This window comes from Bidens hawaiensis, unplaced genomic scaffold, assembly GCF_021521415.1.
Source record: "Bidens hawaiensis isolate Kalapana, Puna unplaced genomic scaffold, B.hawaiensis_p1.1 tig00031215_1, whole genome shotgun sequence".
NCBI classification, from domain to species: Eukaryota; Viridiplantae; Streptophyta; class Magnoliopsida; order Asterales; family Asteraceae; genus Bidens; species Bidens hawaiensis.
This window is the reverse complement of record NW_027495264.1, coordinates 1,004-73,092: the sequence shown is the minus strand read 5'-3', so window position 1 is coordinate 73,092 and position 72,089 is coordinate 1,004. Positions and strand designations below refer to the sequence as shown.

The window sequence follows — 72,089 nt, the reverse complement described above, 5'->3', positions numbered from 1 at the left end:
GAGGTGGAGGTGGTGCTTGGATTGCTTGGATGGGTTGGATGAGTGGTGCATTGAGTTGGGGAATTTGGGGTTGATAGGTTTAGACTTGGTAAGCTTGGGTTTGGTAGTAAGGTACGGTCATGGTTTGGTTAGCAAAGGTGAGGCGAGGGAAATTGTTGCGGAAATGGTTTGGATCTCCACAATTGTAACAAGCTCGGGGTGGTTGGGGTTGGTTTGGTGGGTAGGGTGCATATCGGTTTTGGGAATTTTGGGGAAAAGTTCTTGGTTGGTTTGGTTGGTTAGGTTGGTTGGGTTGGGTTCGTTGGGCGGATCGGCAAGTGGTGTTGAGATGGCCAAGTCGGTTACAAATGGTACATTGGCGACAAGGCGAGTTTGTTGGGTGGTGAAGTTGGCAAGTGTTGCATAGCCGGGAGTTCCCAACATAAGGTTTTCGGTTTTAAGGGAGGGTTTGGGTTTGTTGTTGTGGTTGAGGTTGGGTGACGGCATAATTTCGGTAGTTGGTTTTGGGTTTCTTTTTGTTGTGGTTGTTGTTGTGTCGGGAAGAGTTTGAGTAGTTAATGGCTTGTGGTGCTGGTTCAACCTTGGCTTGCGGTGCGGGCTCGGGCTTGTCTTTTCACTTGCTTTCTTGAGGGTTAGGGTACCCGCCTTCACGTGATTTTCCGATAGCCAACCGGCTAACGTGATGGCTTCCTCAAGGTTCGCGGGTTTGCTACTCATGACCGAAACCCGGATTTTCATCGGTAAACCCCCAATATATTTGTCAATTTCACGTTCGGGTGGGGTAACCAAGTGAGGTACAAGAACGCTTAGCTCGTGGAAACGGAGCGAGTAAGCGGCGTTATCACCACTTTCTTGTTTTAGGTTCCAAAATTCTTCCTCAAGCTTTTGGAGCTCGTGTTTGGGACAGAATTTCTTCTTCATAAGTGCCTTGAGCTCGGCCCATGGAAGAGCCATGGCCACATTCGTACCTTGGAGGTGCATAACACTACCCCACCATGTTAGAGCGGTTCCCCTAAACATGCTTGCAGCGAAGTTTGTCTTTTTCGCTTCGGGGCATTCGCTGTTTAAAAACACATTCTCCACATATTCGAACCATTGCAACAAGGTAGTCGCACAGTTGGTTCCAAAGAATTCGGATGGGTTGGCACTGGTAAATTGTTTAAGCAGGTAGGATGCGGGTTTGGGTTCAATAGGTGCAACAACGGGTGCGGGTTGGTTTGCTTGTATTTGGGTCATAAGTTTGGGAATCACAACGGCCATTTGCTTGGCAACAAGAGCAACCATACGTCGGGTGGAGTCCCATCGCGGTTGGCGTCTTAGCGGAGGCATGCTAAAATTTATAAAGAAAATGGGATAAGTTTTGGGTAAAGTAAATGAATACCAAGGTGTATAAAATAAAATAAGATTTCGATTTTTTTGATTTTTGTGAATCCTAGAGTTAGTATGGAGAAGATGTTAGCGTTAGATAAAATATAAAACTTTGTTTATAAATAACAAAACCATAAACAAAACGTAAATGATTTTGAGATAGTTAAAGCTTGAAAATTTGAGATTTTTGAGATTTTATAGAGTCAGAAAAATCGCGCGTGAAATCACTACGACTTGATATTCCAACACTAAGTAAAAGGTTTTATAAAACACCACGTTGGAGTCTAAACATGTGCACGAGATCACCGTGACTTTTTCATGTTTTAGACTCAAATAACAATGATAACACAATAAATCGAGATACAACGTCATGTCAAAACACTAGCACGCGAACCACCGTAGTACTATTGTTTTAACACCGAAAATTAGGATGGCGACCGGAACGCTCGCATTCGACTACTTAAAGAATTGACATTTATAACACGGTTTATGGCCTAGAAAACGAGCATTATAACTCAACCATCCCAGGTAAGTAAATCACCTTCGATCCTTGGAATCTTTTTGTCAAATGGTCATTTTATAATGTCTCGTTTTCTATGATGGCTACAAACCCGATATAAGCACAACCTTTAAGGGATTTGAAACAACGGGATCCAAGTTAATCTTGTAATCCATAAAACACAATGAAAATCTACTTTTTGCGTTGTAAGGTAAGGATACCTTGGAAATACTATGAAAGTGTGTGTATGTGAACATTTAGGATATTGGTGAATTTTAAACAAGTTTATAAATAAACATGCGATATGAACAATTAAATAGAGTAAACACGTATGAACACACGTATAGGACCCTAAGCATAACAATTCTAGGTCGTTACGTCTAACCACCTATCTTAATTGTCATGGCTCTGATACCAATCTGTCACACCCCGACCAAAGGCGGCGGAACATGTCGGGGTGCAACGATTGCTCATAAGCGCATGACACTATTTAAAGCGACAATATTTAACAAACTCATTTCATTTCACAACATCAAAAATGTCACATAACCAAATATTCATAAGTCAAATACAACAAAATATAGCAAATCAAATATTGTTCATTTTTGCTAATATCCTAACGGTATTTGTGACGTTTTCTTCACCGAACTCCAAAATCAACCTAGATGCAAACCTATAACATTTCATAAAATAAAGTTTATCAACACAAAGGTTGGTGAGCAATTCATAAGTTTGAACAATAGATGTATAGTATGAAAAGCCACAAAACTAGTATACAAAACCATAAATAATAGCTATAAACTTGGATAAATAGTTATCGCTAACAAGTTAGCGACACCCAACTATAAGGGGTTGCCAAATAGTTTAGGATTTTTTTAGTTATCGTTAATTGCATTACGTTAACGACACCTTTCCATGAGGAGTTGCCAAATGGTCTAGGATTTATAGTTACACCATCCAAAAGCGATAAACACATAGGCAAATAAGCATAGAACACCAAATCGAGCAATTATTCAAGTAAAGTATACAACAACGTTTGTGGTTTAAGACCCAAGTATAAAACATTTAGTTTAGATAACATGAAATGTCACCCCCAAAATAAAAGATAGAAAACGGGGTATAAAGTTACTCACATTCAAGTATAAAACTTGATCGGTAAAAGATGAATAACCAGATGGATGAAGTTTAACGAGTAAGGCCTAAATGACAATAAAATCTTGGATTTAGAATGGTTGTCTTGAAGATCTTTAAATAAATAATTGTTGCAAAAAGTAATCAATTAAAGTTGAAGGTTTAAAATGTAACTATTTAAGAATTTATAATAACAATCCTTTAAAAATGTAAGTTTGCTCGAAACCGGGTTAAAGTATCTAACCTTAATATTTATTAACCAATGTTAAGTAATAAGGTGGGAAAAATGCTAAAATGCAAGTTCCTTTGGGACAAAGATACTAAAACGGGTTTTTAACGAGTGTTCGGGTTGTCGATTCGGGTCTTGACAAATGGTCAAACCCAAAGTCAACTTTCCAACATATTAATTGTTATGAGATAACTCATTAAAATATACTAACACTTAACCAAGTATGTAGATCTATTGTTTAGAACTAACAACGCACGTTAAGCGAGTGTTCGGTTTTGTCGGTCCAAACTATGTGATAAGATCAAGTTGGATCCAACAATTCCAAGTACTTAAGAAAATAATTAAAATCAGTTTGTAAATTATTTTTAAAGAAATATACAAGTCTTGATAGCTAAAAACACACTTGTGTATCTTAAGCGAGTAAAAGTCGGTATAGTTCGGTTTGGTTCGGTCTCCATCTCACAAATAGTTCATAGATGGTTTCTACGTGCCCAAATATCATAGAACTTGTATATTGGTTTATAAATGAATAAAACTTAAATTTTACAACTAAAAAGTTAACTACAAGTCTTTTAAGCAAAAGTTTCGGTTTAGTTCGGTTTCCATCTCCCAATGAGTTCATAGATGGATTCCATATGCTTAATATCAAAGAACTTGTAAAAATGATTTTTAAAACTCAAATCTAGCAATAAACATGTTTAAACAACTATTTTAACAAAACTAGTAAACAAAAGTTCGGTTTCCGGTTTGGACTAGTTTCGGTTAAACCGAGGTTAGTCTTATACAAACCCACACCATGGAACTTGTAAATAAGATGAACAAACTAAAAGGGTTAGAAGTTAGTCATAAGTGATATGTATAATAAGTTATGTGTGTGTATATATATATCAAGAACACGAAGTCCTCCATGAAGCCTTGCCTTATGACATTCGAAACTTAACCAACCAGAGTCGATGAAGTAACAAATAAAGGAAACAAGGGGTGTGTATTATATATATGTTGTACCAACATATTCAAGTGTTAGTAATATTATATGAACAAGTTAAAATGAAAGACTATAGTTAGTTGACCTTAAGAAATCAAAATAACAAAATGTTGAAGATGAATACTTGGATTTGAGAGAGATTTTGGAGAAGATGAACAACCAAAATGGTGTATGGAGCCTTGCTTTTATAATGGTAAGAGTATGGTTCATACAAATAGGGTAAAGATGCATGTGATGGTTGAAATGGTCAAACAAGTTTTTGGTAAATGGCAATAATAGTCCCCAAAGTTTGGTTTAAGTCATTTTAAGGAGTTTTAAGGACCAAAAAGAATGTTTTCAAGACCCAACAAGTGTAAAACAATATTGTAACATAAAATCCATCATTTTGATTATATCATAAGCTTTGGTTTATAAAATGGGTCGGTTTACATGATAAACGAATACAAACGAGACCCGAAATTGACGAATGTCACAATATACCTAAACACAAAGCATCAATCTTATTATGTTATTTAAGTACAAATTTCCCGTAAAAGGAAACTTTACTCATCGAGAACCAAATGCGTTGGAAAACACTTAGAATTAACTAATAAACAATACCAATAGTGAATTTTATATTGTTCTTCGTTAACTTATTGTTGATTAATATATACTAGGCGTACTTGGTGATTCTAGCATAGTGCAAGCTCATTGATTATCTTTCATATACATAATACATACAGACTGAGGTGAGTTTCGTGCTGCCCTTTTTACTTAAACTTTTTGGGCTGGATACATGCCGGTTTTACTTATGGTGTGATATTTATCAAGAGGTGTTTTACTGCTAAATTTTGTCCCAACTTTTACACAATCATTAGCCCGAGGGAATGGGCCGGAGGCTTGTATGGGTAGTACTATTTGGGAGACCCCCACGCACAGTGACCCTATGTTGGGTAAACCACACTGAGATCTGCGGATCGTTGCGGCATATAACCTACGTGTTTGACTATTGCTTTTAGCATGGTGATAGTCCGGGATGGTTTAACTTATAGTATGAGTTGGGGATGCTTATGCTAGTTGCAGGTTTGATTGTGGACTTGATTGATGTGCACCATGCTTTATACTTACATACACGCAAAGTTGCGCGCTTTTTGAACTATTTTATGTGTATGTGAGCTAAACTCACGAACTCACCAACTTTTTAGTTGACACTTTTTAGCATGTATTCAGGTACTTTGGAGATTAGCAATTTGGATTAGCTTTGTAATGAGAATGCTTAAGGATAAAGGCGTATGCCGAACATGAATTATGAAGATTAGATGCCAAGAAGATTAGTGGAACCAACCTCGGGATTGTAGCAGTGTCAGAGAAAAGATAGTTGTGTAGTTACACCTTGTCATAAATACTTAGTGCAAACGTTGTAACTTATTTTTATCAATAATATTCCACTGCTTACACTTGGTACCAATTTGTCCTTGAACCTCCCAGGCCCCCTATTGGTAGGGTGTGACATGTAACGTCATTTACAATGTATAATTAAAATACAACTATCGTATTTCACGTGAACATGACTATTGCTTAAATTTTCATCACTCATTTGATTATGCAAATCAGAGTGTGAAATGGGATCGTAATTCGCTAGATTCCAAAAATAAACGCATTTTAGATCTTTCAGGTACTATGTACCATATAATGTGGTTTAATGTAATAAAATTAATAGAAACTAGGATTAGGATCTTGCGTTTCGCGGCGGGGACCGTTAAATTGACCAAAAAAACATAACTTAAAATGTTAAACCATAAATTCGTTGCAAGTCGATGCGAAGTCAATCTGTATCAAGTTACGACATCGAAACTAAACAAAAGAAATAAACCTGCCTATGCCAAAATACAATAAATTATCATATGTAGAACCAAAAAAACCGGCACGTTACAGCTGCGAACCAACACAAATTTGGTTAGTATTAGCGGTGCCAACACAAATTCGTAAACATGAATTAGTAAGCCAAAAAAAATCTATTAAAGGTGAGTTATTAAACGTTGAAACACGGATATAAAACCATGCGACGATGGACTATTTATGGAAAATTTTATGGGTCCATCACTAGAATCAAATAAATTAATTGAAATCGTATAAAATTTATGGAAATTAACTTGCATATAGCAACTGTCCCTAATGATATTTAGCATAGAAATTAATTTATATATATACATTTACAACTAAAGTTGTGCATAAGCACTTGTAACTTAAGCTTCAAAGATGTCTTTTGCATTGTTGGGTTTGTACCAGCCGTAAATATGTATGTACCTCTGCAAATTGTGTTTGGCAGCTTGGTATGATGCCACGTTTACTTTCCACCACATGGTACTCATACAAAACTGTAGCACCATAATTTAATTCACACACATCTAGAAGAGACAGAGGAGTCCTTGACGTTCAGAGACGGCTTCGATGGTGGTCATTGTGGTGCTAGAGAGAGAAGAGAAAGACCGTCGTGGTGGTGGAATAGGGCCTCTAGAGAGTACGTCGTGGTGGATAACGGTCACCTATTCTTCAATATGTTCCGTCTTCTTCGATTACTGTTGATTTTGGCGAATAGCTTACATTCTTTTCGTTTTGCTTTGATTGGTGTCTGAAACCTAAATGAATGTTTGATTCTTTGTTCTTTTATGTTACAGAGACAATCCGGTGATTGGGAGTTTCAGGCGCGCATTCTTTCGTGTTCCTATCTTCAATTTTTCATGTACTTCAGGTGTAGTTAACTTTAACTTTTTTATCTGTAGTTAGGATTTAGTTTTCTATTGCTTTGTAATTGATGTTGTCATTCAGTTTAGCTTTTGACAGCTATGGTTGAAGTTTATTGGGTTTTCTTTTCTATTGATATGTTAACATTGTTGTGAATAAGGGTTAATTTTGTGTAGTTTATTTGGGGTTATAAAAACTCTTCAGGGTAATAGGATTTTACTATTAATTCCTATTTGTAGTTTTTAATTAGCCTTGATTGGAAGCTTATGTTAGTTTGAATTTTGATTAGCCTTGATTGGAAGTTTATGTTAGTTTGAATATGTTGTACATATGAATTGAAAATAGCCTTTACTTTTGGATGCAGGTTGTTACTTTATGTTTCTGTTATTATGTGTGGTGATCTTAGATGCTGTCTCTTGCTTTTAAGAGATAAGTTGACACATCCAACAGGTTTGTAAGGCAAAAGAGTTCTACAAGTGTGACGATTATGACATCGTAACCATCACGATAGTAAGGTAAATTTTCATTTTTAATCTTGCATCAAGGCTATAACATTTAGGCTTGGTAAACCGTTCCTAGGATGATATTCATATCTAAAATGACTTCAGTGGTGAAATTATGCAAAATTGAAGTGTTGTGTGTTTGTATTACCATTGACCTTAGTGATGATGCAAGTTATTATTACTATTTTGCATTAACATTTGAGACATTTAGGCCTAGAAAATGAGTTCTAACATGACATCTATTTACATAACGACTTCAGTCAGTTAGCTTTTTGTTAAAACAATATGCTTAATGATGATGTTATTATTATCATTATTAATTAATAACTAAATTTTCCGTGATCTTCATACTTAAGCCCAATAAATAATCTGTAGAACGACATCGGTTTTTAAAACAAGTGAAATGGCTACAACAGTTTATATACAGTTAACATGTTCGGACGGTGTGACTGTAGGTTGATCTTAGTTCATCTCTTAGGTTGTAATCTTATTCGTTTTTGAATCATTTGAATCATGTATTCGCAGAAACAAAAGCACCATCACAGAATTATGTTTTATGTATAACATTAACAAAAATCCACGATTACAACAATAACAAATATGACATGTCTTTGTATACATACAGGTACCACGTGTTAGCAACGATGGAAGACATCACTATCACGAAAACTACAAATTTTTTCGTTGAGAACAATGCCTGTATTAGTGGGCGAAAGTTGCGAGGACCTCATCAAGAGGCATGGCTATCCGAACACACCGTCTTCACTCGCAAATCAGACGCCTCGCTCGGCATCGAACTAATGACAAAATAGCTGCCACCAACAACACTGACAAAGGATTCCAAGGAAAAAAGCCCCCCCTTACACGGCAGGTAAACGTACTTACGTACTTACGATACTCAAATTTATTGAAAATAAACTGCCGTAGACAACAATGGCAATTTGCAGAAGATGAATGCTTTTCTTAATGATTCACGTAAGTTACCGGCCATGAGAGAGGGTATGGTGCCCAAAGGCGGTGGTGGTAACTTCATCTTTTTGAGTGAAGTGAAGATGTAAATAAACAGTTTTACACCCCACCCCCGCAACGCGGGGGGGGGGGGGGGGTAAATACTAGTTTGCATATAAGAAGAAGAAACCTATGCATGGCCCAACTTCAAATTAATAGCCCACATAGTTCTTTTTATTTTCCGCTTGGACCTTTTCCCATGAAGTTATTTAATTCATTAGGTCAAGGTTTAATACAAAGCTCATTGAATAAAGTGCTTTGCATACATAATTGCGTATAGGCATTTAACTATCTTTGCATGCGCCATTCCTATTTTGATGTAGTGATTAGGAATTTTACCTTAATTTTCTTAAGAGTTTCTTTTGTTTGACGTCGCGAGTTCAAATCCCACTTATGTGTTATATTCTTGGATTTAAGCCTAGTTGAAACACCATTGGGTGGACTAGGTTTGGCGACATCTACACCCCCCCCTCGAGATCGAGCAATTATTCTAAGGGTGTTTTACCCGTGATAATCGTTTAAAAGAAAAAAAATCACAAGAACTATCTGATCAAAATATGTGATTCGTATGAATAATTTTTTTACATAGATTTCATGTAAGCTAAATGATAATATCTTATGGAACATAAATTTGGTTAAATTATTTTATTGGCTCATGAAGCATTAATTAATTTCGTATTATTTCACATGCAAAGCTCATATCCCATTAAATTTTTCGTATAAATGTTCGAAGATTGTGGTTTAAACTTTCGAATAACCTAGGGTAGCCAAAGCTTTCATATGGCTCAACTTTCAATTGGCCAAACTTCTGTACGTATATCCAAACTTACAAATAGCAAAGCTTTTTTATAGTTTGGCTTATGTATGCCATAACTTTCGTATGCCTCAACTTCTGTATAAACTTGTGTGTATGCCCTCTAACTTTCATATCAGTTTGTGTATACCAAAACTTTTGTATGGCCTAACTTGCGAATTTAGGTCATTACGCCATTACGTGTATCCCTAACATATGCATGGCCAAACTTTCATATGGTCTCACTTTTGCAAAATTATACAGTAACTTTCACATAACGGTCTACACATATAGACCATCCGTGTAAATATTTTAAAAGAAAACTAGAAAGACTGGTTTGATCGAAGAAAAAAATGATAATTGATTGATTGAATAACAAAAAAATAAAAAGTTTAAATTACAAAAAGATAAAGAAATGACACAAAAAACAGATATTTGGATACATAATTTCCAAATCACCCACATTGATAATTATATTTTTCACTATATATGTCACAACAGTATATGATCAAGTTCAAGCCAATCTAAAAAAATTAACAAAGGTACATCCTATATGTAGATAAGTAGAACCTAAACATAACTAACATAACAAACTAATTGAAATAGCTAACAACATTATGATTGAAAGAAACAACTGTAACTAACTATATGTTATAAACATGGTTGTAAAAGTCCCAGTCAGACGTCGATTAATCCCAATTAATTGCCAATTAATCTCAGTTAATCCCGATCAAGAAAAGCCTTTGTGGTTATGCACCCCATCATGGGTTGTTATCACATAGCTTGAGTCTGTCATGTCTCTTTCTTTTCTTGACATTACATCCAACGGTTGAACATTTGAAGTAATTCCTGTTAACCATATCCCAACGGTCAAATTAATTTTTAACCTAGCTAGTATACTAAATAACTTTGTACAAAACAAATGAAAAGTATTATATAACACCAAGGCCAGAATAAATAAGCTAAGAAACCTTAGTTTACTACTTTACTTCAAGTGCTGCATGTTTTTAATTTGTAATAACTTGTAGAAATTAAATCATGTTTTCTTGAAAACTATACCTTGGATATAGACTGCTTTTAACCTTCTTCTTCCCATATTTTATCCATTTATATCCGTCATCAATGACCTCAAGCGTCGTTTTCATACGAAGCGCAAACTTTTGTTTCGCATGCACCCTTTCTCGCATGCCCTCATCTCTGCATTTAGCAAGTTAATTAGCAAAAAATATATAGTTGAAATTATATGTTTTTATATTCATTTCATTTACGTCAGTTTCCCTAGCTAATGAACAACTTAAAAATAAAACACTTGCATGTGAAAATTGTTGTGTGGACTTTTCGAACTAGAACCAGTTGTGATCGGTTCTTGAATGACTGTATATTGGTCATGTGTTGTGGTCATTTCTTGCAAAACCTGCAGATTTTGTTCGTTAGACCATCTCCAATGCTCGTATTTTGAGCTCTCGTGGAGTAGAGAGGGAGGAGATGACGGCCAATATTGATCGATCAAAAGATGATGATCATCTTCAAAGTCAAGTTCACATGTATGGCCATCATTAATGGAAGCAAGAGGATAGTCATGAGGAGAATAATAAGGGTTTCCATGTTGAGAAAGATGAAAACTTTTTGGTGCAAAAGAGGAAAACATTGTGGGGGAGTATTAATTAAGCGATGTTGGTCCTTTTATAATGTTTTAAAGTTACATGGATTCTTCAATATTTAAAACATAATGCTGTACTATAGATTTTATTTTATAAATTTATTAAGTATCGAGCATGGGGTAGCACCTTCGTTTTATGTTCATGAAGATCCCATGTTTATTCAAAGTGTGACTTTACCTAATTGGCTAATTCTGTCATCGAATCACATTATATATATAGATTTTGTATTGATGCAAAGCCGACTTTTGTGTTCCCGAGTTAACTAAACGAAAAAAAATCCAAAGGAAAGACTTTTATTTCCTTTTCTTTCTCTTCTCTTCTCTTCTCTTCTCTTCTTTCCCTTCTAATTCCTTCCAAAAACAATCCCTTACGATTTACTTTTCATTTGTTTCCCATCTTTCTCTCCACTTCCTTTCATTTCTTTCCTTAAATTTTCCTTAAATGAAACTCGCTAATGTGCACTTTACTCTGTATTTGTTTCAACTACCATCCTATAACTCTCTCTATTCCACATTAGTTATTTTTACATCCCATCCTAGTATGATATTATCTCACCCATTTCAAAACCATGGAGACGTATTCGCTATTTATTCCATGCATCCCAAAACCGATTTTCAATTATTTAATGCAAATAAATAAAAATTAATAATAATGAAGTATAATATTAATAATAATACAAATAAAAAATGTAATGCTAATGATAAAATATAATAATAATGGTATCGTAATAATCTTATCTTAAAGTTTAAAGATATATAAACGAAATCTCTATACATTCTCTCAAGCTACCATATTAATTTATTTGTAAATGTAGACTTCTTATGCATTTGATCCGAATTCACGTGTATGGGTCTCACCAAACCCATATAGCCCTTAAACAGGTTATGACATCTTATTAAATTAAAAATTAATCACACCAAATATTTAATATGAAAATCCTATAAATAAGGATATACTAAAAATTAGTATCCGATTTTTAAAATATATATATATATATATATTACTTATAATTAAAAAACAATTCTATCGTAAAAAAATAAGCGGGTCATGGATCTCACCAAACCTAAATACTTAGATTTTAAACCATGTTATAACATCTCATTTATTTGTGAAACCCTTTCATCATCAATTTCTAAGTATATTATTAACTTCCATAAAATAAATAAAATTAAAATCCAAAAAATATATATGAATATTAGAAACGAACAATGTAAAACAACTCCGTAATACAGGGGATAAAAACTAGTATATACATATAATAAAAATATAGTAATAACTTTATGGGCTAACCCAGTTGGTTATTGCAATAAAGATAAAAACTAGGTTTTGTTCGGGAGGTCAATAGTTTGAATCCGAACCAAAACGGAGGTTTTATCATGTCTGTGTTACGTCAGAGGTTTTCGACTCTTGTGACGGCACAACCGTTGTCAAGTGGTATTAAAGGAGAAGGTTTCTCCGAGTACGCGGGGAGAACTCGGGAACCAGTGATTATGCACATCGGGGGGGGGGGATTCTTTGTGACGGAAACCGGGGTCGGCTGCAAACCGAACTACGACCACCGGTAAGGAAGATCGTCGCGATTCTAAAAAAATAATAATATAGTAATACAGTAAACAACAAAGTATACAATAAAAAACCTTACCCAAAAAATGTGTATGGAGAAAAAAATAAAGGCGCGTACAACTAAAGGTAAATGCAGAATGAACTGTAAAGTTTCCTGAACGCGTAAATACTTATTATTTGTCATATGCGTACAATTAACAATTTGAATAAAAACTAGAAATTAAAAATCCATTAAAAAGGTTATAGAAATGGTATCATCATTGTGTCTCATTTGTTCCAAGTTTTTGGCACCTTTCTTTTGTCAAGGTCTTTGCCAGTTCTTTCACGACAAAGTTGTTATAAAGCAAATTAAAAGAGTTGCGGCTAACTTGTTTATGAATATAATGGCAATTGATTGCTACATTGTAATCCAACACTTGTGTTCTAGTGTTTTTAAGTGGAAACCTAAGTTCGATATCAACTTGTGTTACTTTAGATGGATTATGGCAATGAAGGATTTGAGCTAAGTCTTGTAGGGTTGTCAATTCGAATCACGAGTCCATCCGGGTTTTCGTCCCACCGTGTGTTACGTTTGAGAGTTCTGCTCTTGTGGCGGCACAACGACTGTCCAGTGACAGCCAACGGTATGATTACCCGAGGGGGAACGCTCAAGCCAAACTTTGAAGCCAGCGTGGGCCCAATTAAGACTAGGGCGACGAGGCTCTCCAATTTGGGAAGTGCGGTGACCTAAACACACAATAAATAAATAAATAAATAAATATATAAAAGTCGTTCTAAAAAAATGTTTGTGTTGTAAAACTCGTATTTATAGATTTAAAATTGCTACGTCTTCAAATATATATTCATCAATGCATATAAATACTAACCCTAAGATCTAAAAAACTTGATATGATTTGTTACGGTTACAACACTAAATTCAAAAAATAAATTAGTAAACGCTCTTAATAGTATTGACAATCGTATAACTTATGACAGAAAAAACATATTTAAAACGAAGTGTATTCGGTTGGTAAAACCCGCTGGTTGTGGCTGCGAGTCGGCGAAAATTCGATCGGCATCAGTTATGTTCGTGAATTCGATCGGTATCGGTTAGTTTCAAAACAACACTAGAATTAAACCCGAAAAGTAAATACGTCAAAATCCAAATATCAAAAACTAACATATTTAAAAAAAGTTAAAAAAAATAACCATAATATCTTGATGGCTTGGCATTGGTAAAATTCTCTCGTTGCGACTGCGAGGTTATAAGAATTCGATCAATATCAATCAGGTGTATGATTGTCTAAATAATGATAGATCGAATTAAAATTTTAAAAAATATAAGAAGCAAATAAAAAATCAAATAATGGCTTCCTGGTCTAAGCATCTAAAAAATACGAATAAAATATCTAAGTTAATTATATTTTTTTGTAATTTAAATCTGACTATTCAGTAGCACGTCATAAGTCGTAACATCATATCCATGACGCCATCAACATTACGTAGCCGGTCAATCATCATCGTATCCCATGAACAAATCAAACAAAACATGTGTTACGGTTTATTCGAGACAACCGTCAATATCCTAAGAAAACAAGAGAAGAAGAGAAGATAAACTCAAATACTAATTCTTTCTTATTATTTTTCTTAAACAATATTACAATATATAGAAAAACAAAGACATAAAAATAGAAAAAGATAAATAATAAGAAATCATAATTTGACTCTAATAAGGAAACTAAATAATTCATAAACTAAAATAATAATAATAATAATATTTTTATTATAGGATCGTATCAATTCCCGACCCCTTGAAAACGTCCTTGTCCTCAAGGACGGAATGTCGTTGCCAAGGCGGTCGCCACTCGAGTCGTAAGACAGCAAGTGGGGCAGTCTCAACGTAATACCACGGTGGCCGCCATTCGAGTCTTCCAGTGTTATTCGGGCCAATGTCAACGGACCACCACAAGGGGCGCAACACGGGTCGCCTTATTGCACCTTTTAACGGTGTTGGCGCCAACAAGCTAATTGTATTGTTGTAAATTTCATTGGCATCTTTATTAGCCATCAAATTACAACTTTGTTGCTTGTATTTACCAGTTGCATGCCCCCACCTAAGGTCACATCCCCCAATCCTTGAGTAACTTCCTTATTAATAATGGTTTCATGATCAGATTTGACAATTGTATTGACAAAACTAATGTGGAATTGAGTAAGCATTACTGTAGTGAAATCATCCCAGGTGAGGAAGTCTGAACTCCGAAGCCAACCATTAAACCACCAGAATGGTTCATCATCGAAGGATTCAATGACATAGGGAAACCGCTCGTCGCCATAGATCACGTAAAAGAGAAAATACCGTTCAGCTTGAGAGATCCATAGAGCGGGATTAGATCCAGTGAAACGAGGTAATAGTGGATGCTCCCACAAGAGTTCTTCCAAAGCCATATAGGCTAAGGCTCAATGAAAGCACCAATTGTTACGGTTTATTCGAGACAACCGTCAATCTCCCAAAAACACAAGAGAATAAGAGAAAATAACCCAAAATAATAATTCTTTCTTCTTCTTTTTCTTAAACAAGATAATAATATATAGAAAAACAAAGACATAAAAATAGTAAAAGATAAACAATAAGGAAACATAATTTGACTATAATAAGAAAACTATATAATTCATAAACTTAAATAATAATAATAATACTTTTATTATTGGATCGTATCAACATGAATTTATAAACTGAACCAATTTCTATTGCCATAATAAATCCGTAATTAATAAATTTCGCATCAATTATGATCTTTTAAGAAAAGAATCCGGTTTCAAAAACAATAAAGGAACCCATTTATTTATCTAATTGTTTTTAAAGTAACAGGAAGAATCGGATCGTGCCTCTTTCTTCATTTTCGTCCTCTCCGCTGCATGAATTAAGACCTATATGTATATGTGCATGTATGTGTATAATGATCGGTCCATTATGTTCATTTTGTGTTTGTTTAAGCTCTGAAATGTCCCTTTAGGTTTCAAATTAACGAACACAAACATGCATGTCTTTTAATGAATAAACATGAACACAAAAATTTGATTGATTATATGTTCGTGTTCATGTTCGGTTAAAGATGAACGAATATGATCATGACCTCGTTTGTGTTACTTTACAGGTCTAGTTGTCGACGATAGAAATTAGTCGATAGCCATCGTAAAACAACCCCACAAAGAACTCCTTCAATTGTGGTTGCCACCATTTTGTGAAGAATTCCTCTAAGGCTAAGGAGTATACATCACTTCCTAATTCGCACGTTTACGTCACGTCAACTTTTGCCCCATTGTTTAACATCACTTTTCAATCAAGGGTATACACCATCTCCATCAATCTTTGTTTTCTTTTTTTTTTCTATATAATACATCTTTTACATTTAAAATATATCTTAAAAACTATAATATTTATAAAATAAATTAAAATTCATAATTTAAAAAAGTGGAAACGGTACATTAGTTAAAAAAAATACAAATCATAAAAAAACCAAAAAAGCTAGAAAATTATGTCATATTTTTGACCAATCTTTTGTTTCAATGCCAACATCAAGTCAAGCTCTTCTCTATGAAGAATGAATATGGCTAAGATCTCGCGTTATAAGATTGAAATATTTCCGCTGAGTCTCCATTAAACGATTTTTTTTCCTGTTTGATCTCGACCGCCTTATTGCTTATTTTTTGTCTCATTTTCATCTTCTAAATTTGCAACTCTTTAAAACTTGCAAACTCATCATTTATAAAAACCAATTCCGAGTCGTCAGTTGAAGATGTTCCCGCTCCCTTTGTCTTTGCCTTGTCCCTCCCAATCAGATGTTCTGGTTCAACCAGATCGTCATCGCTAAACTCCATTTTAAGATCTTGGTTACAACGGGCATCAGAACCACCTATGTTTTTGTAGAAGAGAAGAAAGTGTTTGTAGAAGAGAGGGTTGTATAGAAATTATTTATATATATTAATTTAATCAATTTTTTTTTCTAAAAAAATGTAGTTGTTAAAAGGTCGTCCCCACCATCATTGGGTGAATGAGTCGTTTGACCATGCTCATTCACCCCAGGTCACATGTGACCAGAATTAAGAAGGGGGGCGTGATGATGTGGAAACCATGTAGGGCCAATGGGAGATCCCAACAAGTGCATGCCCATCGGGCAAAGAGAAAACTAACCAATAAGATAATATCAACTCAAAACAACCCAAAATCACTTCAAACTACTCAATTTAGGGAAAGATAGTTTACCCACTCAACATTTGTTTTTCTATTTTTATTAAACTATATAAATTAAAAAAGATAATTTCAATAAATAAATTAAAGAGTACAATGCTTTATAAAAACAATACAAAAATAAGAAAATAAAATAAAAAAGAATGTGAAAAAAATAAAATGGAAGTGACCATCCATATTTCAGTTGGCTTGGAAAAGGATGGCCGAGGAATGACTGGATCGAATGGGTTCGTGTTTGAATCAATCCACTCTTTGTCTATATTTCTTGATGAGCCTTCTGTTATTTTTAAAATTGAGTGTGTTTATAGAGTGTAAAAACATGTATTTCTTTGCCCCACCACTTGAAACTACCGAGTAAATGAACCCATCCACCTTTAGACCATGTTGTGAAGACGGTCCAAGGACCCACCTATGAACCGACTAAACGGATTAGTAGCATTTCCACCAAGACCCTCCGTAATTCTATATTGTATAGCATCTTTAAAATATGAATAAAATAAAAAAGGTAGCCTATTTCATATTACAAATTTGATTCTATTCATAAAGTCAAGATCTGCAAAACTTTAAATCAACAATAAGGATTCTATCCGATATCTTTGAGATTTTTCTTTAATTCTAATATTCTATACATTATTTTTTTGTAACATATTTAGGTAGTAACATAACTGAGAAGCCTCATCTTCATCATCTGATAGCAGTGATTTTCTTCCTAAGTTCAAACTGTGGGCAATACTTAAAACTATGGCTCCTAAAGTGGTCACAAATCACAATATGTGGGCAATCATAAAGATGATTTCGATTACGATATATATCTTAACTATTATAAAAAAAATTAACGTTTTGTTAACATTGTTGATTATTTATGCGATTATGTTAAAAGATGACAAGGGCATCGAATCTTCTTTCAAGGATTTATCAATAGCTCTTTTGTGTAGAGTTTACCATTGAGGAGGCTTTTCAGAGTTTTTTGATCGTGTTTATGAAAAGGATCTCATCGCTGAAACAAAAGGGGAATTGATTATTGCCGGCCTTATTAGAGAATCGGTGTCAATATTCGATTTTAAGGTTTCAACAAATGTAACATATTTTTGTATGTTTTCACATATAATGTTTTATTATAGTCTAGATATATTTTTGCAACGCTAAATCTATGTTCCGGTATAAAGTTTTCCATGTGGTTTACTTACAAAAGTCAATAACATGTTTGAAAACTTTCTATAGCCCAATAAGAAAAGAAATGAAATTACCAATCTCGCCCTTGAAGACAATTTCAACCAGATATGAACCAAAACCAGTATTACCATAACAAATTATCAGAAACAAAGATTCTTTCAAGCAAAAACCACAAAAATTACATCATAAACCATCCTTATGAAATGTGTGTGTAAGATTATGATGGTGGTGATGTAGCATAGACTTAAACAGAAACTATAAACTAACGTTGTTTGGTGAAGAAATCGCGGGTTCTCTTCCTTAAACGAGTGAAAACGATAACCACGCAAGCTAGGACCCACGGTGGGACATTAAAATTGACGCCAGTAAAGTTCAACTTCTTAGCCCATCCTGGTGTCTCCTTCATAACCAGTATTATCAGTGCGGTTATTACTGCAACACCAACTAGGATCCTTGTGATTGGCTTTATCAACGAGTCCTGATCAAACCCACAAAAAACATAAGAAAAAATTAATATAGAAAATGTTTGGTTAGCAAGAAGAAATGGGAGTAGGTTTAATGTGTATACAACCTTCTTAATCAATTTACTAAGCAGGTATTGATATTCCCTAGTTATTTATATAATTAATTATTATTTATAACCCGACTGGTCCATCTTTCACCTCTTGCATCACGGCATACAACAATGTCACAAGTCATCAATATTCTAGAGAAAATATGATTGTTGGATACGAGCCGAGTCCAAACCACCCACTTATTATATTTTTAAAATCATCTAATAAAGCCTATCCCTGAAGAAATTATTCTTAAACTAATTGTTAATTATAGATATTAATATTGCACTATCAGGGATTAGTTTTATATATTTCATAGCCCAAGATAAGCTTTTCTCTATTCCAGTTTTGATTCTTGATTTGGGATTATGTTCTAGATGACGTTCAAATTTGAGTCGATGTCATGTTTCCAGTTTACTACATGTCCAACATTAAAAGAAAAGAACCGTTCATATACTAAATATATATGTTTGTGAAAATGCATACAAGTTTAAAACCTAAATGTTAAAAGAAAAGAGCATTCATATGCTAAATATACAAAATAAGAACACGCTTAAGACCTTAAGCTAAAGTCTGCAGTTCTACCTAACTTCCTTGTATTAGTATAAACTATCTGAGAAGAGGAATTGTGATGTGGCCTTAGTCCATACTTCTTCCAACAGGCAAGTTTATTTTAATTTCTGATTTTATAGTCTCTACTTTCTAATAGCTAACTACCTGGTGCTCGGAATTATAGAAAAAACTGAACTACCCGTTAAGGTTCATGTTTTTCGAATTTATGAAGGTACATTCATTACTTAGTGATATGACCTATTTGAGACGGTCAAGTCTTCCAAGTACAAGGGGGAGAAGACAGACTAATTTGGGGTAAATTTTCTGGTTTTTTTTCCATACATTCAACAATTAGATAAGAATATGAAACCAATACTTCTCTCCAGCAGGCATATCCCTAGAAAGTAAATTGGGTGTACTCTAAACACACATTTTGAAGCTTTTGCAGGGTCGCAGTCGTCCAACAATGTTTGAAGAACAAAAGATAGATGTTGTCATGTTGATAACGAAGCTCTTGTGTTCGGCTCCAAATGAGTATATCATCACAAAACCGTTGTTCATGTCAGCTCGGAATGTCGATCGAGCATTTGTTAGACCAAACGACATAACTAGGAACTCATAATAACCATCCGCTGTTCTAAAGACATTTTCTGAACATATTTGATGATGATATCCGGCACGAAGGTCAGTGCAACTCATTTGATAAGTCATCGATTGTCGGTTTTCATGGTCGCCAAATAATCATGTCATAATCATATAATATAACTTAACATGATCCCCTAATTTCCACTACATCACACCTATATTAATAGCCTATGATGCTTTTTACATTAAGCTTATCAATTTATATATATATATATATATATATATATATATATAACAATAAATTTTGGGAAAAACGATAATAAATTACCTTAGGCTCTCCATCAATTAGAATTACGGATCCATCCTTATACGGCAGTATAGATCGGCCATTCTTAGGGTTAAACCTGATCGGAACACCTCTACCTGACTGAGTATTGAAAGCATACACCGATTTGAAACCATATTTCTCTAATATGTCACGAACTTCAAGCTGATCTTGATCCCAGCCTCCTAAGCTCGATTTGAAGGTATCGATCGGACCTTCGCCGGACCGGAAGAGGTGGACTTCTACCTCCGGGACCTTGGTTCGGACGGATTTAGTGCGGGGCTTTGACTCTGATTTGTCTAACAGTGGTTGTGATTCTTCGGTTGTTGTTGTGGTGGTGGTTCTCGGTGGTTCTTCGGTTTCTACGATTTCGACCATTGTGGGTGTGGTGTCGTTGATAAGCCGGCAGGTAAACGAACAAGTGGTAGGGGTTACTGGTTAGTGCGGTTGTGAATTGTGATGGATATTATTATATTTGATGTCAACTTGATGGTGTTAATGAATATTAATATTATTCGGTTCGACTTGGGTTACTTTGAATGGATATTGACAATAAAATATTTGTGCTTACAAGTTTGTCGGTTTAGATCTCGAGCTCATTTAAGTTTTTGTCCCGCTTTATGTTACGTTAGAGGGTTCTGCTCTTGTGGTGGCACAACGTCTGTCAAGTGGCAGTTGACGATATGGTTTCCTGGGAACGCCCAAGCCAGACTTTAAAGTTAGTATTAGCCCAGTTAAGACAAGATAGTCTAACCAGATGGACCAAACACAAATAAGAAAGTTGTCCTAAAAATAAAATTAATCCTTTTCATATTAGGGTGAACGGGGTGTTTGAGAGAATGGGATTGAGAATGTCTCGAATCATCGGGAGCATCATCTCGTGCCTTTCAAGATGAACAAAAGCAACCCGACTTGGGACCACCACAACAATTCGAGGAGGCAAAGAAGAATATGGTAGAAAGCAGAGCAAATTGGGGTTGTGAATGGCTTAGGGTGGGCGACACACCACCCCGCCTCCTTCGAGGCTGAAGCAAGATGATTGGGGTGGGATTAGCACTTCATTCCCCCTACATTTTTACTAATTCATAGTTTATTATATTGTCAAAATGGGTAACAGTTACACAATAATTAGATTTTTTTATGTATAATTCATTGTAATTACTTGTTAATAAAAGCAAACGCTTCTAATATGTTTTCTTGTATTAACTGGCTTCTATACTCAAGATTTAGTAGTCTAGGGGTATTATGTTTGCCCATTCAAAAGTGAGGTGGTATAATAAAACCAACCTGCAAAGTTAATGAGATTTTAAGTGAAAATGTTTTATCATTAAAAAAGAAAGTCTACCTTTATGTTAGAGGTTCATATTACAAAGTTTTTTTTCTCTTAAAGTATAATAATATTATCATAAAGTTACGTCGAATATAGTAGTGTATTGACGCTAACACAGAAAGTTAAAGGTTTGATGCCTATATGAGTAACTTCATTCATTATTTTGCTATAACTCATTAATGTTTATTTTTATGTGTTTTCTTCGTATTTAATTATAAGTTTTTAACTACATCTAATTGAAACTTAAATTCTAAATGCAAGAAAGAATCATGTATCAAGCATGTTCCTTACATTGCAAACTATCTAACACACATGGACCCCACTTTATCCTTCCCACCTTCTCCAACCATTTTTAATGAGTGAAAGAATACCTAGGTTGTCCTCACTAGAATCTTCTTAATTTAAACCTTTCATTATAAGGAGAGTTGTCCTTAGGATATGTGAGCCTATCGTGTGCACTATATAGTGTCTTTATAGAGATATTTTACAGCATGTCAGGTCATGTTATCATAGAATTTTTTTCTGATAAAAAGGAGTGTAATTGATTGAGCCCCTTTCGATTATTACTTCATTATTATTTTTATTTGTATAAAATGAAAGAAATAAAACCAACCCACCAATCAATGGCAATTTTCTTCCCCCGCCCGACGCTTTGTAGCAAACACTCCCCACCTTCAAAGAGCCCAAAGCGCCCTGAGGGATGTTTTCGGGCGTTTTGGATGGCCAAAGCGGCCCACTACAGGGAGTATTAGAGTCGTGTGTAAGTAAAAAAAATTGAAATCTAATTTAAACTTATATATAGTTAATGATAGAATGATAATTGTGATAACATTAAACAAAACAAACCGATAACATTACAACAAAATGAGTTGCGTAAACACTGATTTAGTACACAATGAATGGATGAACCTGATAAATGAAAAATTAAAATACTCAAAAGGACTGAAAAGTAAATAACGAGTGGGGAAGGGGCCATTTGACAAAACAACAAATGGTATACATTAATATCACATAAAATTAATAAACAATAAACGAACTAAGTCTAACACAAGTTCGAACTTAAAGAAGCAGTCACTAGCCGAGCTCGACAAAGGAAAACTCCTTACAAGTTAACTTCAAACGTTAAAAAACAAGCCTGAAAGGGTTGAAAAAATAAAAAGAACCGAAAGTGAATAAGAAGTTAGGAAGGGACCATTGGTTAAAAAATAAACACACAAGAAATAGAAATAAAAATAAAAAGCAATAGATTTAAAAAGAATGAATGCCGGCCAGATAGATAGATATATAAGCAGTGGGTGGTTCGTTGAGGGAAAGAAGTTTCTTTCTTTCTTTCTTTCTTTCATTTCAGATCAAAACAAGCAGTTCATTCATTATCTTCTTCAATGGAGGCTGCAATGGGATTAATGAGACGAATGCCTCCAAAACACACAGACACCGCTCTCTCCGCTCTTCTCAGCCTCCTCCCCGACCACTCCTCCGATCTACTCTCTCAAATCGATCAGCCTCTCCAGGTCCTTCAAACCCTAATTATTATTATTATTATTATTATTGTTATAATCTTCATACATACATACTTACTACTGTTTTACGATTTCTAATTCTAAATCGGACTTCCTAGGGTTTCTAATCGGACTGTTTTTAGTTTTAGATCTAGGAGTTAATTAATTAATTAGTCTGACGGATGATTATATTTTATCAGACGCAATTGGCGTTTTCTGTTGTTATTGAATTTAATGTGTTTGGTGAATACTGGTTTACTGCTCATTATTGCTTGCAACTGCATTTCTATTTATGTGATTATAGTAATTGTCCTTGAGGTATTATAGAATGCGCTTCATTTGTGAAGGAACATAGTGCAGGTGTTGTTGAATTAAATCGGTTCAGGAATTTAATATAAATATATACGTTTTTAATTATTTGTATATATTTTGAGAAAAAACATTAAGTGAGCCTAAGCTTAGCCCAAGCTCGTTTAGTACCTTAAACAATCCAAATCTCGGCTGTGCCGTGTTAAGTTAATAGATAGAAGTCCAGAAGAGGTAAAACATAAGATACACAACGCTCGAGCTTGGGCTCGGTAACTGAACGAGCTTTATTTAGGCATGGGCTCGGCTCGAGCTTTTTTATCGATCCGATGTCGAGTAGCTTACAAGCAGCACGGCTCGTTTGCACCCCTATCAAAGATGCTTTGTCAATGTTGATATTTTTTATAAATCCTGTTATCTTTTGTGTTGCATCTTAACTCAATGCATTTTACTCTGCAAAACAGGTCTTGTGTGATGTGGATAATGCAAAAGAATTCATCTTATGTGAGTACAATAGAGATGCTGATTCTTACAGGTAACCAACCATATTGATTCTGTTTATGTCAATTATACCACATCTAGTTATATAAATGTAAGGAAAAGGTTCACTTCAAAGATCCAATTATATAACCGTCAATGGCATCTAGAACATTATTTAACTTCTTGATGTTGTCATATTGTTTTCAGTCACTAATCTGCATATATTATTGCAGATCACCTTGGTCTAATAAATACCACCCGCCATTGGAAGAGGCGATTTATCCATCATGTGAGTTAAGAAAGCTAGAAGTTGAAGCAAATGAAATATTTACAGTATATCGTGACCAGTGAGGTCCTTTACTCACCTCGTCTTAATTTGTATTCAGTTTCTGACTCAATACTAACTAATTTTGTAAATGGCTTGTTGTCATTGTTGATTTAACTGTCTGTTAGGTATTATGAAGGTGGTATTTCATCAGTTTATTTGTGGGAAGAGGATGATAATGAAGGCTTTGCAGCCTGCTTCCTGATTAAAAAAGGTTTCATTAGTACTTGACTTAGTTTCTGCTTTAAGTTCGTTGTTCGTTAACTTTCTAAACGAACTTAAACGAACATAAATGAATACAAACGAACAGTTCACGAATACCTAAGGAACAAACTTTGATGTTTGTGTTCGCTCGTCAAGGAAATGATTTTTTTCGTCTTAGTTCATTACCTTTTCAAACAAAGACCAACGAACTTATAACTACTCGAACACAAAACGAATATATAAACAAATAAAAAGTCACAAACGAACATATATCAACTTACTTTACCAATAAAATTGAATAATTACAACAGGCTTAATCTCAAACATTAAATATAACCACCCAAAAGATAAATTAAAAATACTTAGGCATAATATTCATAGCCAACATTAGCTCTTTAAATTCATCAGAGAATGAGAGTAAATTAACAAAATTAAAAATATTAAAAGTTAAAATGTTTAGATAATAAACAAAAAATTATATATATACTTGAGACAATATTCAAAACCAACATTGGCTCTTTAAAGTCATCAGAGAATGAGAGTAAATTAACAAAAATAAAAAATATTAAAAGTTCAAATGTCTAGATAGTAAACAAAAAAATATAAAATATACTGTCTTTAATGAATGAACATTTACAAACATAGACAAACACATTACCGAGTCCGAACGTCCATGAACAGAAATGAACTAAAATATATTGAATATAATTAGTCTTTAATGAATGAACGTAAACGAACATGAACGAATGAACATTAACAAAAACATTACCGAATGTTCATGAACGTAAATGAATGAACGTAAGTATTTAACCTTTATTCATGTTCGATCATAAAATTAATCGAACATAATTCCTTGTTCATGTTCGTTTGTTTATAAACGGATGAACTTCCGGCTGAACGTTTGGTTGGTTTTTAGCCCTAATTGAATTCCTTAACTTTTCAAAATGTAACAATTGCACTTTATTTTTGAATGATTAACGTGAACTAATTTGCAACATTTTTGTTGATATTTAAAGATGGATCAAAATATGCACATGGTAAAAGAGGTTATCTCCATGAAGGTGGATGGGATGCTATACATGTTATTCAGGTATTATTATCTGCTTTATTTAATTATTTGTTTTGGAAAACAATTTTTTCCAACTATTTACCACATTGTAAGACAAGTTTTCAATTGTTGGCTTATTGTTCAGGTGGGGCCAGAAGCACAAGGAATGGCTCATTACTGTTTAACAAGTACTGTAATGTTGTCATTAACTACAAATGGTGACACATCTGGCACTTTTAATTTGTCAGGATCAATAAGGAGACAGGTAATTCATACTGTTATTAGAGAAAGCTGCAAAAATGGTCCCTGGTTTGTTCATATTATTATTAGACTAAGTCTGAGCATAAAATATTTGTGGCACGTTTAATTCCTACTGTTAATCCCAGTTAGTTTTAAACAAAAAAACATTGTTCTTGTTATTTTATTAGGGTTCTGAATTTGGAAAGACACAATTACCCTCAAATGTTAAACCCATAACTCTCTCTCTCTCTCTCTCTCTCTCTCTCTTTATCTCTCTTAGTCTCTCTCTCTCTATGGCATGTTTGGAGCGTTTCCAAGTTACGGTAGGGCCTAAACGTGCAACCCTCTCACAAATGTTTGGACTAAGATTGCGGTTTTAAAATATGTGGTTGAAACATGCAATAATTTAACAAAATACTTGTCTGTCAATTATCAGATGAAAGCAGACTTGTCTGTTGAAGATGGCCATCTATGCAACATGGGAAAGATGATAGAAGAATTGGAAGGAAAGCTGAGGAATCAACTTGATCAGGTATGGTTTGTTCATTACATGCTGAGGCGGCAATTAGTTTGTTTATTTATTTATACTGACGTGGCGATTTGTTCCAGGTATACTTTGGGAAAACGAAGGAGATGGTATGCACCTTGCGTCCCTCTTCCGAGTTGCTGCCCATGGCCCTGCCTGAGGCCAGAAAGTCGTAGTCAATTTGTCAAGAAGTTAAGTTCCTTTTTGTGTTGTGTTTGAATACATAAATTTGGATGCCGAATGAGAGTTTATGTTTACCATGGTTTTGATTGATTGTTGTGTCATACATATATTATGATACCATCTTCTGTTTTTGTAAGATATTCTTAAAAAGAGGGTTGATTTGAACAAATTAAACTGTATATAGGTCCCTTTGAGTCACCTCAAATTAGACAATGAGTCAATTCAAATCTATTCAACTTAAGACATTGGGTCAAATGTGCAACTATTTAATAAAACTTATTAACTTAAAAAGAGGTTCGAACAGGTTAGCTGATGGCTTTTGTTTTGTTTCTGGCATGTACCACCATTAGTCCCTATAAAAAGGCTATCGTAGATGAATTTTTTTTATACACTTCATTCAAAAAACTACGTTTAGCTTACCTTCATTTAGGCCAAGACCAATTTTAGATCCAGTCACATTTTGCTTAGAACCGGTATTAACTTTAACCCATTTCGAATTCTTCAGTTTTTCTGGCTTAATTAGTAAACAAGAAAAGGGTCAGCGTAAGGCTTTTGTAATCTGTTGTCAAATTTTAGGTTAAAAGTTGAATCAAAATGACATCAAAATCAGGTCAAGATGAAGGAATGAAAATCAGTTCACAATGATTGGCAATAACACCACAGTAAACCAAAACAAGTGAAATCCAAACACTTTCATGATATTTATAAACCCAAAACTAAACACAACCAGAACTAAATCATCATTTTCAACCAAATCTTATAGCTCAAGCTCCTGCCTCAACTTGGTTACCAACAGGTGGTGTGACTTCCTTTTTACCAATACTTTCCTCTTCTATCGTTTCTTCTTCCGTCTCACTGTCTTCATCACTCCCTGCAAATTCATAACCAATCCACTAATATTTAGTATCTAGTCAAAAGAGTAGTAGTTGGTAATCACAAATATTTATGAAACAAGAAATTTTTACCATCATCAAGGCCGTTTGCGTCAAAATCTCCACCGCCTCCTAGATTAAGTTTCTGCATCAAAAGCAAATTTATGTTAAATGCTTCATCAAAGTTGTAACAAGTCACTTGCAAAACCTTGCATGACATGTAAAAGCTGTACTTACAGAAAAGTCAACGTCACCAAAGTCCATATCAGCTCCAACTGCATACTCAAAAACCACATTATTGGCATATTAAAATGGACAAGAAATGCAAAGTTAGTTATCATCGAAACATGTACGAGCCGAGTTGGTGTTCTACTTGTTAACACAAGAGAGCTTGAGCTTGGCTCGTTTATAACCTAATTTACATGGTGTTAATAATCACACAAAAAAGAACTAACCATTTTCATCGTGCTCATCTTCATCCACCCATTTGTCCCAATCAACTTTCACAAAAGTTGGAGTCTTTCCCTCTTGCTTCAAAAGCCTATTCCACCATTTACTTTCTTCTTTCTTGATAAGGTACACAATGGTTCTCGACCCGACACTTGCCTTGCTTTCCTACAATATTCAGTTTTATTAGTTCACACACAATCAATATACACACAACAGGCTTGAATTTTGAATATAGTTTATCAATCATGCTTACATTCACATTCACTTTGTCATGAAGCTCAATATCAATTTCATAAGGTAAATTGTCAGCCCCTGCAGTAGAAGAGAAGTAGAATTTACCCTCGGGCTCTAGCTTAAGCTTCACGTCTTTAGCATCAGGCAGATCGATTGTGATGAACAACACATCAGCCCTTTGAGCCCACTTCAATGTAGGATGTCGACTAACAAATGTTCATAACCAGAACCGAGATTAGAAAGATGCTAGTACATTAAAATTATATCGCACTGCAATTAATTAATCCAATCAATTAAAAGATAATACTCACAAGCATCCAAATGTCTGTATAAATCTACTTCAACTACAACACAGGATACAACGATACATCAAAAATTACACTACAGCACATTGTACAAATTCATCATCACTTTATGGACTCTAAAATATCTTTTAACGACACGATAAAATTGCGATCGTGATTGTAAGCAATAATGCATGAATGAATACAGATTCACAGTCATATCTCACCTGATTCCATCAATAACTATCGTTAAACATCAAAATAACGCACAGTTATATTCGTATCTAATTAACAAGCATGAATTGAAGATGATAACACGGGTTAATCGAGTCCTTTAGAATCCCTAAAATTACACCGCAATGAATTAATCGATCAAAACATTATTCAGAAGATAAATCGATCGTTGAACAAGTGAGAACAGATACTATGATCAAAATCGGTGCAATATGATAGCAATTCAATTGAAGATGAAAACGAATACCTCATTTTTGCAGAGCAGTTATATGCTTCAACGAGAGAATACTTGGCAAAATGGATATGAGTGTGAAGTGAGAGTGTGATTGATTATTATTATTATAATAAATAAATGGAACGGGATGGAAGAAGACCGTACCATCTAGATGCTTCCTAACCACCAACTATTTTAACATACTTGATTGTATGGAAAATCTATATAAACGAGTATGATTCGTACCAAATTTACGGGTACTGTACAAACACGGGTTTTTCGCTACACTACCTTTTTTTTGCACTACTTTACTTTTTTTCTTCTTCCAAATCTTCAACGATCTTAGTACTTGTTCAAGCTAAATATGTTGAATTAGTACGGATACCGGTACTATTACATATATATGACATGTACCATATTGACCAAATAATTTAAGATGTTTAATTAAGAGTAACTAAATAATTAATAAATCAAACTTAGAAAATCTCACTTTTATTTATCTTATAATATATTTTAAATCGGTTTATTTGCTTTATGAATCCTTACCGTTTCTTTCTTCTGTCATTTGCATAATTTTTAATTTGAACTAAACATTTATAGGGTTTTTTTTACCAGTCAAATATATTATTTACAAACTACCCTTAGTAGGGATTGAACATCTAATCGTCATTTTGAAAGTAAAAAAAAGCTTTATAGGATGTTAACTATAATATAATTTCAACCAAACTACTTACCCTTGTATTTCAAATTCAAATTCCAATAAATTTTACAAACCAAACACGCTAGGAATAAAAGTTTTCTAATTCAGTTGATTTTTTTTGCTAATCAAGCGCACCGTTATCGTATGTTAATGTAGGGAAAACAAGTTCTCTTTATTAAGATTATAATAACAATAATAATAATAATAATAATAATAATAATACTCTCATTATTCTTAGGAAATAATTTTGTACACTATCGTATTCGAAAATGAAATAATATTAAATATAAGATTACGATTCAATATAAACAAAGTCACTCAAATCGTTGTCTTCAACAAGAACCTCAACCATGCCTTGTAGTATCTTTTGTCTGCAAGAACAAACATATCGTTGACGGTTGTGCCTGAGCATTCATGATCAACAAAGTTCCTAAATACAAATTTCAAGTCCCGTACGAGCATGCACAAATGCCTCGAAAATCGAATCATAAAATTACAAATAGTCATGCAATTTCATTTCAAGTGCAGCTTTATGAATCAACTGAATTCATGCATCAATTGAGTGCAACATGAAGCAAGTGATAGGCATAGCAATTGTAGATGAAAACGAACACCAAGGGATACATCATTTTTGCACTATTTGACTTAAAATTAGAGAATCCTGTAACTCAAAACAATCCTCACTGGAGTTTGGTGAAATGGACATGAAAATGGTTTCTACTAGAGTGAGATTATAAATTAATTAATTAGTAACTAATGTAGATTAATCATAATATAATTTGTTCGTAAGTATGATTCAACTAAATAGTTTGAATCTGGTTACATATAAACTAAATTGGTTGATCTTGGACAAGGTACTAATTACTTGTGGAAATTGTGATCTTTGATGAAGCCATGATTGATTCCCGTTATGATACCTTAATTTGATGAATGATATTTCGTTCAATGAAGAAGAAAACTTATGATGTTCTTATATAAATAGATCCTTGCTACATATCAGTTTTTGGTGTGTTAGTTTACATACAAGATCTTAAAATATTGCATAGTTTTTGTGTAGGATTAAAGATTTGATTCAAAAGTTTTGTATGGTTCAGTTCTTAATCTAAGAAATTTATGTTTTTATTGAGTGAATAAACTGTTCTATAAATATTTTATCAACAAAAGAGAAAAAGAACACACCCCATCAAAACTCTTTTACAGTAGATTATAAAGTTATAAACAAGCCAAGCTGTTAGTTAGCCAGTTGAAAACTTGAAATCAGATCGTTAAAAGCTCGAATCAAGTAATGCATCAACAAGCTCGATAAGCTTCACACACCAACCTTGGTTAAGCTCACGAATGTAAGCGAACCTATTAATTATAAAATTATTTACAGACCGAACTCAAGCTTTCGACATAGAGCATGAAGTAAGCGGATCTTGAGCTCTTTCAAGTTAAAAGAAGACAGGCCCGGCTCAACTCATTGACTACGACTCATTGGTGCAATTGATGAGGTTAGCTTTATAATGGTGTGCATAAAACATTGCAAGACATTTAAATACCAAATTACTAGTTCAACATTGATCATGCCCGTATAAATGAACATGAAAACATTTACTAGCAAATTCATTTGTTTGTGATAAACAATCCATTAGAATAAATATAATTCAAAGAACAATGTCAAGTTACCTCGGTCAACAGAAGTCTTGATCAGATAACACAATCAAACACAAACATAGTAAACTTAATATTTGGATATCAATGGTCTTGCTTGGAAACCTCCTTCGGGTCGCTTCACGAGTTCATACGGCATGTAGGTCCCAAGAAGCTTGTCCCAAATTGGAAAAAAAGGTTGCGAAAAGTTGTACTTCGTTCCACGGACTTGATGATGGACATCATGAAAAGCAGTATTGTTTGGGAAAAACATATGAAAAAAGATTGCCTGGTAACCAAATTCCACAATGATCATCAATGGTCTTTACCATAGCAAAACAGAAGAATATAACCGCGGTTCTTGGAGTCATTCCCGAAACAAGAAAAGTAATGGCACCACCTATTGTGTCGAATACACCTTCGACAGGGTGATTGTAAAGCGCGGCTATTGCATAAGGCACGACCATTTTGTGATGTTGAGCGTGGACATGTCGATACAGGAATTTATTTGTGTGCATGTACTTATGCATGAAGTATTGCCACATGTCCATCACAAACATTGCAATGATGAACTGAGAGATCTGTACTATGAGTGGTGGCTGGATTTCACTTTTAGTCCCAACAAAATCTGTCACTGATGTCACCTACATAGGACATGAATATAGTACTTGTCAAATGATTGTGGTACAACATTATATATAATGGTGTTATATATCAATTATAATGTATAGTTAAGTTTAAATTAGTGGTATTCTGTCTTTTATTATTTCTCTAAACATGATGTATAAATTATAATTTCTTCATACATCTAATTATGAAACCATTATCAAACAACTAAATAAATGTAAGAGCTTTATAAATTATAACATCAAACAAACATAACATAACATAACATACCAAAAACATGAGGTAGGAAACCGTTGCGTGAACTAGCCGGTGAAGCAACACAACTTTGATAACCGAACTCATTGGCACCGTGTTCTTCACATCTGCTTCCTTCCTTGTGTGCAGCCGATATTTATCCAGACTCTCGGATGGTAGCAACTGATAAAACCCCGAGTACAACCAGTAGACCATGATCGGAGCAAATGTGCCCATCACTTCATCACTTACATACCCTTCCCAAAACACCATCCTAGTAAAATCGAACTTCTTAACCCGTAATCGCAACCAGAGCCCTCAATAAAACCCCACAAGTTCTATATAGTTCCAAGTGATATAGTGTGAGCAAACTGATTTTATTTCTCATAGTATTTAATATGGGCATCTAGAATAATATATAAATGGTGCCATATGAAATAATTAAACTTAAATATACAAAATGTGATTAGTTGTATATGAGATGCCTTAAACTGAATTGGATGTGTTTTAAACATACAAACCTATTATATTAGTAATTATGCTTTGATAATTATATTCAAATTAAATGTCAAACTAATCATATTAGGAAAACATATAAAGTTAGTTCTAAAAGCATTAACGTCAGATAGATATGAAACTATTATATGGATTAATAATTAATGCTTAAATTAATGGGGTTAACTGTTGGTCAACTGGTAATTAAAGACAGTTTTTAAACATACTGGGCTGGGCTGTAAGTGTTTTGAGAGATCTTGGGTTTATACTTTATAGACGACAAAAATTTAAAATTAAAAAAATTCTTCGTTCAAAAATTTTTTAATGCTTTTTAAAATTCAGATATATATACCAAGCTAACCCCTAAATATTTTTGTAACTTAACTTTTCTTAGCTAAATAACCTAATTCAGGATGTATTTTTTTTTACCAAGAGTCATGAACGCTCATTTTCTACAATAACTAGTGGGTGCCACGTATTTCGTGTCGGATTCGTTAAAGTACAATCGAACCCGACAGGCTTTAAACACCGGTTATAATTGCGTTATTTAAATAATAATAATAGTTATTATTATTAAATGTGTATTATTACATGTATTTAATGTTGTGAATTAAATATGTATTTAATTAAACAATGTATTAATTGTTTATTAAATGAGTTTTTTACCAAAATGGGGGAGAGGGGAAAAGTATTTACCAGTATAGGTGATTTGAAAACTATTTACCAAAATAGGTTTTTTCTTAATAAATTTACCTTTTCTCACACTCAATCTTATTAAATAAATTAATTTCTATTAAAAACTTATATATAAAAATCATAGATAAAAAATAATTTAAATAAATAAAATACATCTTTTTTTCCATTAAACTATTCAAAAAAAAAAAAGTTTCTGGAATCCGTTTCCAACATTTACGTTTTGTTTTATGAAAATCGATTTATAAGAAAAACTATTTTTTATTCTCTTTGCTTTTAATTTCTTTATTATTGTTATTTTTATGGTTTTCTTTAAGTTATTTTACATAGGAGTCTTTAATAACTAATTTGGACATAATAACGATATTGGTAACGATGTTTACTCGGAATCTGTTTGGTTCAATTTGTCATCGTACAAATAAATTACTTACACTCGTGTATAACTTAGATATAAAAAATGCTCTAGTTTGAATACATCTTTTCATTCAACAAAATTTAAATGGAGATGTAAGTTATTTTTTAACGTATGTTACTTATATAAAAAGATGAAAATGAAATTTCAAAAGCAAAAAAATAAAACATAAAAAATTGAAACATCGGTCTAGACCATAAAACAACTCCAAACTCATTTTTTTAAAAACTCATTTGATAATAAATAAATAAAAATATAAATATAAAAAACAATTTATAAGAACATAAGTCAACAAAATGAAATATAAACTCATTTGATAATAAATAAATAAATAAAAATAGGAATATAAGAAATATTTTATAGGAATATATCTTAATCGAAATGATAAACAAAAAAATAAAAGTTTAATTTTATTTTAACCCACGTTTTTTAACACTTTCCAAACTCATTTATATATGTTTTTTTATATATAAGTTTTTAATAGAATTAATTTATTTAATAAGAATGAGTGTGAGAAAAGGTAAATTTATTATATTAAGGAAAACCTATTTTGGTAAATAGTTTTCAAATCATCCATATTGGTAAATATTTTTCTCCTCTCCCCCATTTTGGTAAAAAACTCTTATTAAATGGGAGTAAATTAGAAACTATTGCATATATGACTTGTATTATACGTGATAAATTTTGTTTTAGATGTCTTGAATTTTATATGAAGCTACATAGTTATCATGTCAATATATTTTATATATCAAAGTATAATAATAATAATAACATTAATAATAATATCAATAATAATAATAATAATTAATAGTAATAATAATAACAACATTAATAATTATTATTGTTACAATTAAATTTAAGTTCATCTCTCATTCTAGTTTGGCTAAAACTATTACTTATATTTTTTTTCTACAAGACAGCTAGGTTTTCATTTTTTTTTGTCATTTTAATTTCTACTCACTAACACTGTTAGAGAGTTAATTTATCACAAATGGTATAGCGGTCAATTTGCTTAACGTACAATGCATTTTTTTAACGACAATTTATTTCTTTAATTTGTATGAAATACTTGAATTCAAGATCTTCCAAACCCTTCCAAGTTCCTACTCAAGATGTCATGTACAAGGCATTAACACAGAAGATGAGAAGAATAACTTATTATGCATTTAATAAATTATATATATATAGGGGATAGTTCAAGAGAGAAATGAAATTATTGCAAGAAATGTAAGAAACGAATATGGACCACTAGTTTTGTTTTAAGTTTTAAATGCTTAAAGCTAAATAAAAAACTATTAATTATTCTCTTTCTTCAATTAATATAACTAATAAATCATAATACTTATTTATTTAAATAATATAACTAATTAAATTATTATAATTAGAAAATATTAAGAACTCATTTATTTTTATAACTTACTTTTTGTTTCTTGAATTTTTATCCTACACAAGTATAATTTATTCATACATTAAGTTTCTTTTTATCCAAAACTAATTTCTTCCAACTCAATATATTAATATCCATCAACAAATACTTACATTATGATGAATAATACCAAAAAATAATTTTACATGTGTTTGTATTAAATATTAACAAAAAACATACAACCTACACAAAAACGTATAATCTACACTTGTTCTAAGAATAAGACATCATATAACCTACACATGAAAAACATTTAACCTACACACAAAATTCATCATCAATAAATTACACACGCACACTAAAGCATATAACCTACACATAAAAAACATATAACCTACACACGAAAATTTTATCTTACACAAATACAATTTATTCATACATTAATTTATTTTCAAAAACCAATTTCTTCAAACTCAACATATCAATGTCCATCAACACGTAGTTACATTGTGATAAATAATACAAAAAACTATATATCTTACACATGGTTGCATTAAATATTAATAAAAAATATACAACCTACACAAAAACATATAACCTACACTTGTTCTAAGAATAAGAAAACATATAGCTTACATACGAAAAACATATGAACTACGCATGTGTAGGGTATGTGTATCTTTGTGTAGTTTATATAATTGTTAATGTCGAATTACATATGTAAGTTATATGTTTTTGTATGTTGTACGTTTTTATTGCTCAAAACAAGTGTAGGTTATATAACTTTGTGTATGTTGTATATTTATTGAATTTAAATACGTTGATATATGCTAATATATTGAGTGAAAATTATTTTTATAATATAAAGAAATAGTATTATATGAATAGATTGTATTTATGTTGAATAAAATGAAGAATGTGTAAATAAAAAATAAAACTAAAGTAGGGTTTTTATATTTTTAATTATTATACTAAAATTAGTTAGATATATTAATTAGATATATTTATTATGGTTATATTAGTTGTATTAATTGGAGAGAGAGAGTTCATTTATTGTTGCATTTACATCTTTTTTATTTATTTTTAAATATTTAAAACCTAAAATAAAACTAGTGGCTCATATTCATTTCTCTCATTTCTTGTTAGGGTTCAAGATAGAAATCAATTTATTGCAAGAAATGCAAGAAATCAATCTTGACAATTGATTAGATGTAATCAGTGGTATATATTAATAATTGCAATTTTGTAATAAATAACAACTTATGTGCAAGGATTTGAAGGAGAAAAGGATAATTTGGTCTTTATGTGTGGTTTAATATTAAAGGCAATTCTTAAATCAATTAATTTAATTAAGCCTTCAAATGAAATTAAAACTATTTATGGAAGTAAACCCATGTGCAGGAAGGAGTTTGACAAATTTCCGTCAACAAGTCATTCAAACTCATAGCTTGTAATATGTTAATATTCAGCCAAAACCTTTATTCAACATTTTAAACATCAATAAAAAATCATAAATTAACGGAATAGTGTGTTAACAAACTACATAACATGATTGTTATGTGTTATTAATGATTTTTTATTAATTTAGTTAGGTGTTACTAGTTTAGAAAAAAGCGTTGTATTTTTTTTTTGTTATGATTCCTCATATCACGTTTTATTCTTTTTTTCTTTCTTTTAAATTCTTTTATTTATAAATATAAATTCATTATGATCTTTTCGTCTTATAATATACTTCTCTTACACCCCCTACACATGTAAATTGATTGATCCAACACACCTAACAAAGGTAGAACAATAATTTATCCTGCAAAATAAACATTTTTATTCTTAAGACCCTACACAATAAACATATTTATCCTACACGCCTATAAATTTTTACATACATTCAAATTACTGCATAACATAAAACAAATCAAATTCTATGTTAACATTATATTATGTAGGGTATGCTGAATACATATGTTTACTTTGCTGAATAAATTATTGTTCTATCTGTGTTGGGTGTGTAGTATAAATAATTTATATGTGTATAGTGTGTAGGATAAGTATATCGTAGTTTTTGGCTATATGTTGTCGAGTTCTAACATTAAGAATGCAAACAAATCCCATGTTAAGAAAATAAAAAGTATAGGTAATTGTTATAAAATTGATTTGTTATATGTTTTATAGTAATTACGATGTATGTAAAAATTTATAGATGTGTAGGATAAATATGTTTATTGTGTAGGGTCTGCTGAATAAAGATGTGTATTGTGTAGGAAAAATTAGTATATATGCGTAGGGTGTATAGAATAAGTATATTGTAAGATGAATATATTATAATTAATCTTTAGTTATAAATATAAAAAAACTAACAAAAAAAAAAAGTTAAACGTGATGTGATCTGATGACTCATAACAAAATCAAATTGTAATGTTTTTTAAATCGATAACATAATTAAATTAATAATAGAAACAAATTGACACTTTTAAAAATTTAATACTTACCAAAATATAATCATCTACACAATTTAGTTACGGGCTTACACATACTTGAACATAATTGCTAGTATAGGTATGTTTTTGAACTGTGTAGGTAAAATATGAAGAAAGATGCTTCTTAGACATATAACCAACAAAATGATTTTGATAAATTACACAAAAGAAATTCTTGTATGTTGACGTTTAGTTTAAATAGACCCACCATTAATTGAACAAAAAGAATAAATTATAATAAAAAGAAATAAATGAGACATGTATTCTCTAACTTTATTCAAATAATAACTACTTACCAAAATTATGAAAAACCTATATTACTAAAACACCCTTATGATTAAAATAAATCATAAAACAAAAGAAAATTTTTGATTGGATGATTTCATTTCTCTCATTTCTCACAATAAATACATTTCTTTCTTGAACTTAAACATATATATATATAGGGTGGGGTTAAAATAAAAAGTAGAGTGTGTCTAAAAAGTGTAAGAAGTAATCTGGTACGTTAGATATGTTGATCTGATGGTGGATATGGAAAATGTGTTTATTATGCGGTGAGTTTTATTTTAGATGTGGTGTGTTTATTGTGCGGTGTGTTTTAATAGATATAATGGTGAAAACACACTTTCTACACTTTTTAGGAAAAATTTACTTATTATAACCTTGCTCGATATATATATATATATATATAATTTATTACAATTATAGAAAGATGCAGTAACTTCATAGAATAATAATATCAGTAAATACGAATTGAGTTATTCTATAAAGGCCAACAAAAATGAGAAATGTGAAAAGTCATGATTATTTGACATGTGTCAAGTAGGGACCAAAAGAAAACGAGTATAAAAATAATAGTACATATTTTCTCTTTCCACATGAAATTAATTGACGTGTGTCAAGTAGAAAGACAAATGTTGAGTATAAAGATACAATAACAAACAAAAAAAACACAATGATGTTTTGTTTTAATTTTTATCTTTAATATGAGTATCAATTGAAAAACACAAAATGACCAAAATCTATAACACAATGCATAGAAAAACTCAAGTAAAAAACACAATGGACTATCAAATAACACAATATAGAAAACCCGTTAATTTTTAATTTTTATATAACAATATGATATTCATATTAAAAATTAAAAAAACGCTTGCTATTATGGTAATAAATTCAAAAAAAATGTCGTATGAAAAAGTTATTGACGTTTTAAAATTATGGAGAATTAACATGTGCATTGCATGTGTAGAGAGAAAGTCATTATAAATAGGTTATTACCTTCATGCTCTTCTCATCGGTTTTTATTTTTAATTAATCTCCACCATCCAAATTTAATATCAATGGATTAGAAGTCTTCTTACTCTTCTCATTTTTATTGTACTTTGTATTTTAATCTTCCAATTTTATGATTTCCTACATTATAGACTAAAAGATCAAATGTTATTCCAAAAGTGCGCACAAAATAGCACCACCATCACCACCACCACCACCACCACCAACAACTGTTCAATAGGCTTGAAAGAGTAAACACAACTATGGGTGAGCAATAACCGAATCGTTAACCGAAAACTGATGAAATCGAACCAAAAAACTGAAACCCGAATTAACCGGTATTAACGAGCCGTACCGAACTCTTCATTTTTTTCGTATTTTCAAGCATTTTTTCCTCTATTTCATTATTATATGTATTAATAGTTTAATACTATCATTTTCATGTATTTATATCTCCATTTGATGCACTAATATCTCAATTTCATATATTTATACCTTCATTTCATGTATTTAAACATTCATTTCATTTATTTTTAAGCAAAATTTTAGCTCAAGTTTGATATAGGTTATTAACCGAAATTAACCGAACCGATAACCGATTGGTTCGGTTGGGTTAATGCTAATAACCGAACCGTGCACACCCCCTAAACACAACCCCCTCCTTTAAATCAATTTACAAACAGAAAATTTATATTTTGTTCCGGTTTTCTTAACAGTACGTAATTCATTTTTTTTTCTTTCAACGATAGGTGTTACACATTTGCTCACATAGTATCTTAGTATCCTTTTCAGAATATTTACTAATGTTGGATGAAATAGTCTTCTTTCATTTGAAGAACAAATATAATTTTGGTTTCAAACAGAGATCTCATGACGAACGAATTACACACGAGTTCTAGATCACTCAACACTCGAATAACTAACAAGTTACAAACCATCAGTACATCGTTAAATCATAAACTAATCAAACAACAAAAACACAAAAAAAAAAAGAATAATCAAAATACTAAACACAATCAAAGAGTTTAAACTTGAGAAACTTTACTAGCATATTCATTTGATTGAGCTTCATGATTCCCTTAAAAAAATATAAATTAAAGAACAATGTCAAGTCACCTTGGTCAACCGAAGTTTTGACTGGATAATACAATGGAGTAATGAACAGAGCTGGCTTAGTCTTTAGATAGTCTTGCCTCGAAACCACCCTCGGGTCGTTTTATGAGATCATATGGCATGTGGGTCCCGAGAATCTTGTCCCAAATTGGGAAGAAAGGTTGTGAAAAGTTGTACTTTAATCCATGAAGCTGATGATGAATGTCATGATAAGCGGTGTTGTTTTGGAAAAATATATGGAAAAGATTACCGGGTAACCAAAGTCCACAATGATCATCAACGGTTTTAACCACTGCAAAACAGAAGAATATAACTGCGGTTCTTGCAGTCATTCCTGAAATCAGAAACGAGATGGCCCCACCAACTGTGTCTAACAGTAGACCCTCGAGAGGGTGATTATAAAGTGCCCCTATTGCATACGGTACAACCAGTTTGTGATGTTGTGAGTGAATGTGGCGATAAAGAAATTTGTTTATGTGCATGTAACGATGCACAAAATATTGCCACGTGTCCATCACGAACATGGCGATGATGATCTGGAAAATCTGAACGGGGATTGACGGTTGGACTTCAGTCCCGACCAAATCGGTTTGCGATGTCACCTGCATATGACATGAACAAAGATGTCAAATATGTAATATTTACCCTTTTGAAATGCTAAAAAGATATTAAATTTGATATTTTAGAGTTTTCAATGAGTAAATATGATCTTACAAATTGCAGATGAGATTTTGAGCTATTTGAAGGATGTATATAAAAAGTCCAAACTTTTTATAGGTATGAAGAGAATAGATGATAAACGAATAAAAACATTTCAAGGTACCAAAAGAAATCGAATTCAAGATAATGCATATGAAGATACATTCAAAGAAACTGTCACTTAGTTACATGTATCGACTGATATTTTCTAAGCCTCGATTACATTAAAGGTTCAATATCTGGTATCCTGCACATTTATTTATATTAGCCCAAAAAGATTAATGATATACATATTCGTTTTAGATAATTAAAAATGTGTTCTTGATCTCACTTCAGTAGAGTTGGCATTTATTCTAGGAAAAGAGAACATAATACAAAGTTTGCCAAATTTCATGCTTGGGCAGCTTGGCAATTTGTATAATAAATATAGGTAGTTTGAAAAAATGCAGAACCACTAAAGAGACGACTTTTAACGGAGACCTTAATAGTTAAGGATTGTTTGAAGAAATAACAACGTGATTCCAAGAATGTTACTGAAGCGCTCAAGAATGCACTCGATTATTATCACAAAAAGCCCGTGTCTTATCGTTCCCAAAACACGAGGAGTTGACCCTAGAGACAATTATTCTCATCGATGCATATGGGACACAAGTGACATATAACACGGTATGTATATGCAACCGATATACGATTTCTTGAGCATCTTAAGATCAACCTAAAAGTAAAAACTAATTAGCACACACATCAATTTCATCATACTGACATCTAATCTCATCAAACCAATCAACCATCATCTCTAACTTAACTTAAAGTGTTAAATTCTAATTTCTAAAGGATCTAAAAATTAACCAAAAAACCTCAACCATTTGCTAATTAACCAAAAGGGTATGAACTTATACACAATATGAAGCAAAAGGTTAAAGCTTTATGTAAAAATTACCAAGAACAGTAGGTGGGCAACGACTGCTTGCACCAGCTGTTGCAGCAAGACACCTTTGATGACTGAAGTCAATGGTACCGAGTTTTTGGCTTCTTCTTCCTTGCGAGTGTGCAGGCGGTAGTTATCGAGTGGTGGTAGCAGCTGGAAGAAGCCAGCGTAGAGCCAGTAGACGACAATTGGAGCAAATGTGCCCATCACTTCATCGCTCACGTAGCCTTCCCAAAACACCATTACCCTGAATAAAGTTGGATTTAATTTAAGTTGGTGTTAAACCCTAAATGAAAACCCACAAGTTGTATACAGACTGAAGAGATTTAAGTCAAAATTAGGGTAGAGGATTGATGAAATTGAGTGATTTTGAATCAGATCTGTAGTAGAAGTGGTGGTTCAGACAGCTGTAGAAGTTGTAATCTTGTTTGTATATTCGCTGGCTGGACTCTCACTCAAATAAACCATTGTTTTGCTTCCCCCTTTCCCTGTTTCTAAAAAAACCACAAAAATATTATTATTTGGAAGATAAATTTTAATAATAAGAGTAAAGTGTCATTTTCTTCCCTATGGTTTGACAAATAACGCGAATTTAGTCCAAAAAGTTTAGTTTTTGCATATGGACCATTCATGTTTCCCAGTTCTTGCCAATTACATCCAAATCACTAACCACGTTAAATTTAATCGCTAAGTAAGGGGTAGACATGTATTTTCACTATTTCTTTATTATAATACTTATTTCAGTGAATTGCGGTTTTCATCCTTGTGGTTTGTCCAAATTTGCGGTTTTAGTCTAATAGTTTTAAGTTTGCAATTTTCGCCATTGTAGTTTCATTTCACTTGCAATGAAACCCGAATTTATTAACCTCGTTATGTCTAGTCGTTAACCCATTTGCATGTCTCTCACGTGACAACCAGTTTTGTTGTTTTTCTCCCCAAATAAACCTCAATCCTAATTCGCACGCCCCATCATGTGAGGGGTTGTGGTGTATTTGGGGAAAAGGAAAAAAGAAGGAACAAAACTGCCCCTCACGTGAAGGGCACACTAATGGGTTTTACGACCAGACTTAACGAGATTAGGGAATTCGAGTTTAATTACAAGTGAAATGAAACTACAATGACGAAAATTGCAAACTTGAAACTATTAGACTAAAACCGCAGATTTGGACAAACCAGAGGGACGAAAACCACAGTTCACTGAAATAGATATTGTAATAAAGAAATAGTGAAAAGACATGTCTACCCCTGACTTAACGATTAAATTTACCGGGGTTAATGATTTGGATGTAATTGGCAAGAACTGTGAAAAGTGGAGGGTCCATATGCAAAAACTAAACTTTTTAGACTAAATTTGCATTATTTGTCATAACTTAAGAACGAAATGGCACTTTACTCTAATAATAATAATAATATAGATGTACTTTCCAGCTTCCAATGTGGTTTTACTATGTTGTGTTGTAGTTAGCTTTCTGATGTGCGAAAATATCTATATAAATAAAACACGAATCGCAACTAAGCTTTAAAAACCAAACAGTCTATCCTAGTTCACACAAACGGCAAGTGTACCAGTCGCTTAGCAGCACAGTTTAATGAAAGTCCGAATGTCGAACACAAAGACACGTGAGAATGGCTCAGATAATTAACTCTAATCTAAGTCCTGCCTAAATAATATATTTATTTATCTAATTATTTAAACTAAATAAACTTAACTAACTTAAATTAACTTAACTAACGATGAACTTAACGGAACTAACGATAAAAAGAAGACGAATCACCTAGGTAAGATGACTTAACGGGTATAGGATGGATCAGGTGCTAACAAGTGTTTGAAACCGGCTTCTAAAGATGAACTAAGATAGATGGAATCAAGGCAACTGGGTCCCTACGGTCAGTTTTACCAGAAAACCCTAACAACGTCTATTTAGCTTTTAATTTACGGTTGCTTATTTACGTACCCTAATGATTTATTACTTGGTCCGTATCAAAATCACAATCCTCACTAAGGCTCGAGCTAATTACAAACCTAGGAAGGGAGGGGTAATTCAATAATAAGGATAAAATAACTCAACTTACAAACTAACCTAGTCGATAGCTAGAAAACCGCACGTGGTCTCGCAACGGGTAACTAAATCAACAAAAGCAGAGAGATAAACTAACCCCTAAGGTTTTGGTCCAACTCAAAGGGGATGATCCTACTGACCTAAATGATTCAAGAAACATAAACCCTAATGGCACGCGTATACCACAATCAATCAACATACTCAGTATTAACCGAACTAGCAAATAACGACTACACGAAACAAATTCATGCAATAATCAACTACTCGGGGCTCATGCAACCTAAAATACATATAATGGAAGCAAGGTTCATGGAATAATATCACAAATTATGAACTTTACAATAACTAAACAATCAAACACGAAATCAGCACACGAAAAGTGATAAATCAACCGTTAAACATCAAACCTAGGCGATTCAAACAAATTTAGCCAACCATAATGAATTAACAGTAGATAATAATGATAATTAAGCTCAAAGTATTCATTACAAACTGACTGGAACTTGTTTCAAAGTCTAAAACTCAAAAACGAACTCACAAACGTTAAAACAAGCAAAACCGACAACCGGTTGATGAAACTCCGATCCGGAAGCTCCTCCTCCTTGGTATTTCGACTTTAGAAGATGTGATGGCTGGAAAGATCATTCAAAATCGTTCATAGGGTTTAGGGTTTTTAAATATATCATTAACACCCATTTCCTAATATAAAACAGGTTAAAACAAGCCCACAAAGCCCGCTAGAAGACAAAACGGTCGTTTTTTATGATTTCTGGCTGTTCTTGGAAGCCTTGGGACATGTTGGAATCAATCAACACACTCAGTATTAACCGAACTAGCAAATAACGACTACACGAAACAAATTCATGCAATAATCAACTACTCGGGGCTCATGCAACCTAAAATACATATAATGGAAGCAAGGTTCATGGAATAATATCACAAATTATGAACTTTACAATAACTAAACAATCAAACACGAAATCAGCACACGAAAAGTGATAAATCAACCGTTAAACATCAAACCTAGGCGATTCAAACAAATTTAGCCAACCATAATGAATTAACAGTAGATAATAATGATAATTAAGCTCAAAGTATTCATTACAAACTGACTGGAACTTGTTTCAAAGTCTAAAACTCAAAAACGAACTCACAAACGTTAAAACAAGCAAAACCGACAACCGGTTGATGAAACTCCGATCCGGAAGCTCCTCCTCCTTGGTATTTCGACTTTAGAAGATGTGATGGCTGGAAAGATCATTCAAAATCGTTCATAGGGTTTAGGGTTTTTAAATATATCATTAACACCCATTTCCTAATATAAAACAGTTTTGGAGTTTTGGTAGGTATGGAATTTTGTTCCAATAAAATCTTCGTTGGCATACATCGATGGGTAGGTAATATACTTTTTATATTTCTTATATAAATTAAAAATCTCAAAAGTGAGAGCATCATGCGTTCGTCCCACCTCTCTATTAAAAGCTTATATCTATCTATAATAATATATATAAACGAAAACATAAAAATTCCATGTGTCGTGATATGGTCGCTCCCCCTTTTTTTGAAGTCACCAGATTTGCTTGATTTTTAAATGAAGACTTCTCATGCATTTGACCCGAATTCATGGGTATGGGTCTTACCAAACCCATATATTCCTTAAACGAGTTATAACATCTCATTAAATAAAAAATTATTTTCACCAAATTATTGATTTAAAAGTCCTATAAAATAGGATATACTAAAAATTAATATCTTATTTATTTAAAAAAGATATATATACATATATATATATTATTTAAATTAAAAAACCAATTTTATAGTAAAAAAATAAACGGGTCTTGGGTCTCATCAAATCATAAGTATATTATTAACTTTCATAAATATTATTTATGATTAAAAAAATCAATTTTATAGTAAAAAAAATAAACGGGTCTTGGATCTCATCAAAACCATATAGCTTTTAAACCGGGTTATAACATCTCATTTATTTGTGAAACAATTTATCATCAAACCATAAGTATATTATTGACTTTCATACAATAAAAAAAATATAAATTATAAAAATAAATAAATATTAGAACAAACAATATAAAACAACCTCCGTAACACAGGGGGATAAAAAATAGTTATATTATATATATAATACATGATACATGAGCAAATTAAGACATTTATTTTTAAGTAATTTACGAATTTTAATGGCTAATTTACATCTTATATAGCATGCAAAATAGGGACAAAATTGTCCATTAAAAAATATGTCTTGAAATATTTACAACATTGTCTCTCAACTTTAATCAATTTTTATAAATTTAAGTATTTAGTTACTACTTTAGACCTTTATCTTTACCTATATATTCCTTTTTAATTTTAATTGTAAATGACTTCTCACCAACAATTTTCCAACAGCTATAACTTTTTCACACGTTCATATTTTCTATAAAAAAAAATTGCATCATAAAAATGATGATTTTATTGTTTTTAACTTGGGTATGGTATTGCTATAATTTTTCAAATAAAAAAATTTAACATATTACGTATGAGTGTTCACAATTCGGTTTTAATGGTTTCTAAGTTATACCGTGAGCCAAACCGTTGGTTCGATTTTTGTTATTGAGAACCAAAACTTAACCGTTGAAACTTTAAACCGAATCATTACTAATGGCTTGGTTTCACACATTGAGTTTCAATAATAAGTTTATCGTCCTGTCTGGTTTTATATGGCCAATTTTCTGTATAAACCATAAACCAAAACCGTTCGCTATGGTTTGAACATTCGGAAACCGGCTTACTAAAAGTGATGATTGGTTCAAACGTTTTCAAGGTTTCAAACGAACCTTGAACATCCATAATTGTTGCATGATTACTATGATTTTTGTTTCCCGTGCATTACGCGGGCACCAGTTTAGCATTATATTATGGACGTTTAAATACAAACTTTATATATTGTATTGGAAGGCTAAAAGGGATTATGAAGTTATAATTAAACAAATTAATAGTTGCGGTTAAAGTATTGTAATAAAGAAAAGACAAAATCTAACTACATACATATTACATAAAATAATAGACTTTTTTTCTCTTAACAATTATTGTAACATGTATTTGAATCAACTAAAATTGTGAAAGAAAAAACAATAAGCTAGCCTGTCGTGTATTATGTTCTGGTCCTTCTGGAGTTCTTATTTCGACGTGATAAATTCTTCAAGTTGAATTTAATTAATCATTTTCTTGTAATACAAAATTACTTTTTGCCTTTTTGGTCTCTTATTAAAATCATATAATCGTAAGGAAATCAACGTGTATTGCAAGGATGAGAAAATATCAACTTTGACATTTCGTAAGCCTTATTTTCATTTTGCAGTGTATATTATATATATTTATTTATTTTCGTAGTTGTATATAATTCATGAATTATTAAATTTGAACGTAACATCTATACTAATACATGTCATGTAAAAGAAATACGTGATTTCATGGTATCAAAAATTATATAAATAACATGAAAATACAAAAAGAAAAAACTTGTTTGATCTCGTTATGAGAAGAACATATATCAATTAACTGGCTACTTATTTGTCAAGTTTCGGATGTCATGTCATGCCAAATGGATACAATAGTTGCGGTTATATCTTCAATCACTTACTTATTCGGTGTAAGCTAGCTCAACTTCAAATTCGAGATCTTTTCTTTCTATGCAACGGTTCTTTTAAAACCAATTGCAATAGTGCATCCAAGTTGCGAGACCTAACGCAGGAACGAAAAAATGGTGCCAGCCTAATTGTTTTTACCTTGTACACTTCAATAATTAATTAAGCATCATTGAAAGAGACCTTTATTGTCTTCTTCGTTTATGGCTAACTACCTAAACTTCAGCCATCCTAAATAGTTGAAAACAAATCCAGCTAAGAATTCATTTCAAGCTACACTAACAATATAAAAAATTACTGCAAAACTAAAAATGATGACAGAGACTAGAAAACTAATATTAATAAGGTATAATGCATATTAGTTATGTTTTTTGATGTACTAATATATATCCTAGTACCGTTCAAATATACTCCAGCATACTCAAAGTATGCTATTATGATAATATAGTTATATAAAGAAAATTACCAAATTATGATCACTTTATATAGATGAAGGTTTTATATAGATGATAAGATGAATTTGTAAGTGTATATTACAGAATCAAGGCTTTTTGGAGTGCTCTCCTCAATTCAAAGGTCTAATTAACTCATTTCGTGTTAATTGGACTGAGTGAATATTAAATCCTCTGATGTATGTATAACATCTTTTTTGTTATTGCCCCATCTATCTTTTTGCTAATCGTTTATATAATTTATGCCATCTTAAAAGAACTCATTTTTAATAATATATGTTTACTAGTTTCGTATTAGGGGTTTGGCTGTCCCATATAACCCATAGATTCGCGATATATAATGATATTTAACTTTATAATATGAGAAAGTAATCTTAATATATATAATTTTGCTATATGTTCGAGTGTTCAACCATGATTATACTTAATGATTCGTTTGTTTCTTTTGGTTAATAGAATAAAAGAACATGTCGATCTACAAAGCTGGTAATATTATATATATGACCAATAGCATTCAAGAAAATACTCCCTCTAGAGTCTAGATTATTGTTTACAGATGTTTTTAAAGTTTTTTAGTGCACAAGTGGTAAAGGAAACGGTGTGCAAAATCAAACATTACTTTACATGCATGATAGTGTACATCATTAGTGAAGTTTGGGCGAAAGCGTGGGGCACTCAATACGTATAAAATTTTTCACAAATGAAGGGGGTCGGAATCAAAATTTCATTCGAAAACGAGTAAATTAATTACAATACTGAGCAAAAAAAGAAAGAACCCCCCGGCATACACTAATAAAGCTTCGTCCATGATCATCAAGCTCTCTATAAACTGATTATTGTTTTATATTCGTTCAGCAAAGTTTAATATTACTTCAACAAAGAAGATATTAAATAAAAAACGTGTATTGGGCATTGATGGCTTTTATCATTTTATGTGAAAGCTAATTTGTGTTCATATACTTGAATTGGCTGTTTAATTTTAAATATTTTATTGTTATTTAGCTTTTCTACTTATAAAACCTGTAACCTGCCAACTTCTTGCCATGATTGTTTCCTATTCGGGCTAGCTTCCATGCATGTTCCTATTTTTCCACCCCTAGATTTCTTTATCAATCTCTTCTAATAAAAGACTACCTATTTTTGCCACTTGTCACTCTCATAGCCCTTCTCACATTTTTCACTTATTTCAATATATGGTCTTTATCTTTTAAGTCATGTCAATATATGAATTCAAGTTTGTTTTTATTATATGTAAATCCTAATAGATTCAATCATTAACATTAATGGTGAAATAAAAAAATAAGGAATATTAAAGTTGACGTTGTATGTTTGTTAGAATATAGTTTTAGAGTCACAGGTAATTGCAAATTAAAACAAATAAAGGTGCATCATTGTCGAAGAATTTGGATTTGTATGGTAAACTACAAATTGTTTTTTAAACTGGGATTCAAGCAACAGTGCATAAATTTTTATATAAGATTTGTTTCAAAATTGGATTTAAAATCTTCTCATATGCATTTGAACTCGGAAAAATGCGTATTTCCATAATTTTCTCCAAGTGTTGTATAAATATTGCAAACATAGAGAATATCTATTATATATATCTTGGTGTTTAGCATTAAATTATTGAAGTTGAACATTGTAATTATAATCTATATGTATACCGATTAACTATATGAAGTATATGTCATTTATTTATATGATTTTTTGTGTAGTATAAATTGTTTGGCAATAAGAAAATTAATATTTAGTTTTCAATATTTTCTTTTACAATTTAGACCAAAATGTTTCAGAACATATATTTTCACATTAATTTTTTTAAAATAATAGTTCATCCGGTTAAAAGTCATTTACCATGCTTCCAACAAATCTAAAATCTTTGCTTTTTTTTTCTATAAGTTTTTAAAATATATATATCGGTTAATTTAATAGTCCGACAACTCCCAAAATATTAACTAATAACAGGGGATTATTATTCAAAATTTAAGCATTCCATATTCAATCATTTCGACTTTTATAATTAACAATCACTACATTCACTTTACGTAACCTTAAATCTTCTATTATTATGTTAACTCAGAATAATCACTTTTATTTGAACATGGCTTTAAGGTTAGTATGTCTTTGTCGTTTTCCATTAATATGAAATGAAAAAAAATCATTTTGTTATATTTTAATTTCCAGTTTTATATGTTGCTTGATTATACAATTGTTAATTGTATAATATAATATCAATTAATAATTTGTCATACACAGAATATTAATGACACCAAATTTATCATGATCAATCAATTTCAAATTCAAAAAATTATAAGGATGACTATATCATCAAAGTTCAGGTAATCTGGTTTTTTGGATAATCATGTTTTTGGGATAAAAATGACCACATGATCTCAAATGACATTATATATATTAATTGATTCAAAAGTATGATATTTTATGTGTATGGATATTTTTATTTGTTAGTTTCATTGATATATTCTCATTCATCTATGGTTGTATGTACTTGAAGAATCTTATTTATCATATGGACAATTATACGTGGCTATATCAAAAGTTATAAGCATACCTATATGTTACCTTATCAAGAGTTACAAGCAGACACGAACTAAAGATTTTGATTTGTGATAAACAATGTATAACAACCAATACAATTACACGTGTAGTGTACAATGACTGTTTTACTTATTTATAACATAGTTTTGTAATCTTAGTTATGCAACTTTTGTTATTTTAATGTAAATTGTAACTGTATAAAATATATGACCGTTTTGTTTACTATATTTCATTTAATGGTTAAAGTACAAACTTTTCATCAATTACCCGTGTAATACACGGTTCTCAAACTAGTATTAAATGTCACACCCCCCGGCCGAAGGCGGAAACGCCTGGGCGTGCGTAGATTGAAATCATGCACATGGTATTAAATGTAAAACTCTTATTAAAATAAACCAACACGTTGTTCAAACCAAACATAATCCAAAATAGAAAACAAGACATAACACTTTATTTATTTAGACTTCTAGGTCTGACACACCCCCTAAGTGATGTTTCATGAATCTCCATAACTTAATTTCCTTCACCTGAAAAACATGCGAAGTGTCAACTAAAAATAGTTGGTGAGAACATAGGTTTTAAATTTGAAATAATAGTGAAAAATATGTTTTATGTTGAAAACAATCCATATGTGTTAAGTTACTTTATATAATTTAGTGATTACAACCAAACCTCTGACACGATTAGCGAGTCGTCCAATCCACGATTAGACTATTATGTTTAACGTTTAACGATCGTCGGATTCTGAACACACAGACCTCTACCTGAGGCCTGAGTGGGCGGGTCGGGCCAATAGATCTATCATCATACTACCACGGGCTTAACAAGTTAATGGTTGTACATGCGATTAAGTATATACTCGTAATGATCACACACAATGAATATTATGAATAAAGCTTGAATCAAATAGCATTTATAAAACATATAATGAATAAGTTGCATGTTTCCACCCCAAAGTATAAAATGTTTAAAACATGTAAAAGGGGCTATGAACTCACCTTGCTTGATGGATGAACACGAACACGAGCAAGAGTTAGTTGAACCGGTCACGGGATGCCCTATATTAAGTTTCGATTTATAAGTTAGTTAGAGTGTCGCATACTAGAATGTTTAAAACCAAGAGCATGACCTCCAGCAAGTTGATTCCCATGTAAGAGTCACGGGTCCAATGGGATTATTTACGCCACTCTTGCCTTAGGCAGAACCGTTTGCTCGTCAAATACATACATACTCGGTTTATACTCTATTTGTATACTAGCTCAAAATGTTTTAAGAATGATTTTGATAAATAATAAAATACGAGGTTAAAAGTGTAATATCTTATAGTTTTGTGTATTTATTATCATTTAGGAAAGTATAGGGTTCAAAGTGTAAATATTATAGTTTAGGATGTTTATTGACATTTATGAAAGTATAGGGTTTAAAGTGTAAATATTATAATTTATTATATTTATAATAATTTTATGAGTCTTTTGAAGATCATAAAAACATTCATAGTTGTTCATGAAAAAATTATACTTTTGATCCAAGATCTTGAGAAAATAATTGTGATTTCTTGGAATAACATGATCATCAAAATCTTTAAAGCAAAAGTAAGGGTTTTATTAACAATTTATGATGATCATGGTGAGATTATATGAACAACTATGAAGATTCAAAGAAAAACTCAAGAACATAAGAACAAACAAGAAAAAATTCATGATAGAAAGCAAAAGTGTATAAAAACAACAATGAAAAGCAAAATAATTTTAAGCCTTACTTGTTTATGCTTAGAGAGAAAAGAGAGAATGAGATTTGGTATGAAAAATAATGATAATGAAAGCCTCTATTTATAGTGGAGGTAAGGAGGTTTAAATCAATTTAGATAGAGATAAAACTGGTTTAAATATTAATTGATAATTTAATCTCAAAATGATAATGATAATAATATAGTAAATAATAAAAAAAAAAATCAAATATGCATGCACACATGAATATGCACGGCATTTTTTCAAAATTTATTATTTTCTTTTTTTTTTTCAAATTAAATAAGTAGATAAACTTACTTTTGAAACAAGGTTAAGATAGAATTTCTAGAATATTCCTTTTTAAATCACATGATTTATTTGAATACTTAAGATAAAAATAATATTAATAATAATAACAAAATATTTTGTTACATGTTATAAAATATTAATCTAGGCATTCCAGTTCAACGTGTCATATTAACGATTGAGCATGTTTATGATAAAATGAAGATAGGATCATATAGTTACGCATACAAAGTAAATAAATAACATACAATTCAACAATAATAATTGTAGACGATGAAAAGAATACGATAACTTTATTATATGAGGAAACAAAACTAGCGTTTATTAAGAAAAATCCATAGATGTTACTTTAAATAAATGGACGACTTTCATTCTCATAACCACTTAATGAACTACATATATTCTAAGATCTTCCAAAAAAAAACAATTCACATCATATGATATATATATATATATATATAGACGCATCCTTCTCTTGAAAGTTCACTTAATTATCTATCATCAAATAGCACGGATCTGATTAGTGCTTTTATGATCAAATCGTGACATGGGTCACAATTGTTTACAAATCATACATTCATAAAGATGACTGACAATATGCTAAGTAGTAGCAGTGTCAATCGTGTTGGATTGATTGGTTCTTCTAGGTCATCCCAAATGGGAATCATATATTTACGGTGACAAAGATATCAATCTAATCGGCCACACATATAAATTTTGTCATGTTCGTGTCGCCTTTCATATTAACATGTTTATTTTTTTATAATTTTTTTTTGTGAATATAAATAACACATGGTGACTTGGTAACAATTTATACAACAATGGACTCCACTCAAAGATGGACTTTTTGTCCATTGATATCTATGTGTTTTTTTTGGTTTTTTATCGCTCATTTCCCGGCAAACTTGATATATATATATATATATATATATATATATATATATATATATATATATATATGGGAGGGTTATTCTAAAAACAAGTAGTTTCCAAGGAAGACTAAGAATAAATCATAGTCATTTGATCATATCAATCAATGGTTGAGATTTAAAATTACCAAAAACCGTCATAGTTTCATAAATTTACTCTTTCACTATTATAACCGATATAGTTTCTTAGAATTGTTCTTTCACCGTAGTTTCTTAGAATTGTTCTTTCACCGGCATAAGTTCGCTTAAGGTGTAACTTCGCCAAGTTAACTTCGCCTGGCATAAGTTCGCCCTTGACAACTTCGCCTGGCATAAGTTCGCCCTTGAAAACTTCGCCTGGCATAAGTTCACTTAAGGTGTAACTTCGCCAAGTTAACTTCGCCTGGTGTTAAGTTCGCTTAATGTTAAGTTCGCTTACAGTAAGTTCGCTTAATGTTAAGTTCGATTATTGTTAAGTTCGCTTAATGTTAAGTTCGCTTAACACTAAGTTCGCTTACAGTAAGTTCGCTTAATGTTAAGTTCGATTATTGTTAAGTTCGCTTAATGATAAGTTCGCTTGAGTTAGCAAATTAGAAAATAAATGAAAAACCTAATGAAAAATGTGTTAAGACAGTTAATGGAAATAAAATTTTTCCAAGCTGACCTGGCAGCTCGACCCCAGCCAGGGGCTCTGCCCCTTGGACCCTGCTAGGGGCTGCCGCTGAATGATAAGTTCGCTGAATGATAAATTCACTTAATATTAAGTTCGCCAAAAGTTAAGTTCGCTGGGAAATAAATTAAAATCCTAGTGAAAAATGTGTTAAGACAGCTCGACCCCAGCCAGGGGCTCTGCCCCTTGGACCCTGCTAGGGGCTGCCGCCCCTAGAACCCCGCTGCCAGGGGCGCTGCCCCCGGACCCCCGTTCGTTGTGGGTTATATAAAGATAGAAATACAACATGAGTAGTAGTAGTTAATGATACATGTAAATATTATACAGTTAGCCGTGCACAGCTCAAGAAGGGAATAACGATTAACGGAGAGCGTAACAGGATTCAGGTGAGTTTCTAGCCCCATTTATGTGTTATGTTTTCGGGGCTGTGTGCATACTCAATATGTTGTTAATACGCTTATCCTAAGAGATAAGTGTATGCCGTATGTGAATAATGTGAAATATATGAATGATTGCATGATGGTACGTGAACGATCTTCGGATATTGCACGTACTATCAGGTTGTAACGCTATATATAAGGTAAGTAAGATATGTATGCTTATGTGTATGATCGTGATAAGTTAATAAAAGAAGGAAAGGATGGTTGTATGGTTACGAAAAGGGTACCGAGCCCTAATAATACTCGAGGTATGATGTATGGTTATATGGTAACGAAGAGGGAATCGAACCCTACTAATATTCGAGAACTAGGGAACCGAACCCTACTAATATTCGAGGAAAGAGGGTACCGAGCCCTAATAATACTCGAGGAAGGAGGGTACCGAGCCCTAATAATACTCGAGGAAGGAGGGTACCGAGCCCTAATAATACTCGAGGAATGTAGGGCGTAATGCTCTTTATAACATAAGATATGAAAGAAAGTTAGTACAAAAGAAAGTATGAAAGTATGATTGAAAGAATATAAGTTTATGTGTATTGTATAATGTATGATTAACTAGAACTCACTCAGCGTAGCTGACTTTTAGTATGCACGCAGGTGAGTAGGATGAGGCAGCTCGCTTGAGGAGACACGTGGCACTGAATAAGAGGTTGGCATCGGAAGACTCAAGACGTTTAAGTTTAATGTTTCGGTTATTTTGAAAGACAAGATGATGTTTTAAGACAAGATGTGTTTTGTTATGAAATGTTTTATGAAAGCTTTTATATTCCGCGAATGTTTTAATTAACTCTGATATTTAGAAATGCGTTTATGAGTAAATCCAACACGAAAGTAGGGCTACCGGTAACGGGGCCTTACATTTCACTCACAACACCTTAAATCACTCTCTATATTATAAAAACACGCTCTCACATAATATGAGGGGTTGGATGAGAATGCTCTAAGTTTAATCCTTACTTATAATACTTTGAAGGGGACATGAGTGATTTAATTAAGGAAGATAGAGATTTTTGTAATCTACAGTTCGATCCTAAGGACGTTCAGATAAATTAGAGACGCTTAAGGTCTCCGTATGGTTGGGTTGGAATTGCTGATGGTATTTTTTTTCCACTAGGTCAACTCATACGGAATATTTACGTGTTCTATGTTTTTTGGTTGTTAAAAAAATATATATAAATAAATAGTTAATTGCATTGATGTTTCCTATGATATATTTTAACTATGTGATGAAATGGATTAAATGGGTTTCGGTTAAGTATAAAAACAAATATTAGGGTTTTAGAGACCCGAAAATTACTATTTACGATCCGTTAAACCCTGGTAGAAAAGGCTACAGCCCTCGGGGACATAAAATCGAATATATCTTTTAAACTTTTGTGATACAAGTTGCATAGGAGTTGGATCAAATATAAATGACTTTTATTGTGAGAATTGTATAAACGACTACTAAAACTTTTGAATTATAGTAATTATTCTAGTTAAAAACTGTAATTACTTTAGTTATTTATATATTTAATATATTAATTTTATTTGTATCGGATCTACCCAAGTTGCATAAACTTTTAGATAACATGATATCTTTTAAACTTTTAAATATCTTCAAAGGGTTCTTTTTGCACTTCATACATTCTCACTTCTATAACCCAAAACTCTTCCCAAATCTCTAATTTCTCCTTCAACCGGAAACCATGGAACCGGACCCCCGCCGGATCCACGCACACCTCATCAAAACCACCACCGTCACCACCACCTCCGACCACCGATTCCACCTAAACAACCTCATCAACCTCTACTTCAAATCCCACCAACCTTCCACCGCCACTCAACTCTTCCACCAAATCCCATCACCCAACGTCGTCTCATGGACATCCCTCATCTCCGGCCACTCCAACTCTCCGGCAGCCTTTACCCATTTCATCTCCATGCTCCGTCACCCAGTTCTCCCAAACCAGCGCACCTTAGCCATTCTTCTCAAAACATGCGCCTCAATCGCCTCTCTATCCTTTGGCCTCCAGCTTCACACTCTCTCAATTAAGCTCTCACTTGAGTCCAAACCCTATACCGCCTCTGCCCTTATTCATTTTTATTCCAAATCTCGACGACCCGATAATGCCCGTAAGGTGTTCGACGAAATGCCCGAACGAGACCCGGTTTGTTTTTCATCGGTTATTGTCGGTCTTGCGCAAAACGATAAGTCTGTGGATGCGTTGTCGTATTTTTATGATATGAGAGCTTGTGGTTTTGGGTCTACAGTTTATAGTGTGTCGGCTGCGCTTTGTGCGTGTGCGGAGTTAGCTGCTCTGGAACAATGTAGGATGATTCATGCGCTTTCGGTTAGTAACGGGCTTGATTTGAATGTGATTGTGGGGACGGCGTTGGTAGATGGGTACGGGAAGTGTGGGATGGTTAATGAGGCCCGTTTAGTGTTTGACGAGCTTGCGTCGGTTATGAATGTTATAGGGTTTAATGCAATGATGTCTAGCTATGCGCAACAAGGTGATCAAGATTCGGTTTTGGAACTGTTTTCGTTAATGGAGTTTCAAGGTCTTGCACCCGATGAATATAGTTTTTTATCAGTCATGACAGCTTTTTGCAATAAGGGTTTGGTTAATGAAACGGAACATTGGTTTAAGAAAATGACGGTTGAGTACAAGTTAGAGCCGTGGATTGAGCATTACACGTGTTTGGTGGGTGCAATGGGTCGAGCCGGGAGGTTAGAAGAGGCTAAAAACATTGCTTTAACAATGCAAAATCATAAACCTGATGCTGCAATGTGGAGATCTTTGTTATCAGTCAGTGCGCATCATGGTGATGTTGAAATGGTCAAAGAAACGAGTCAAAGGTTGCAAGAACTCAACCCGCAAGATGATTCGGCTTATGTGATTGCTGCAAATGCGTTTTCTGGTGCTGGAAGGTTGAATGAAGTGCAAGAAGTTAGAAAATTGATGAGAGAGAGGAGGGTAAAAAAGGAAGGTGGGTTGAGTTGGATTGAAGTTTGTGGTCAAGTTCATGTCTTTTTAGCAGGAGACCGGAGACACGAACTAACCAAACAAATTTATATGAAGTTAAACGAGTTAATGGAGAAAATAGTCAAATTAGGGTATGTGCCTGTTTATGATGAAATGTTGCATGAAGTAGGTAAAGAGGATAAGATAGAAGCACTTTGGTATCACAGTGAGAAGCTGGCACTAGCGTTTGGGTTGGTTGCTGACGTGGCGCCACGAGGGAAGGCGTTGCGGATTGTGAAGAATTTGAGGATTTGCAGGGATTGTCATGAGGCGTTTAAGTATATAAGTAGAGTGGTGGAGAGGGAGATTATAGTGAGGGATGTTAATAGGTACCATAGGTTTTCGGATGGTGGTTGTAATTGTGGTGATTATTGGTGATTTATGCGCGAAAGGAAGTGTTTAAGTTGGTGTTATACACACGTGCGTGTGTTTCATCTTCAGGAGATTATTGGCCTTCGTCTTGCATGATTCGGAAGATTTCATTTGATGGTATGGTTCGATTCTTGTATATAGTTTATTTTTTCTTGATAAATCAACTTTTCTTTCAAATGTTGATTTCAAACTTTTATACAATTTTGACTCTCACATTTTTTATTTTTTCAAATGTTGATTTCTTATAAACTCGAATTAAAGTCCGTATTGAAGTCCAAAAGTGGATTACCTATCCATACAACAAATTAATTTCACAAACAAAAAACAACATCTCATTGGAAAAAAGAGCAATTGTTGAAAAAGCGTTAGGTAACGGGTCAAAACGGTTTAGTCAAAACAACAATGAGATGTATAAAGAATTCTACATTAAGAAAGTAAACAGTATAGAAACTATAAAAGGCATTATACAAGATAGAATTGATATCTATATATCTTTATATTTTAGATCATTCAATTTCACAGAATAATGCATTGCATAGCAACCAAGTCAAAAAAAGTTCAAAGTTATCAAAAACTGCAGTTTGAATTTGGATGTCGAGCCTAGAACTTTCACAGGAATGTCATGCTAGGCTAGCATAACACGAAACAATACTATCAACAATTTTGTCAATATAATAGTTAAATACATAAAAATTTGAAGCTTAAAGTGACCCGATGGAAATCTAAAGTCAAACCGACACAAATCTCAAACATTATGGTTAGAGTTAACATGTGGAAATATGTATTTGTTAAAAGTCTATCCATACACATTAACTCAGAAGTTAAAAAATATATGTAGAAGTATGCATTTGTTAAAGTTGTACCTAAATATCATATATAAAAATTTGTATTTATCTAAAAGCAGAATGACAAACTACATTTATCATGAAGCAAGCATGCATATGAAATGTTATTTGGGTAGGTTGCAAATTGAAACGGGTCCAAAGTGGATCAAGGATTGGGATGGTAGGATGATCCAAGAAATGTGTTTTTGGATAACAATAACAACAATGTGTCTCATAATCAAAGTATGATTAAATACGCATGATCATCATTAAGTGAAATTGAAGTATGATTTACAATGAATGCACCTAACACATGCAATAATAATATGAAGAAAATGTACCTTAAACCAAATTAGATATCATAAAAGGTTGCCATCATATACAGATTCCCTGATTCCCTTTTTGCGTAGATTAGAAGGAATCAACCGAAATAGCATTAAAATGTTTTAACAACTAAAATCAAGAACAAGAATATACAAGTAAAGTTATCATCTTTATCATGTGATGATTATCAGCCGGTCTATTTAGTTATACATTTTCTTGAAATGTAAGCGTTTGAAAGTTTAATTCTTGGCATGCGAATCTCAACAATTTTACTTTATGGCATCTTGTTTCGTGCACACGAGTCGCCAGGTCGGGTTGAATAGGGTGGTGAGTTTAAGAAAGATGATTGCTTATTAAAACTGCTTCCTGTGTTTTGCTATAGCACTAAGCAGTTTTAACTTTTAACTAACAACCAGTGAAGGTGGAGCAAAGTTTGGACTTATGAGCATGTTGTGAAGTTAGCCAAACCGGAACATAAAACGACGAATGTATGATTTTCTTAAACTTATGAGACGTTTGTTGGGATAAGGTTTTTCGTTTCCGTTTATACCAAATTCAACAAGAATCACGTGTAAAGACAAAATAATGTCTATCGGGAAGACGAATATATGATTCAAAGTCATGGGACACACGATACCTTTTATTATCTTACAATATTCTGTCATAAGAGAAAAAAATGTTGAAACCACCACGTTTTCTTCATTTTAGCGATTTAGTATTTAAGGTATTTTTATATGTGACTACTATTTCATTTATATTATTAAAATCAGAGGAATCTCTTGCATTCAAAGACTTTCAGATCCAAGCTTTTACATACCTATATTGGTTCATAATTTTATCAAATAATATTGGCATCTTAACTAACACATTGAGCACATTCTCGTGCCCAATAATAAAGCCAACAAATGGGTATAATTAATTCTAGCCACAATTTACAAAGACACATCTGAATTCAATGTGGACAATTATCAAGTTGGCAAAAATTTCAAGTCTTTGTATAACTATTAAGAAAGATTTTTACTGAGTTTATTCACCAACGTTTTTTTACTAGATTGAGTTAGGTCATCAATTGTGTTGAACCAAGAAGCTGCCATTTACTGGAGAACGATCCCACAAATGGTTTCGGTCATTTAACAAAATTTACTGAATTCATCAACTGCAATCTAGTTGACGATGTTTTAGATGCACCGGTTAGAGATGAAGACTCAGTCGAAAAGGTTAAAGGAACTAATTAGAACAATCATGAAGATGCTTACTTGTGATTATAGAAGTTTTGACTAATTAAGTTGTATCCAGTAAGTAGCTTGAGTTACATATTTTTAATTCTTTTATAAGAGAAGAAAAGAGTATTTTAATAATCAATCTACACCATACAACATTTTCATTCAGTAACACACTACAACCTAATTTTGTCAACTTAGGTTTGTTCTTGATTCAATCATTTACCGTCGTATGCAATATATATTTTTAATCTTTAGCAATCAACATGTTCTTGATAAAACATTTTGTATATCAAATTAAAGAAGATGTTCAATCACGTTCAACACCATATATACTTATTTATGGACTATTGCTAATTAAGCATTTGGTATTCTAGCTCTTTTGATCACATCCTCTCTCTCTCTCTCTCTCTCTCTCTCTCTCTCTCTCTATATATATATATATATATATATATATATATATATATATATATCATTAAGTTTTGGGCACGAAGTCGATTCTCACATTCTTCATTATTCATGCATGCATGCATGAATCAGTTTTCTTTTTCACATATGAAATATGTTATATAATCGAGAATTTATTGTAAACGAAACAGTTTTAATTAAATTCACTTTCATTAAGTTCGTATGATTTTAAAAATCGCTACTAAATTTAAAACCATTCAGTTTCAAAGACGTTAATTGTATATCTAAGATGGTGGTTAACGATACAAATTACAAATTTTGGATTAATATACGTACATATTAATTTATTGCTACAAGAAAATGAATTTGATTAATCGACTGCAAGAGATTGTATGCAAACTTTTATATTAATATTATAGATAACCAACTTAACTATTACAATTCGGTATATATTTGGTAACTAATGTTCCAACTCATTACAAGTCGAAATAAAATTAAAATGCCAATAAAAAGAATTGAACTATTTGCAGAGAATACATAGAAGTAAATAAACACACAGAACATACATAAAATTACAAAATAAATGCTTAAATTTGATTAATTAACATGGGGGCATGTCCGGAGGTGGCGGCAAAACTCTAGAATTGGTGTCCTTACCGTTCCTTACTATAAATACCATCCCCATTCCCCAACTCACATGTCGTTCAAAATGACAATGCATGAACCATACACCTGAAATATATAACAAAAGAAATAAAAAAAATTAAAACACTTAACTGTATGATTCTAAACAAATTTATTTTTTTCTAGGGACGTTGACAAGAAAATAAATAGTATAGTTAGTAATTTAATAATCAGTTTTACTCTTAGTAATTATTCTAAAACAATGTTGATTCCTTCACTTTTTAATTAATTATTTTTCACCATTAAAAGGAACATTGTAAAATATTAATTTGGTTAATCCAAAATTAATTCAACTCATTAGCGACAATTTAATCAAATACCATTCTAACTTTCACCTTTGTTTTCAAGAGCAATCGCACTCGCATAATTGTGATAAATTTACACTTTTTTCTACTGGATTTCGCCCATAATAACTATTACGGGCGAAATGAATAAACATAACTTCTTTGTAATAAATAATTATTATAAAAAATGTGTGTATGCAATTATGCATGATGATTATCCGAGTAAAAGTGAAAGTTAGCTAGAGTACCATTATCAAATTGTCAACTATATATTATCTATATTAAAAGACATGAAACCATTAGTAGAAAACAAAGATTAATTATAAACTGGAGTAATTAATTACCTGGATTATTAGCTTTGAATCTAATAGCAGTCCAACCATTCTGAGGAACAGCAATAGTCTGCATATGAGGCGGATCAACCAAATTGTAATTCACCGAGTCTCTCTTCCTATTATAGTTCCCAAAACCCGACCCAACCACGTAAAAACTATGCCCATGCAAATGCATAGGATGATCAACTCCAGCCACCAAATTTGTCCCTTGAAACACCAACTCCACCGTCTCATTATGCTTCAACATTTGCACCCCTGTTGCCACCTTCGGCACCCGCAATGACGCGTTCAAACCACGTTCCTGAGTGTAGTTAAACTTCAACTCAGGAACGTCAGGGAAATCATTCCCGTATAACACTTGGTTCACCCCTCGGTAGTACGCTTCAAGGATCGACGTCGAAGGCATTGCGAATGTTATGTTGTTAATACTTGCGGCAAACCGTGAGGTGTTTCGTATGGCCTCGCATGTCTGGTTTGCCGCGCATGGGATTGCGTTTATTGATAGCGTGTAAAGAAGCGTTCGTTTGATCGTTAATGGTACGTCGATTGGGTGTTCCGGTGTAGCTAAACTGCGTAATCTTGAGGTGAAGTTAAAGGATGCGTTTCGGTCGTTTGAAGGTGGAAGGGTTGGGAAAACCGGAGGGGTTAAGGTATTGTTGTTTCCGGGGTACTCGATGATGGCGGTGGTGGTGGTGTTGTCGAATGTACTGGATTGTTGGCCGTTAAACAGCTTTGCGGCCATGTAATAGCAGTTGTTCGATTGGTTTGCTTCTAGGAGAAGATCTAGGGTTTGACCGGGTGATATGGTGATGTAATCGGAGGTAAGCGGTTTAGTGTACGCGCCGTCGGATCCCACGACGGTCAGGGAGTGGTTCGCGATGGCGAAGAAGGCGAGGTTGTTCATGGCCGCGTTGACCATTCGTAGCAAGTATGTTTTTCCTCGAGCGACTTTTATTTTAGTAGTTTCTATAAACAAAATTCGATAAAATAAAATAAGTAACAGTAACCGTAGCAGTAGTGATAATAATAATAATAATTATAAAAAAAGTTATAGTAGTAGTAGTAATAATAACAATAATAGCGAAAAATTATACCTGAAGCGGAGCAGTTGTAAAGATCTCCTGGTTGACCGTTGATGATAAGAGCGTCGGAGATTGCTGGATCGCCTCCGCTGTCCCTGAAATTTTCGAACACAGTTTGTATATCGCCTTGCCACCATTCACCTGCATTTTCGATGTTATTATTTTATTGCATCTGATTTAGGAAAATAGTAGGGTTTAAATTTTAATATATAAAAAATAAACATTATATTTCTTTTAAATAAATAAATAGAAGGGTTTCTTAAGGTGAAGGAGAACAACCAACCATGTTTGCACGTTTAGATTAACTTAAAGTAACGTATCATCCTTTTATTGTGGTCAGACAAAAAAATTTATATTTTAAGACTAAGAATATTTCAAACAACAATAAAATATAGAAACTAATAATTATGTCAAAGCAAATGTCATCATCGATGTCAAAGAAAATCAAGTATACAAGTTATCTAGAATGTCTTGAAAAAAAAGATACATATTAAACAATGAAAGTAATACTTTTAAATTAAAAGTAGTTCTTGTAAAAGATGAACTTTCACATCTGTAAATATTATTTTTATGAGATTTTAATTGCAAAAATGGATGTCATTTAATTATACAATTGCATGTTGAAGTTTTCTGGTTCGATCACCTTTTGTGGTCTTTGTCAAAATAATTTCAATTTTTTTCTAAACCAACAAAACCTACTTAAATTGTTAGCAACACAACTAAGACATGTAAAAGGTAAAAATTACCTAAGACAACAGGTACTTCTTCATCAGGTTGTCGAAACGGATATGTAGTACCAAGCCTAGGTAAAATGACAAATAATCCATGTACGGTGGCTCGTGACCAATCGCTATGTGCGTGCCACCACAGCGTGCCTTCTTCATCGGAGAGCAAAACCTGTTGGCTGAAATTAGCACCGGGTTGGATCGGGCATTGTGTCACAAACTCCGGTCCATCGGACCATGGATACCTTGGCATTTTCACTCCATGCCTATATTTTTAACACCATCAAATTAGATAAATATAAAGTCTTTCAATAATACAATAACATGCAAATGAAATAAAATCATATATTTATACCAGTGGATTGTGATATTGTGGTCACCCTTGTTAATAACATCAATAATGACAGTGTCACCACGACGAGCCGTGATGGTTGGCCCAGGGAATTGTCCGTTTATGGTTAAGAGGCTCTTGGTATTGCATAGCCTCGTGTAGTTGGTTTCTTGAACCTATATGTAAAAAAAGTTTTAATTATTATCTAAGCTAGTAACTAAACTATATTTTGAATAATGCATATATATATATGGAGTGGTTCTATCGCGAGACTTACGACAAAAGTATATTTAAGAACAGCAGCTTGTGAATGGATGAATGAAAGAATGAGAAGAAACCCTATGAAGTTCTTCATGTTTAAAATGTTATTAATTATAAACCCTAGAATATGATGAAGAGAATTGGTATGTTGGTTGCATGAATGGGGTGCATGTATTTATAGTAGGTTTAAGATGCAAAGAGGCTGCTATGAGCTATCCTGTTGGCTGCTAGTCAAATTTCTAAAATGATTTTCATTGACCATATACAATTAATTTATATATTAACCACTGTTCTTTAAAACGTGGAATCTTTGGTTTTCATATATAGTGGATGCCAATATATTGTGTAGAAAATGATCACTTAACCAAGTGATCGATGTGTGGGTCCTTTATTTGTTAAACAAGTAATGGTTACGTGTTCCTACGATATTGAATGATAGAATTCTTCAATGCGCGTGGATGATGCCAGAAAAATAATTAATAACTATATTAATTGTAATGTAACTATATATAGTTATTTGTAGTACATTAATCGTTTTATTATTTTTTCCTACAGTTTCCTAATTTCCCACATACATTCATGAATGGTGGGTTTGATCATCAAGAAGAGAAGTGTCATGTGGTTTGATCTAGCCTTTGTACAGATCAAAGGATATACGGTTAGTTAGAGCTTCCACAATGCCTCCGACATGAACGTCCATAGATCCCAAGCGACTAAAAAACAAGTGAGGTGTGATGTGGGGTGAGTCTGAGCCAGAAATTCCGAACGAGGAGTGGACGTGAGTGGTGCGACCAGTGGCAGACCTACACATTGGATATCGGGGTCAGTCGACCTCTTTAAAAACTTTTCTAAGGTAAATATTGGTTAAAGTCTAGTATGACCCTTACGACACCGTCCTTCTTTTGATTCTTATAAATATCTTTCCAAGCGGGCCACACCAAATAAAAAGTTTGTTGGATATATGTGAATTGTGAAGTCATAAAATTTAATTAACTCTGAATACATATTTAGATTTTAAATAATATATGAGTATTTGATTATTTTTAATGTTGGGAATTTCGGTTCAAGACGTTACTTGGCGTGCAAGGTTAAGTAACACGATTTAAATATGGAGTGGATAATTATAGACAATTAAATGTGCTTAGATTTAATTGTTAGTATAATTATTATGGCCTATTATTTAACAATCCTAGTTGTAGTCTAATTGTGATAGGTTAGATTATATATATCCGTGTTTTGGGGTTTAGAGATTGTAATTGGGTAATTGAGTTTTGTGAAGTTTCTCAATAATAATATTCGTGTTTGGGTGTTAGCCAAATAAACGAGTCTGAGTTCGTGTTCGATACCTGGTACCAATTCCATTATTTAAGCAATGATAGACACGTGTATATTTGAAGAGGGTTTTTACGATTGAAATATAATGATAGTCACAAGCGTGAGTTGTGGTGGTAGTGTTTAAGACATCTTGCTTGATGTTACATGTCCATGGCGACCCATATGCATAATCATTGAGACAAAGGATTAAAATTACTAGGCGTAATGGTCGAGACAAATAGATCAAAATAGCGCTAACATGAACTAACTCAAACATGCATATTCGTATTTGGTTTGATCAATTGCAGCTGATCGAAAGTGCTAATCATATTCCAACAAATTTCATAGAATTTAACAACATACATCTAATCAAAGATCGAATATCCAACCTGGATTTATTTAGTGATTTAAATACTAAGTCACATTTAATATACAGCCATTAATTGAATTTTCGTTTGAAATTAACTTTGTCAAAGTTGGTAAACCCTAACAAAAATCAAGCGTGTGAAGAAACATTTAAGCATGAGAATTGACAAATATAGTAAAAGAATTTGAAATACGTACGTAGTGTAGTATATATATACAATAACACCCTAAGTAATAATATATATTATGTTATTCTATTAAATTGTTCTTCAGACATAAAAAGTAAAAATTGATTAGATAGCAATATATATAACATGAAGACCTGCTGATTTATTAAATTGTTGTCTTCTTATAGAAAGTAACTTATTAAATCAGAATCAGAATATAACATGTTTTCATCTTTTTTATTGTAAACATAATTAATGTATGCAGTATGCCAGTATCGAATAGTAAAATTAATAAAATTAAAATTACATATAAAGAAAAAAATTGTTGATATCAACTAGAATTAATTAAGCCCATAAAGTACGTGAAATAAATAATTACATACAAATCAATGGGTCAAACATGTGGCCTCTCCCTTCTAACATTTTTATTATTTCAAACTTACTATCCTTTTTTTTATTTATTTAAACTACATGCAGTTAATCAACAAAAATAGTTGTTAGGTTTTATATAAAACACTAATTAATATATTGGACCGTCTAATCATCACACTTCGTTCTTACTTCTTAAAACAGATTATATATATCTTCACAATATCTTTGATTTCTATCACTCCTGACATCGATATATTTTTAATTCGTCTTCAAATGTAATCTACAACCACTAGTTTGATCTAGTGACAAAGATGTCTGCTTTATAATCAAATAATCAAATGGTTAGGGGTTATAGTCTCACTTGATACATGGGATGAAATAGGTTGAAAAAAACTAGTTATTCAAAAAAAAAAAAATTGGGGCAAGCTAGAGAATTTCGACCAAACAAGCCCACTCAATGATGAAGAATCGAAGAAGTAGCCCATGATGATGAAAAGAAAAACAAAATCGTCAATTGATTGACAACAATTGTCCAATTGAAGATAAAACATCCCTCAACTGACCGATAAGAAAATTTCCAAGTGAGAAGATTGAGTGATGATCGGGATTCGAAGAACTTGATGAAGATCCTCTCGATTTAGAACTCGAGAAGTTACGTAGCAAGTATGTAAAGAGTTAGGGATAGAAAATGTAACAAAGCCAATTTTTAGGTTCAAGTGGATGTTAACACATCTATTTTACGTCATTTCTCTAATTCTTCAATTTGGTGTTGCTCCACTTTGCCTCCACTAACATTTCTCTTAAACGGAAGGTATAACTAATATTGTGTAATGTGGGGTGAAGCCCAGAGTGGGAGGTCTGAAATTCAGGATGAGGAGTGGACATGAGTGGTGGGGTCACATCAAATAAAAAGTATATTGAATATTATGAGAAGTCAATTATATTTAGCTTGATTTTAATCTAAGAATTCTATTATATTTAAGCAGGAAATGACAGACACAAATATTCGAAGTAGATTTTTACCCTTAAATGACGGTCACAAATATTCGTTAGCTTTGTCATAGTGTTAGAGTTAGACATCTTGCCCAATCTTACATATATGTCCGTAGTGACCCATATATATAGCGCTAAGGTGATCGACTAACTCAAACATTCATCCATACTCGGTCAGGATCGCAGATGAAAATTGTTAATCGTATGCCCACTGAATTTCATACAATTTAACAACATACACCTAACCAAAGATCGAATATCCTACCTCCATATGTTCAATGATTTAAAAACTATGTCACATTTAACAGACAGTTATTGAACTTATGAAACTTTGTCAAAGTTGGTAAACCCTGACCACAAATCAACGCGTGAAGAAACATTCAATCATGAGAAATTGAGAATATATAATAAAAAGTTTTGAGATGTGTAGTGTAACATTATTCTATTATTTTTTTGATATAAAAAGTAACTACTTAATTAGACAACAATATAAACATATGTACGGACCTAATGAATTGTTTTCTTCATATAAAAGTAACTAATCAGTGGCGGAGGTACACAACCCACCGGGTTCGGCCGAACCCACACTTTTTTCAGTTTTATATATAGCCTATAGTGTCGTATGAACAAGCGAACCCATTCTGTTTCGACGAGCGAACCCGTTATAACTAAAAAAAAACTATTCGAACTCATTGATGCAAGGACGAACCTTTCTATTGCTTAGAAGTGTAAGTATTAACTCATTAGATCAGTGAACAAAAAGAAAAATGAAGAGAACATACTGAATCTTTCTGCAACTGAAACTCAACAGTTTAAAAACATGATTGTAGCATTGGTAGAGAAGAAGACAACCTTTTTTTATATATTTAATTAGTTTAGGTAGCTGACACATTTATATATGGGACACCATGGCCTGGTTTTTCTCTACATTCACACTTCCATGTAATATTGTAATTTCTTTTAATTTTTTATGTATTCAGTTTTTTATTCACTTGTTGCACACTACTTGATTTTAGCATTAAATATGGAGGTTGTTTTTAACTACTAATTGTCTTATTTATGGGATTTAGAACGGTAATGCAGGGTAGCTTTTCTAAGCAATCTAGTCTTCATATTATCTCAAGTATTAGGGTTAGAATCAAAGTATTTTTTACTTAAGGCGACGCAACACATAAATATTTATATATGTTTGTATAAAATGAAACATCTAAAAACATTCACCCTATATCAATAAAATCCTTATCCGTCAGTTGTCACCAAGTTTTAGCTCATTATGTTTATATACTATTAGTTCTATGTGGTCTGGTCTTCTCTTAATCTAAAATGTTTAAGTTCCTCCTCTCTATTTATTTTGAAAAACGTAGTTATAGTATTTTTTAGTAAATAACTTTTTTTATAAAATATAAAATGCTTTAAAAAAACTATAGAAATTACTTAATAAAAATTAAAAATGGGACAATAAAAAATACCCGTATATAGATTAATATAAAAGACCAAAAATGTTATTGGGCTTATAACTTTATAAGTCTAACTCAATTAACACTTAATAAAAATGTTTGAATTATAATATATAATATATTTTTTTATACTGAATTTGTATATTTTTAAATATTGACGATGTACTTTTGCTATGTTAGTGACATCACATTTTATTTATCTAACTCAAAAACTTTGATGCCAAAAATTCGAGCACTGAAAATCCCGAACCCATATAAAAATATTTCTGGCTCCGCCACTGTAACTAATATGATCAAAACATTACATATTTTCTTTTTTATCAACGAATGTATGACTTATAATTATTCTATTAAATTACTGCTTTCATATGAAAACTAACAAATTAGATCAAATATATATAACATATTTTCAAATTTTTGATATGATCCACGAGTGTAACGTACATAATTATATGTGATATCGAATAGTAAAAATAAAATTACATACAGAATAAAAGTTATTAGAATGATAAAATTTTCTCTAATTAATTAATCCCATAAAACCAAGTCTTGTGATATTGGGTGCGATACATCGCTTCCTACCATCTCACTCTAACATTCAACCTTAAAAACCATAACACATCCATGGAGCCATCCTCCTTACCCCTCTCTCGATAACCAGCCTAAGAGGGCTCAAAAAGGTGGGGTTCACTTCTCATTTCAGCCGATCATCATTTTGTTTTTATTAGTATCTTGGTTAACTAACTTCTCTCCATAACTGTACTTGTTTTTTATGACATAATTACATAAAAATTAATGGGCAGGCATGTAGTTAATCAACAATAATAACAGTTGTTAGGTTTGATTTAAAACACTAATTAAAATATTGGACCGTCTGCTAGTGATCACACTTGCTTCTTAAACTTATATATATCAACTTGCAACAATTGAGTAAATTATTTAAAAAATAATCAACCTTTAAAGTCACAAGACAATGATATGATAATAATAAATTTCATATAACAAAAATCATACCAAATAAATCCCACAAAATAGTAAAAAAAAAAACATTACGTATGAAGAATGGGATGTAGGCAAACCATACATTTAATTATCCACAAGAACAAAAAGATTGCTTACAGAGAGACCCACAACTCCAAAAACAAACATCCAGCAAAACGCTATAACAAAACAAATAATGCAAGGGTGACATAGTATAATGCAGGGGCGGATCTAGGTACATCATGCGGGTTCACGGGAACCCACTGAGTTTCGAAATGCATATAGAATCCATATATAAATTATGAGAGTGAACCCACATATATTTTGAGAGTGAACACATAAACAATATGGAACTCTGGTATGGCGGTAAGCACCTTCCTTTGAATTCAGCAGACTCTGGTTCGAATCTCCTCTGTAGCTTTATTTTTTCTATTTTTTTTCTTTAATCAGTTTTGGTAAAATTTACAATTCAAAGTTAACATTTTGTTGATGAGTGTTGATATTAGTCCAGACTCCAGAGTGAAGTTGCAATACGTTATTTCTATAGTCCCATATTATAATAAAATAACTGGATGTGTAGTTGTAATGGTTAGCATATTACGAGGTGTTTGAAAGTGTGATCCACTAATCTGATACTAGACCAGTAGGATAAGGGTTAAAACTAGTAAATTGGTTCAACAAAGAACCTACTCTTCTTAGGACCGACTACAATGATATATACGCCTGTAAACGAATTGAACGTTTAGTGAATCATTCGGCGGGGAGTTCGTTTATGTTTGTTTATTTATTAAACGAACGAACATAAATGCATGGTCCAGTCGTGAACGTTCGCTTATTTTTGTTTGTTAACATATTAATAATAAATAAATAAATATTATCTGGATAAGACATCTACTTAAAAGTTTTGTATATGTTCGTTTGTGCCCATTTAAGTGTGTTTAACTGTTCGTTTATGTTTGTTGTGTTAATTTACGCATGTTCGTATATGTCCATTTTTTAAACGAACGAACATAACCACAACTATTTGTCCGATTAAGTGTTCGTGCTTGTCTAAAGTTAAATAAACGAACGGACATGACCACAACTATTTGTCCGATTAAGGGTTCGTGCTTGTTTAAAGTTAAATAAATGAACGAACATGACCCCAACTAGGATTTCAACTTATTCATGACTTTTTTATAACGGATTTTAATACATTAACCCGTCTCCATATGTTTATTTTTTTAATTTAAAAGGATGATGTTTGTTATTTTTGCTTTGTATCGAATTTTTATCATGTGATGAACCTACCCGATTCGAAACGGTCGAACTGACCCGAAGATTTTTTATGTTCATCTGTATAAAATAGAACGTCTAAAAACAGTGAACCCACTGTGAAAAATTCCTAGATCCTCCACTGGTATAATGCAAATATATACAACATCGTGAAACATATATAGACAAAAATGCAGGAAGATAATCACATGAAAAGTCAAGCTAAGAAGTAGTAGAATCTAAGCCTAAGGTGATGTTTGTTTTTGCTTCAAACATCTTCAGGAGAGTAATGTCTGCAGGCGCGCAGACAATCAGCTGTGAAGACAGTTTGTTTTTTTTAAAAGAATAAGATCTGCAAACAGCTTATAACTTCTTAAAACAAAAGCTATTGAAACATGCTTCAAACGTCTTCATCCTCCACAACCGGTCGTCCAGCCCTTCCAACCCTAGCCACCGCCTCCGTCGCTCCTCCACTCGCCGGCAGCCATCGCCACCGCCTCTGCTCCTCCAGGTACACTCCTTCTCTTCCTCTCTCCCTTGGTTCCGGTCGCCATAACCACCGCCATACCGCCTCCTGCTCTCTCCTTGGTTCGGTCGTCATAACCGCCGCCATAACCACCGTTCGACCGCCTCCGTCGACCCCACCGCTGCTTCATCATTAAACCGTTCAACCACCGCCGTTCGACCACCTCGTTCTGGTGGTTGTGTTTTGGGCTGATTTGGTCTGCTTATATAAATTGAAAGAGTCGAGAAGTTTTATCGTGATTTATACAATCCGTTCTGTTTCTCTCTCAAACATCAATTCCACATAAATCATAATATTGAAAGAGAAAAGTTATTGAACGTTCTTATGGGGTATTAAAGGCACGTTTTCCAATATTAAAAAAAATGGCGCCTTTCTCGTTGGTTACACAACGAAATATTACGATTGCATGTTTTGCACTTCACAATTTTATACGGAAAAAGGGTTTAAGCGATGACCTTTTTGATGAATATGATCACCCAAATGTACGTTTTCAAGATGGAGATGAAGATGCACAAGATAATGGTGAAGAAGGAGAAGCTCGACATGGAAGTGCAGCGGATCGTGAATTCATGAGTCAACTTCGAGATCAAATAGCACAACAATTAATGCAAAACAATGTGCTTTGAGTTTATTTTATGTTATGTGTTTTTTAAACTTGTTTTTAATATTATAATTTTATGTAACTTGAATGTTAAATAACTTCTATCCAGTGAGATAAGTTTGATAATTTACATATTTTCAGTTTATGCAGACAGTATCAACTTATAAAAACAAACAGTCTTATTTTTTCAGCTTACAGAGCTTCAGACCACATCTTCAGCTGCAGACATAAAAACAGATGAAATCAGCTTACAGACAGTTTATGTCTGCAAAAACAAACAGCACCTAAGTGACACTACGAAAACACGTAAGTATCAGTCCCTAAAATTTTTTAACTTTAATGCTACGTCTTAAAGAACTTGTATCCTGGACTATATCCTCAGAGATGTGCAACTCTAATAAATCACACATAATTCGCTTATCCCAGATCAACTGCATCTACTTCTTCTCCCCTTTATATTAAGTGTTTCAGCAGGG

General features: G+C 32.6%; 5 protein-coding genes and 3 pseudogenes across 5 annotated transcripts; 2 read left to right on the top strand and 6 right to left on the bottom strand.

Moving 5' to 3' along the window:
• Nucleotides 1-9,750: 9,750 nt before the first annotated feature.
• LOC143581885 (putative WRKY transcription factor 51) lies at nt 9,751-11,143 on the bottom strand (annotated as a pseudogene).
• Nucleotides 11,144-17,976: 6,833 nt separating this feature from the next.
• Nucleotides 17,977-20,331, bottom strand: LOC143581877 (uncharacterized). Its single transcript, XM_077064560.1, has 2 exons — nt 19,888-20,331; nt 17,977-18,346 (listed from the first exon to the last, which is right to left on the bottom strand). The coding sequence occupies exons 1-2, from the start codon at nt 20,260-20,262 to the stop codon at nt 18,131-18,133; spliced, it is 591 nt and encodes a 196-aa protein (XP_076920675.1). The 5' UTR covers nt 20,263-20,331; the 3' UTR covers nt 17,977-18,130.
• A 2,214-nt stretch (nt 20,332-22,545) lies between these two features.
• Nucleotides 22,546-26,231, top strand: LOC143581876 (F-actin-capping protein subunit beta-like). Its single transcript, XM_077064559.1, has 8 exons — nt 22,546-22,725; nt 23,484-23,554; nt 23,733-23,846; nt 23,953-24,038; nt 25,045-25,118; nt 25,222-25,341; nt 25,753-25,848; nt 25,926-26,231. The coding sequence occupies exons 1-8, from the start codon at nt 22,597-22,599 to the stop codon at nt 26,016-26,018; spliced, it is 783 nt and encodes a 260-aa protein (XP_076920674.1). The 5' UTR covers nt 22,546-22,596; the 3' UTR covers nt 26,019-26,231.
• Nucleotides 26,232-26,587: 356 nt separating this feature from the next.
• On the bottom strand, nt 26,588-28,413 carry LOC143581884 (co-chaperone protein p23-1-like). Its single transcript, XM_077064568.1, has 6 exons — nt 28,347-28,413; nt 27,601-27,787; nt 27,353-27,512; nt 27,135-27,172; nt 26,991-27,042; nt 26,588-26,896 (listed from the first exon to the last, which is right to left on the bottom strand). Exons 1-6 carry the CDS (start codon nt 28,349-28,351, stop codon nt 26,790-26,792), a joined length of 549 nt encoding a protein of 182 aa, XP_076920683.1. The 5' UTR covers nt 28,352-28,413; the 3' UTR covers nt 26,588-26,789.
• Nucleotides 28,414-30,688: 2,275 nt separating this feature from the next.
• On the bottom strand, nt 30,689-31,779 carry LOC143581883 (very-long-chain aldehyde decarbonylase GL1-9-like; annotated as a pseudogene).
• Nucleotides 31,780-39,112: 7,333 nt separating this feature from the next.
• On the bottom strand, nt 39,113-41,410 carry LOC143581882 (very-long-chain aldehyde decarbonylase GL1-9-like). The gene is made up of 2 exons (XM_077064566.1): nt 40,971-41,410; nt 39,113-39,933 (listed from the first exon to the last, which is right to left on the bottom strand). Exons 1-2 carry the CDS (start codon nt 41,199-41,201, stop codon nt 39,391-39,393), a joined length of 774 nt encoding a protein of 257 aa, XP_076920681.1. The 5' UTR covers nt 41,202-41,410; the 3' UTR covers nt 39,113-39,390.
• A 13,975-nt stretch (nt 41,411-55,385) lies between these two features.
• Nucleotides 55,386-57,232, top strand: LOC143581881 (putative pentatricopeptide repeat-containing protein At5g52630 pseudogene; annotated as a pseudogene).
• A 3,218-nt stretch (nt 57,233-60,450) lies between these two features.
• Nucleotides 60,451-63,727, bottom strand: LOC143581890 (laccase-14-like; the record flags this gene model as incomplete). The annotated part of the gene is made up of 6 exons (XM_077064573.1): nt 60,451-60,612; nt 61,193-62,149; nt 62,278-62,406; nt 63,012-63,256; nt 63,346-63,497; nt 63,599-63,727. Coding segments are annotated over 6 exons (1,743 nt in total), but the record flags the coding sequence as incomplete, so codon positions are not given.
• Between the last annotated feature and the right edge of the window lie 8,362 nt (nt 63,728-72,089).

Excerpts from the sequence above, each read along its gene's own strand:
- LOC143581884 (XM_077064568.1), bottom strand. Across the intron at positions 27,513-27,600 it reads ATGACAAAGTGAATGTGAAT|GAAAGCAAGGCAAGTGTCGG; the intron begins GTAAGCATGATT and ends TGAATATTGTAG. Across the intron at positions 27,173-27,352 it reads AGATGAGCACGATGAAAATG|TTGGAGCTGATATGGACTTT; the intron begins GTTAGTTCTTTT and ends TTGAGTATGCAG.
- LOC143581882 (XM_077064566.1), bottom strand. The coding sequence starts at position 41,201 with ATGGTGTTTTGGGAAGGCTACGTGAGCGATGAAGTGATGGGCACATTT. Across the intron at positions 39,934-40,970 it reads TTGCCCACCTACTGTTCTTG|GTGACATCGCAAACCGATTT; the intron begins GTAATTTTTACA and ends TGTCATATGCAG.
- LOC143581876 (XM_077064559.1), top strand. The coding sequence starts at position 22,597 with ATGGAGGCTGCAATGGGATTAATGAGACGAATGCCTCCAAAACACACA. Across the intron at positions 23,847-23,952 it reads TTTACAGTATATCGTGACCA|GTATTATGAAGGTGGTATTT; the intron begins GTGAGGTCCTTT and ends ACTGTCTGTTAG. Across the intron at positions 24,039-25,044 it reads CTGCTTCCTGATTAAAAAAG|ATGGATCAAAATATGCACAT; the intron begins GTTTCATTAGTA and ends TGATATTTAAAG.
- LOC143581877 (XM_077064560.1), bottom strand. The coding sequence starts at position 20,262 with ATGGTCGAAATCGTAGAAACCGAAGAACCACCGAGAACCACCACCACA. Across the intron at positions 18,347-19,887 it reads TAATTGATGGAGAGCCTAAG|GACTCGTTGATAAAGCCAAT; the intron begins GTAATTTATTAT and ends GGGTTTGATCAG.